Source organism: Sminthopsis crassicaudata, chromosome 5, assembly GCF_048593235.1.
Source record: "Sminthopsis crassicaudata isolate SCR6 chromosome 5, ASM4859323v1, whole genome shotgun sequence".
Lineage (NCBI taxonomy): Eukaryota > Metazoa > Chordata > Mammalia > Dasyuromorphia > Dasyuridae > Sminthopsis > Sminthopsis crassicaudata.
In genome coordinates, this window is record NC_133621.1 from 184,389,226 (window position 1) to 184,461,314 (window position 72,089).

Below are 72,089 nucleotides of genomic sequence, written 5' to 3' on the forward strand. Positions count from 1 at the left end.
TGAAAACTATATCTTTTATTAAGACAATTAGAAAAGGCATACATAAATAGAGAGTGTGGGTATAAATAGGCTCTGATGGGATTTTTTTTTATGATATTAAAGAAAAAACATTAAGGGATAGAAAAAGAAATGTACTGGAAGAAGAAAAGGGAGGTAAAATGGAGTAAATTAGATCACTTAAAGAGGCACAAAAGACTTATAATAAAGGAAAGGAAGGGAAGTGAGACTTGTCTGAAACTTAATCTCATCAGTTTTAACTCAAAGAGTTAACATATAACATATACACTCAATTGGGTATAGAAATGTATCTTATCCTATAGGGATAGATTCATTCCAATTTCCACCTTTGTGCTGGCTGGAGACATTGGGAAGATGAGAGGCTGAAGATGGCAAAGACAAAGGACTAGCGGCCAGAACTCTCAGAACCAAAGAGAGAGATAGGCCTCCGAGGAAGGAAGCTAACGGGGCCCAGGAAAAGAGACAAGACTTTGAAAATAAAGGATCTAGACTTTAACTCCTGGCTGCATTTGGGACTATTGAACTGAAACTAAAGCTACCTCCAGAATCCCTCTAAGAAATCTGTTCCCAGAGAACAATTAGAGAAGAGAATATTACAGAAAATTACAGACCAATCTCCCCAATGAATATTGATGCAAAAATTTTAGCAAAGAGATGATAACAGTTTATCAGCAGGATAATACACTATGACTAAATGGGGTCTATACTAGAGCTGGTTCATAAGGAAAGAAAGGAAAACTATTGGCATAATTGACCATATCAATAACAAAACTAATGGAAATCATATAATCTCAATAGATTCAGGAAAATCTTTTGGCAAAAGATAGCATTCATTCCTATTAAAAATATTAGAAAGCATTCCAATTCCATAATGAAAAATGTCATCCATCTCCAAAGAAAGAACTGATATACTCTGAATATAGAATAAAGCATACTATTTTTATCATTATTTTTTTCATGGTCTTTTTTTTCCTTTTTGGCATATGTTCTCTCTTACAATATGTCTATTATGGAAATGTTTTGTATAACTACAACCTATATCACATTGTCTGCCTTCTTAAAAAGAGGGTTGGGAGGAGGAGGGAGATAATTTAGAACTCAAATTTTTAAAAAAAATGTTAAAAATTGTTTTTACATGTAATTAGAGAAAATATGATATATTTTTAAAACCAACATTTATTAATCAACTGTTGGTTACAGAATATTGTTCTAGGCAGAAGGTGAGAGGGATATAATAGTTGAACAAGATATTTTACAAGTTTAATAGATAAAGCATATACACAAAATTGAAATGTGGGATGTTTTGTTATTAAGACTTGTGGTTTTATCGTTGTGGTGAGTACCTCCAGTAATGTAAAATTTTAACTTTTCTATGGCTCAGTACATGGTTTTCAGGAGTTACTGTGGCCAAAAATCCATTATCCTGCAACTAATCTAACCTCTCTGAATCTAATTAAACTAGTACTTAGGACTATACTTATATTACAATCTAAGTCCATTGCCTTTTTACAAATGTTGAATTTTTTTTTTTCTTCTGTCTCCAGAAGAAGGTAGAAAGAATGAATGGGGATACACAGCTTTTTTTCTTTGTACTCTGAACAAGAAAACAAGAAAAGTAATTTGCAGCAGAAGTTGAATGACTATTAGATTATATAAACCATTAATTGTGGACTCTGTTCTTTTTTTAGAAATTTATGAAGATCATAAATTGGCCTTTTATATTAGGCCTCATATGACCAAACAACAGTAATCTTTTATAATTTTTTCTAGTTCTAGCGTAATGTAAGATTTCTGAAAATTTCAAAGTAATTCGTGTTAGTAATATCCTAGTTCTGTTCATCCTAATGTTAAATTTTTCTATAGGTATCTTTTCCTTAGCCAAAGGGAACTTATATTAGAATCTTCCAAGATGGAACATCAGGATTATTGGTTTTAGGGCAGAGAAAAGACCATGAATAACAAGTGAAGACCATGAAAGTCCTATTCTGACCTTTCATCATCATGGATATAATATATAGAGAAGAAAGCAGGGAGACAACATAACTTACATATTGCCACTTCTAAGCTCATGCTATAGGATTATAGCTCATATTTATATAACTTTATATGTTATTTCATTTGCCCTTCACATCAGTCCTATGTTACCTGATGTTATCCCTATTTTACAAGATAAGAAAACTGAGGCTAAGGCATCTGAAACAGCATTTGAATCTAAATTAATACAAATCTAGCACTATTGCCATTATACTATTCTGCTTTACTGGACCATAAGGTACAGGGAGAAAGAAAAAAATGGTTAGGAATTTTGAGGATACCTTAATGAAACAAGAATAGATTTTTGATCATGATAATATTAAAACATGCAAATAAGGGAATTACATTAACATAGATTATATTTGAGTCATTTATTCCTATGCTTTTGCTAACAAGGTGTCTTACTTATACATTATGCTCTATCTCCACCGTATTTTAATAAAACTAGACAATCTGCCAGTTCAGTACAAGTAGTATTGATTGTCCTTAGAAGATTCCAAGGCCCAGCCACAAGACCAACAATTTGTTTTCAATCATTGATTCCAGAGTTTCCTTACTTTAGAGGAGGTGAAGAAAATATAATAAAATACAAATTCCTTTATTTAGTATTTTAAAACACTTTACAATTTAGTTTGAACCTATTTTTCTGGGATGATTTTACATTATTCCCATTAGGTACTATACTCTAGACAAACTGGTCTACTTATTATTCTCAAGTACAGGATATTTTTTTGTTTTCTTTTTTTCTTAAAACTTAAAAAAAAATATGCAGAGATAATTTTCAGCATTCACCTTTGCAACCTTGTGTTCCAAATTTTTTCTCTCCCTTCTCCCCACCTCCTCCTCTAGGTGGCAATACAATATGTGTTAAACATGTACAATTCTTCTATACATATTTCCACTATTATCCTGCTGCACAAGAAAAATCAGATCAAAAAGGAAAAAAAAATGAAAAAGAAAACAAAATGCAAGTAAGCAACAAAAAGAGTGAAAATGCTATGTTATGATTCATACTCAGTCCCACCGTCCTCTCTCTGGGTGCAGATGGCTCTCTCCATTACAAGAAACTGGCCTGAATCATCTCATTGTTGAAAAGAGCCACGTCAATCAGAAATAATACAGGATATTTTGTCTCCCCTCTGGAATCTTTGGATAAGCTATGCCTAAACATCTGAAATGAGTTCCACTTCTGTCTAGTTTCTATTTGCAAGGTTAAGCTTAAGTGCTACCAGATCCTATAAAAGAATTTTCGTTTCTCCCAATTGTTAGTGGGTACCAACAAAATCACTGTGCATTTATTTTGTAGATATTTTAATTCATTTATCTGAATTTTTATATTCTCCAGTAGTATTCTCCTCAAAGTAAGGGCTGTCTCAGTTTTCTATTTGTATCTCCTTTGCTTAACACTGTACCTAGCATATGCTTAACATTTGTTGATTATAATAATAGATTAATTATAGTAACAATCGTGTTATTCAAACATATAGCCCAGATATGGGAGCTTCATGTCCCGGAGCTAAATTAACTTTCCCCTGGTAAAACAAAGATAATCAGAGTTCTTCTCTCTGGACACCTCAGCAGAATCTGCAATATCCTAGAAAGCAACAAGTTATATTTGGCATTTATGGAAGAGGAGAGAATAGCAAGAGAAAGGAAAAGGTAAAATGAAAGGCCTGAGAGGAAGCAGGCTGGAGTTTTGGAGCATTTTATTTTTGCGTAGTCAATGTATTTATATATTTCCATGGATTCCTCCTCCTTTATCCCTTTCCAAACTAAGTTTCTGAGTCAGAAATGGCATGTTTAGAGAGAAGGAAATTGTTGAAATAGATATTTTCAAGTATGAAAACTGTTTACAAAAATTCAATAAATGCCAATATGTACTTTCTTTTATATATATTATTTCTTACCATACAATTTAAGATAGAAAGAGCATTGGACTTGAAATCAAAAGACCTGGGTTTGCAAGTGGATTCTTAGACTTAACACCTTTCTTCTCAATTGCTAATATATATAAAATGTGTATTCTCCTGCAATCCATCTCATATTCCTATTTTTGTAGTCTCTCTTTTCTATTCACCTCATGTCCCATCCAGTTCTGTCCTTCCCTTCCTTGGTGAGTATAATGAAACTCTCATTTCATCTTTAAGGAATTTCCCTTCATTTCAGAACTTCTCTCATGTCATTTCATCTTTTGGTGCATGTGGAAATCTGGCTGTATTCAAAAGATATTCCTTACTAATATTGGTTCCATGTTTTCCTGTATCTCTCCCAAACATGCCCTAGTCCTACATAGAAGCTAGAAAATTTCTGGTTCCTTACTGCCACTTCTAGACTCTTTTTCTGCCATTATTTTTCAACAACTTCTCTTTTAAGGTTTACTCTACTCAAATATATCACCTAGGCCAGATCTTTGAGGCAATTGACTTTATTAGACAACAGGTTATTCTCTTCCTGGTACTCTTCTCCATCTCAACTCCTACCCCTTTATCAAAGAATTTCAACACATGTTTTTGATATTACATATGAACTATCAACAATCAAAAACTTTGGCTTCCTCTTTCCTTGATTTCAACTCCCATAACATACTCTTTCACTCCACCCAGGAACACTCATATCCCTGATCTTACAATTCCACTACAGATGCTCTATTTCTGTGATTGGGATTCCTGGAATTGTTTCATCCAATTATAACCTATCAGTCAGTTAATCAATAAATATTTAAGTATCTATTTGATCCCAGCCCTGAAGATTCAAAAGAGGCAAAAGATAGTTTCACTCCAAAACAGCACACAATCAACAGATAAGATATATTCGGGATAATTAGGAAATGATAAAAAGAAGATACTAGAATTGAAAGATAAGAAAAGGCTTTCTATAGAAGTTAGAATTTTATCATAGAACTGAAGAAATCTAGCAAAGACAGGAGGTGGGTAAGGAGAGAGAACATTCCAAGAATGGGAACGTCTAGAGAAAATGTCCAAATATGAGAGGAACCATGTCTTGTTTGTGGAACAAGAGCCAGTGTCCCTTAATCTAAGAGTATGTGCAGATAAGTAGAGATTAGGTTATGAAAGTCTTTGATCCTGATGGTCAGAGAAGTATTTGAGAAATGTTGAAAATTGATAGGACTTGATAATAAATTTAAAAGGAGAATGAGAAATAGTATGGAGTTGAGAATGATATCCTAGGTTTTGATCCAGGAAGACTGAAGAATGATGTGCCCTCAATAATAATGGAAAAGTTTGGAAGGGAGAATTTGGGGAAAGAGATTATTTCAGTTTTGGACATTTTGAGTTTCAGGTGACTAGATGATATCTGGTTAAAGATGTACCATAATGTGGTTCTTTTCAACAATAAGGTGATAAAGGCCAATACCAATAGATTTGTGATGGAGAGAACCATCTGCATCCAAAAGGAGTATTGTGGGGTCTGAATGTGGATCACAACATAGTATTTTCACCTTTTTTGTTATTTCCTTGCTTGTTTTCTTTCTCATTTTCTTTCCTTTTTGATCTGATTTTTCTTGTGCAGCATGATAAATATGGAAGTATGTATAGATAAATTGCACATGTTTAACATACTTTGGATTGTTTCCTAAGGGAGGGGGTGGAAGGAAGGGAGAAAACCTTTGGCACGTAAGGTTTCCCTAGGGTGAATGTTGAAAGTTATCTATGCTTATGTTTTGAAAATAAAAAGCTAAAAAAAAAAAAAAAAAGTATCATAGACTAGAGAGCTCAGCCGAGAGGTTCCTACTATTTGAGAATCATCACAATAGAGATAATTAAATCCTTAAGAGCTGTGATAAGAAGGAAAGGAGGAGAGAATCTGCTGGAACACCCATTTTAAGTGCATGTGATCTGGATGATGATGATTGTGATCTGGATGACAAAAGAAAATGAGAAGCAGTAATAGTTGTCAGAGTATCTGGACAGTGGCGTTCTGAAAATCTTTAGAGAAGGGAATATAAAAAAGAGAAGGATTGACAGTGTCAAAAGAGAGGTCAAGAAGAATGAGAACTGGGGAAAAAACATTGAGATAAATGTCAAATTTAAAGCAGTTTTGATTAAATAATGAAGTCGGAAATCAGATTTTATAGAATTAAGAAGAGAGGAAGCAGAAAGGAAGTGGAGATATCTCTTGCAGACAACTATTTCTAGGAGTTTAGCCATAAAACAGGAGAATAGGTATGGAATGATAGTAGATGGAGGGGTCAAAGTGATTTTTTTTGAGAATGGGAGAGACATTGGTATGTTTATAGGCAGTAGGAAATGAGTCAGAAGACAGGGAGAAGTTGAAAATAAGTGAGAAAGAGGGAATGACAGAAGGGGCAGTGTACTGGAGGAATTGGGATGAAATAAGATCATTGGCAATAGTAGAAAGGTTTGTCTGTACAGGGAGAAAGGCTACCTCCTCTTTGTGTGGAGGAAATAGAGATGAGAAATTTGAGTGACATGAAATGAGGAAGAAAGGATGGAACTCTCCATCAATAGTTTCAATTTTTTGATAAATTATGAAGTGAGGTTATATAAGAAAGGGTATCGGGAGAGGGAGCCATGGGAGGTTTGAGGATGGAAGAAAAGACTTGGGAGAGTGGAACAGTAAGTTAATAAAGGTTTAGAAGGATTGCCCAGCAGCTGTGAAAGCCCAGTTGAGGTTATATAACATAAATTTATAAATTTAAAAACAAAAACTGGCCCTAGTCAGAATGGTTACATGATTTTCTCCATCTTTGTTCAGCAGCATATGTATAATACTGAAGGAAATGGGTGTTGGAAAAATCCAAGTTTGAGGTATGGCAAGGAACATGTTAATATGATAAAAGGATAAAGAATTCAAGATAGCTTAACTGATTCACCAAGGAGTTATATAAGGTTAATATGAGATTACAGTAAATGTGGGGACATTGGCTTAGGGGTGAATTTGAGAAGTGAAGGATTGGAGCTCACAACATAAACAAAGGACAAGATTAGATACTGGAAAAGACATGAGAAAAGTCAATAAATTGTGGTAATTCCAAAGTTCATGAACAACCTGGAAGTGATGAATTTATGGAAAAAAGAGGCCATTCACTGTGAGCTTCTCCTCTTTTCTATGTGTGAAAAGTCTAATCCTCTATTTTTTAATCATCCTCTATTCTTCAGTCTCTGATGAAGCAGTCCTTCCACTGACAAAGACATCTTTTTACATGTCCTTTTTTTATTCCCTTCCCCTCCTATATTCCTCAGCAAATTTCCCCTGCCCTCTCCCTTCCAATCAGCACAAGCAGCAGCCAACCTTTCAATAGACTCTGTATCTCTCATATTATTTTCTCTCCTTTTCCCCAGCCAAATTCCTATATAAAGCTACCTATTACCCATGGTTTATACTTCTTTTCTCACTACATGGTTTGCAATGTGGCCTCTTTATCTCATCAATAAACTGAAATCACTCTAAAGTTACAAATGATTTTTGAAAAAAAAAAAAAGACTTATAATTTTCAGATTAAAATATGACGATTTCTCAATTCCTAAATTCAATGAGCTTTTCTTACTTCACTTCTCTGTACTATAATCTGTTTTTTTTTTTCCTCAACATGTAGCGATACTGTTAATTCTTGATTCTCTTCTTGTCTAAACTTTCCTGGATTTTTTTTTTTTAATTTTTGTAAGTCTTTAAAGCCCTCCCTATATTTTTAATTAAATCTTATTTTTAAATGAATATTTTTGTTCTTTATCTTCCCCACTCCCACTGGAAAAAATGAAATAAAAACTTGGAATATACATAGTCAAACAAAATTCATTCTTATATTGGCCAAATCCCAAAATGTATGTTTCATATAGTATAGTCCATCACTTTTCTTTCAGCAGGTAGGTAGTATTCTTTATCATCAATCTTCTGTAGTTATGATTGATCATTGTATTCATCAGTTAAATCTTATTAAAATGTTCATTTTTACAATATTGTTATAAATTGTTCTCTTGTTTCTGCTCACTTCACTGTATATCAATTCATTAATGTCTTCCCATATTTCTCTTTGGGAAATTTTCTTTCATCAGTTCTTACAATACCACAGTATTTTATTACATTTATACACCATAATTTATTCAGTTTTTCCCCAATTCTTGGCACCTCTGTTAGTTTTCAAGACTTTGATTCCACCAAAAGAACTTCCAAAGGGGCAGCAGCAGCTAGATGGTGCAGTAGATAGAGCATAGGCCCTGAAGTCAGAAAGAAGTTCAAATCCCAGCTCAGACACTTTAATATTTACTAGCTATTTAACCTGGGCAAATCACTTGACCTCAATTGCCTGGCCAGAAAACAAAGAAAAGATTTTCTATAAACTGCTTTGTTATATGCTGGATTTTTCTGCCCTACAATGATAACCCTCTTCCAAGAATATACCTTGCCTAGGCCTTCTTCTGTTTCTCTATAGGCTTTCTCTTGGTGACATCAAATAGCATGAGTTAACATTTCCTGTTCCACATAAGTCTAGCTCTAGTCTTTCCAGAACTCCTGCAAAGATTAACTAATTTCCTATTGGACATTTCAAATTGGAAATCTGATTTGGCTTTGATGCTCTTTATGATCTGGCTCCCAAGTTTAAGCCTTTTAAAAATTTCTGATCCTGAGAAATGATACTCCATCTCCCTCCTCTGAATTTTTTCATTGTTTTTTCTCTATGCATGGAATTTTATTTCCTCATCTCTATCTCCTAGATTGCCAGCTAAAAAGGAAGATTGGAAAAGGCTTCTTGTAGAGAAGGTGGAATTTTAAGTCATTGGACCAAGTATAATTCTAGATAACCATTGGTGAAGGATCTATTCGTCTTCTGAGAAAGGTGATAGACTAAGGTTACAAAATAAGACATGCTCTTTTTGGACGTGGTCAATATAAAAATTTGTTTTGCTTGACTCTGTTACAAGATTTTGTTCTTTTTAAACTAAATTTTTTTAAGTGCTATGTTAATGCCAGTATTATTATTACACAATAAGGTCCCTTCCAGGCCAAGATTCCATGATGTTAAAATCCATTCCAGGAGAAAGTGCACTGGCTTTGTAGTCAGAAGTCAGGTTCAAAACCTTCTTCAACTGAGGACCCCCTTTGGGAGCCCCGGAGATGACACTTGGGTTCGTAGCCGCCACAAAGGGGAGGGGAAAAAAAAAAAAAAAAGAGGAGGGAATAAATAAATAAAAAAGGAGGGAATTGGGACCAAATAATTAAATTTTAAGTAAGCCCCTAAGTGGAATGAACCTTCCCTACCCCAAATTCAAACCCAGGTGCTAAGGTTGTTCCTATGATTCTTCTGGCCAAATTATTCAAGACTGTAATTAAGAAATAACAAAATTCTCAAATGCCCAAGTCAATCACAGCCCGCCCCCCCCCCCCAAGTAAGCCCCTTTTATGGGCTGCACCACGGAAGCTGTGGGAAGGCGAGGGGGGGGGGCGGTGGTGGCGCGGACACTCGAAGGCTCGAGCGGGCCTTTCCGTGGAGCCCGAGGAAAAAGCCGTTGGCTTCCCTCGCACCCCGCAGTGGAGCTAGAAGGTAGCCCCGGCTCTCCTCCTCTGACTCCTCCGCGTGCCCTTCCTCCCCAGAGGCTGTTCCTGAGACCCCGGGCCGGGGCAACAGGAGGGAGAGCTCCGGAAGCCGGGCCGGGAGCTCTGAAAAGGGAACGCGGCCGGCGAGAATGGTGGGCCCGGAGAACGCTGACAGGCCCAGCAGCTCCCGAGGCTGAGCCTGGAGGGGAAACTGCAGCTAAGGAAGCTAGGGGGCCAGCCCCATGCTGAGTGAGTGACCAAGGGGCGGGGCAGGGAGGGGCGGGGAGGGGAGGGGATGGGATGGGGGAGAAGACTGGGTCCGATCGGGATGTGGAGGGCGGGGCGGGGCGGGGCGGGGAGTACTGGACTGGAGGCCGTAGGGTTGGGGATGGAGATGGGGATGGGGAGGATTGGACTAGACTGGACCGAACCGGAACAGAACGGACCCGGCGAGGTTGAAGTTGGGGATAGAGACGGGTACGGTTCTCCTGCCTTGGTGGTTGTGCTAGAGGCAGTTCTACTGCACCTGGGAGCGAGCTGGTGAACGGATAAAATTCAAAAGGAACCAAAGTAACGGATAATTCGAACTAGGTTCCCGCCAAGTTTACACCTGCAGAGCCATGGACGTCCCATACGGCCCCTGTGCCGGGCTCGGTCTGATTTCTTGAGGTTGGCAGCTAGCTCCGGCTCCGGAGCGAGGAAGGAGAGAACCCCAATCCCCTCCCCCCCCCCACCTCTGCGATTCCACCCTTTCGGCCGAGGGGAAACCGAGCTGAGGGACTCGTAGCTTACGAGGGGCCCAGGCTGGAGCCGAATTCCCCGCTCCAGAATCCCCTGGTCAGGGAGCTCCAGTTCTCCCGCTGCCATCAGCGTCCTCCGAAGAGGGCTCGGCCGGCCGAGCTCTGAGCTGGTGATCCCGACTGCTAGGTCGGGGTCGGTCCGGGGGAGGGGCCGCGTTAATGAAGTCTCCTATGGGCCTTAGCAAAGCAAGAGCAGCTCAGGAACGCACCGAGGGGAACATTGGGAGCAGACCTAATTTGTCAAACTCTGTCCCCGCTCTTTATCCAGTGACTTAGTTTCCCAGAGCTGACGGTCTACTGCAGCCCTCTGCCTCTAGTTTGCAGAGGAAGCTTCTAAGGCCACGCATGGAATGTAGTCGACACTGAAATTCAGTCTTTGGCCTGTGTGGGAGAAGGGATACGCACCTTTGTAGTGAAAACTTTCAGCTCCCAGCGGTGCTCAGCGCCGCGTCTCCAACCACTGATGGGTCATTCTCAGTAGTGGGCATTATTTAAGAATGATAAAATATCTTACCAGAAAATAATAGTAAATGAAGGAAATCACTTTTATTGCCCTCTTTTTGGATCTCAGAATCACGTTTTCAGACTTGGAAAAAGACCTCCAAGGCCCCAGTCTGGTATAATAACCCTTATCAGAAAGGGAATATTCTTCCCAACCTACTCAGAAATTATTCATCCCACTTTTTCTTAAAGGTCTTCAAAAGAGATGGGAGACAACCTCTTTTATATAAGAGCAACTCTAAATGTTAGAGTTGTTGTTTTCTCTTATATCAAACCTAACTTTGCTTCTTGGCAACTTCTTCCCATTTTTCTTAGTTCTGCCCTGAAGGGTCAAACATCTAGCCCAAAACCTTTCTACAATACAACTTTTAAAATTGGAAACGGAGACAGAATCGCCCATTAAGTTGCTTCTCCTGAATAAATAAACTTTAGTTTCTTCAAATGATTTTCCTTTGGCAAGAAAGTGAGGCTATTCAGCAATTTGATTGCCCTCTTGATGCTGAGATCCTTATCAATATCTTATGGCAGGGGGTTCTCAAACTACAGCCTGCGGGCCATATGCAGCCCACCGGGTTATGGCAAATGGGCGGAGGGGCGGAGATAGAGCTTTTGTTTTTACTATAGTCCGGCCCTCCCACAGTCTGAGGGACAGTGAACTGGCCCCCTGTTTAGAAAGTCTAAGGACCACTGAGTTATGGCATCAAGTACCTGTTGAGGGCCAGAACCCTGGAGAAGTATACTTGAAACAAAGATACTTACAACAAGGTGTTAGTTAACTCAGTGGAATTAATGAGATAATGGTTCTCTAGTTCACATACATCTAGTATGATATGATAGAATCACTCTAGTTGGAATATACTCAGTGTGCTGTAATGATGTAATTATAACAGGGTATTTAAGGGCTGAGACAACTGGGGACGAGGTCAGTCAGTCAGAGTGAACAGACTGTGGAAGAGATAATAAAGATGTTAGACTCCGTTTCTGACCATCCTCATGGTGACTATCCTGCTGAGACCAAGGCCCATCAGGGGGACCTCCAGAAAGCTAGCCTGGACATTACAAGTTATCTGATCAGGGATCCCATTGGATTGTGAGCTCTTTAAAGACAGGGACAATCTTTTGCCTCTTTTTGGGTCCCCACACCTTAACACAGAACTTAGTATGTTCTAGATGCTCAAAAAATATTTATTGACTATGACTTCCCTAATGTCTCTCAAGGGAGCCCAAGATTACATTTTTTTTGTACTGTCATTATTATCAGTATCAATTTGAACAGCTATCAGTCCACTATAACATCCGGATCCTCATCAGAAAAATTTATTATTTAGTCATGCATCCCATAGCTTGTATTTCTGAAACGTGTAAAACTTGGCATTTAGCCCTATTAATTGTACAACAAAATTTTTGTAAATTTTATTTTGTCCATCACAGACATTTTTCTTTTTATTATTTATTATTATTATATTTTAATTTTATTAATTTTATAATTATAATTTTTTGACATTACATATACATGGGTAATTTTTTTTACAGCATTATCCCTTGTACTCACTTCTTTTCTGAATTTTACCCTCCCTCCCTCTACCCCCTTCCTAGATGACAGGCAATCCCATACATGTTACATGTGTTACAGTTTCTTGTTGCACGGTAAGAATTGGATTCAGAAGGTAAAAGTAACCTGGGTAGAAAGACAGTAGTGCAAACAGTTCACACTCAATTCCCAGTGTTCCTTCTCTGGGTGTAGCTAATTCTGTCCATCATTGAAGATATCCACTTCAATCAGAATACATCTTCATACAGTATCATTGTTGAAGTGTATAACGATCTCCTATAGGGTTCTGCTCATTTCACTCAGAATTAGTCCATGTAAGTATCTCCAAGCCTCTCTGTATTCATCCTGCTGGTCATTTCTTATAGAGCAATAATATTCCATAACATTCATATGCCATAATTTATCCAACCATTCTCCAATCGATGGACATCCATTCATCTTCCAGTTTCTAGCCACTAAAAAAAGGGCTGCCATAAACATTCTTACACATACAGGTTCCTTTCCCTTCTTTAAGATGGCTTTGGGATATAAGACCAATAGTTACACTGCTGGATCAAAGGGTATGCACAGTTTGATAATTTTTGGGGCATAGTTCCAGATTGCTCTCCAGAATGGTTGGATTCTTTCACAACTCCACCAACAATATATCAGTGTCCCTGTTTTCCCACATCACCTCCAACATTCATCATCATTTTTTCCTATCATCTTAGCCAATCTGACAGGTGCATCACAGACATTTCTCAATATCCTTGCCATAGTCTTCCCTTGTCACAATAAATAAAGCAGGGAGAAAAATGTGTGTATTTATTATGTGCCAGATACTGAACTAAAAACAAGAGGTACAAATGCAAAAGATAGTTAGCTTTTGTGTAAGAGATTATATATTCTAAAAGGAAAAATTATATAGATTGTGGTGTAATTGTTTAAATGAGTGATCAGGAAGGATGAAGTCACAGAGATGATGAATGATTGATATGCCTTATTTAGAAGCAATGGCAAAAGGGTGAGTACATATACATTAGGGTCGGCAAGAAGATGCTGGGTTGAAGCTTACCTTCTGATGGATGAGATAAGATGATACAAGCCTCTCTTCAAAACCTTAATTCATCAAAGGTTACAAAAGGAGTTGAGTAAGATAAAGCTCTGCTAAATACAATGAGTTTACCCCAGTCATCATGACCCCAGATTGGGAGCTAGGGATTCATTTGAGAGAAATGACCATGTAGCATGGGAATGTTAGAGGGAGGTTCCTAAATCTCAATGTTACAAGATGTTCTGAATTCTGATTACCTTTGTCAGATAAGAATGTCTCTTTGATTAAGTTACAGAATCAATTCAAGTCATAAACTAGATATAAATCCTAAACAATTTAATCAATGGTATAAATTAGAAACAAATAAATATTTTTTTAAATTTTTTATTACATATATATATTTTATAATATTATCCCTTGTATTCATTTTTCCAAATTATCCCCCTCTCCCTCTATTCCCTCCCCCCGATGACAGGCAATACCATACATTTTACATGTGTTACAATATAGTCTAGGTACAATACATGTGTGTGAATATCATTTTCTTGTTGCACAATAAACATTAGAATCCGAAGGTACATGCAACCTGGGCAGACAGATATTAGTGCTAACAATTTACATTCACTTCCCAGTGTTTCTTCTCTGGGTGTAGCCACCTCTGTCCATCATTGATCAACTGGAAGTGAGTTGGATCTTCTTTATGTTGAAGATTTCCACTTCCATCAGAATGCATCCTCATACAGTATTGTTGTTGAAGTGTACAGTGATCTTCTGGTTCTGCTCATTTCACTGAGCATCAGTTGATTTAAGTCTCTCCAGGCCTCTCTGTATTCCTCCTGCTGGTCATTTCTTACAGAGCAATAATATTCCATAACCTTCATATACCACAATTTACCCAACCATTCTCCAACTGATGGACATCCATTCATCTTCCAGTTTCTAGCTACAACAAAAAGAGCTGCCACAAACATTTTGGCACATATATGTCTCTTTCCGCTCTTTAGTATTTCTTTGGGATATAATCCCAGTAGTAGCGCTGCTGGGTCAAAGGGTATGCACAGTTTGATAACTTTTTGGGCATAATTCCAGATTGCTCTCCAGAATGGCTGGATTCTTTCGCAACTCCACCAGCAATGTATTAGTGTCCCAGTTTCCCCACATCCCCTCCAACATTCATCATTATTTGTTCCTGTCATCTTAGCCAATCTGACAGGTGTGTAGTGGTATCTCAGAGTGGTCTTAATTTGCATTTCTCTGATCAGTAGTGATTTGGAGCACTCTTTCATATGAGTGGAAATAGTTTCAATTTCATCATCTGAGAATTGTCTGTTCATATCCCTTGACCATTTATCAATTGGAGAATGGTTCGGTTTCTTATAAATTAGGGTCATTTCTCTATATATTTTGGAAATGAGACCTTTGTCAGAACCTTTGTTTTTAAAAATATTTTCCCAATTTGTTACTTCCCTTCTAATCTTGTTTGCATTAGTATTATTTGTACAGAAACTTTTTAGTTTGATGTAATCAAAATCTTCTATTTTGTGATCAATAATGATCTCTAGTTCTCCTCTGGTCATAAATTCCTTCCTCCTCCACAAGTCTGAGAGGTAGATTATCCTCGGTTCCTCTAATCTATTTATTATCTCCCTCTTTATGCCTAAATCATGGACCTATTTTGATCTTATCTTGGTATTTGGTGTTAAGTGTGGATCCATATCTAATTTCTGCCATACTAAAGAAACAAATAAATCTTTAATTTATGAGATTAAAATGCTGGAGTTGGTTGAAAACTCATGATAATTGTACAGGAAATTCATATATTTGGTTAAATAAGATAAATTAGTCATGATCTTTGGAAATTAGATGAAACAAGCCAATTCAGAATCTGGTATTCCGATGCCAGGCCAGGGAAAGAAACACAAAGTAGAAAACATAGATAATTAATTGAAATGAACTCTCAGGCTGACCTACACAGTCATATTCATTCACTTTTAAAATAATTCATCAAAAACAATTGGCCCACTATCCACATAAATGAGCACAAAAAAAGAGACATGTTTAATAATAATAATATGGATTTTTGCCTTTAATCAGAGTTCAGCAAACGTTTAATGTTTTTGTTAGCCTGGTAATAATTATTGAGTATATTATCTTAATTTTACTTTCTTGCTTTGTATCAATTAATGCAAGTCTTCCATGTTTCTCCTTTTTTCCTTTCTTTTAAGATAATCAAAACATCTCAAAACCACTCCCCAGAGCTTTATCTTACTCAACTTCTTTGGTAACCTTTGATGAATTAGAGTTTTGAAGAGAGGCTTGTACCATCTTATCTCATCCATCAGAAGGTAAGCCCTTTGTCTTTGTATAGTGCTTTTAATTATTTGCTTATATGCCAACATTTCAGAGTTTCTACTTAGTTCTGATCTTTTCATCAAGCATTCTTAGAAATCCTCAGTTTTTTCAGGTAAATTATTTTTTATTATAAGCACATATCTCTTGCCTATTGAAACATTATATTACCAGCTTTGTACCTTTATGGTATTAACTAATAAGTCTTATGAACCCTGGCTATAATTTCTTGGCATCTGAACTTTTTTGATCGTTTGCAGTACTACTTCTTTGACCTGGAAGTTCTTGGCTTACATTCTTGGAGTTTTTTTATTTGGGCTTTTCTTTTAGGATGTGACCCATGGATTTTTTCCTCTTTGCAGTTTTCTTTGATTTCAATAGATCTGTCAGTAAGTCAGTAAATATTTTTTAAGCACTTACATTGGGCTAGGCACTGGGCTAAGAGCTTGTTATATACAAGAAACTTCCTACTCTCAAGAAGCTCACATTTTAATGGGGAAGACAGTATGCAAATAACTTTATAAATAAGCGACTTTCAAGATAAATTGGAAATAATAAGGAATCCCTGGGATTAAAGAGGATAGGGGGGAAAACCTCCTGCAAAAGGCCTGAGCAAAGATGATTGAGGAGATAGGAGACTAAGGAAAAGTAGTATTACAGAAACTGGAAAGAGACATCAAGGAGAAGAGAATGATGGATGGTCTTGATGTGGGTTGTGCTCCCTTTGGGAAACTAATCTTTTCAGATTGATTTAAGATTTAAGATTGATTAAGGTTACAGAGAGGTCAAGAAGGATAAGAATTGAGAAAAGGCAATTGAGAGATTGCTAATGACTTTGGAGCTAGAAGTTTCATTCATTGAACAATGAAGTCAGAAACCAAATGATAAGAAGAGAGCAAGAGGAAGAAAGTAAAGGGAACCATTAAAGAAATACTTCTCAAGTAGCTTAATCACAAAAGGGAAGAAATATAATGGGGCAATAGCTAGTGAGTATTGGAACATACAAGTGAGGAATTTTTCAGGATGGGACATGGATACAATTGGAGGCAGTCAGGAAGGACTCAGTGGACTAGGAAAGATTAAAGATAATTGAGAGGCATTTCTAAAATATATAGAAAACTGACTCAAAATTATAAGAATTCAAACTATCCTCCTATTGATAGTCAAAGAATATGAACTATTTTCAGATGAAGAAATTAAAACCATTTCTAGTCATGAAAAGGTGCTCTAAATCACTATTGATCAGACAAATGCAAATTAAAACAACTCTGAGATACCACTACACACCTGTCAGATTGGCTAAGATGACAGGAAAAGACAAGAACAATGTTGGAGGGGATGTGGAAAAACTGACACTGATGTCTGATTCTGGAGAGCAATTTGGCACTATACTCAAAAAGTTATCAAACTGTGCATACCCTTTGACTCAGCAGTGTTTCTACTGGGCTTATATCCCAAAGAGATCATAAAAGAGGGAAAGGGACCTATATGTGCATAAATGTTTATGGCAGCCCTCTTTATAGTGGCCAGAAACTGGAAACTGAATGGATGCCCATCAATTGGAGAATGGCTGAATAAATTATGGTATATGAACTTTATAGAATATTATTGTTCTGTAAGAAATGACCAGCAGGATGATTTCAAAGAGGTCTGGAGAGACTTACATGAACTGATGCTGAGTGAGATGAGCAGAACCAGGAAATCATTATACATGGCAACAAGAAGATTATACAATGATCGATTCTGATGCTTGTGGCTCTCTTCAACAATAATCTAATCCAGGCCAGTTCTAATGATCTTGTGATAAAGAGAGCCATCTGCACCCAGAGAGAGGACTGTGGGAACTGAGTGTGGATAACAACATTGTATTTTCATCCTTTTTTGTTGGTGTTTACTTACATTTTGTTTTCTTTCTAATTTTTTTCCTTTTTTATCTGATTTTTCTTACGCAGCATGATATTTGTGGAAATATATGTTGAAGAATTCCATATGTTTAATATGTATTAGATTACTTGCTATCTAGGAGAGGGCTGAAGGGAAAGAGAGGGAAAAAATTTGGAATACAGGGTTTTGCAAGGGTGAATGTTGAAAATTATCCATGTATATGTTTTCAAAATGAAAAGCTGTAATTAAAAAAAAAAAAGATAAGTGAGAGGATGTTAGGATTACAAGGTGATAACTCAGATTGTCTAAACAATTCTCTAGCTCAGAATTCACACCTTTAGTTCAAACCTTTAAAAGGAATTTACACCTTTAAAAGATGCAAGTTCATTGGCTGCAGGAGTTCCCACAAGCCCCTGAGTTCTCACAAGCCCATTCTCTTTGAGGATAAAAGAGGCAACATTGAGTCTGAAGTCAGTCTAGACTGGGACATTGAATTGGGACAGCAGTTCTGGATTAAGTCAAAGAGAAGATGCTGTGGATTGGCAAGTCCAGCAATCCCACATTTTGGAGGGGAGGCTCCAGAAGCTTCCCAAGAAACCTCACAGAGGAAAAGATTCACAGAGAAAAGAATCCTCCTCCCAGAGAAGGATTAAATTGAGAGACCACAGGACATTACATTTTAGCGCCCAACGTGAGGCCAGAACTTATTCTGAACCCTTCAGAGGAGGTAGCCCGGACCTTGACAAGAGAGATTATAGAAGGGGCAATTTGCTGAAGAAGAAAGGATTGTCTAGGATCATATCTGTATTTGTCTTTTTATGTGAGATGGAGTGAAGGAGGAGATATCTTGAGTGATGAGGAGGAAGGAAGAAGATGGAGCTATTGACATATGTTCTCAATTTTTTTTTTTATTAAAAACTAAGGCAAAGTTTGTTAATACAGTGTAGTTGTGGGAGGAGCCGCAGAACATTTGAAAAGATGAAAAAATTTGGAAAAGCTACTGGGGTGAATGGGATAGTGAATTAATTAGAGATATGTAAATATAATCCATGTTATACAAAGAGAGAAGTGGTATATTTGAGCATGGCAAGATCAGGGGTATGATAATCTGTGTGTGTGGCTGAGATGGGGAGAAGCAGGTCATGTGAAATGAATAATCTGAGGAAATTTGAGGTTAGGACATTTGAGAAACTATCCGTGTTCATGTTGAAGTGTTATGTTCTTCTCTAAAATGTAATGTTCTCTGAGAACAGGTTTCTTGGGGAGTTTCTGGAAGAAGCCTTAGTTTCAGTACAGTTTAATCACCCCAAATGCAGCTGGGAGTTAAAGTCTAGATACTTTATGTTGTCCTTCAAAGTCTTGAATCTTTTCCTGGAGCCCGGTTAGCTTTCTTAGAGGTCTAATGTTCTCCTTGGTTCTAAAAGCTCTCTCTGAATGTCTCCATCCAGCACAAAGGTGGAAGTAGGAATGAATCTTGATTCCTCCTCCCAGAGAGTGGGCTTGTGGGTTTCTGACTTGTGAATCTCCTGGAAGTCCAAGAGTGGGCTTGTCTTTTTGTGGGCTTGTGAACTACTCCTTATATCTGCTCTCTAAAGGAGTGAACTCCTTTAAAAGTGTGAACTAAGTACATAAGCATCTGCAGCTTGTTTCAAGTTCTGAACCATAACATTGAAGTCCTCTAATAAGATCAGGAGTTGAGTAAAAAAAAAAAAAATTGTGAATCAGGCAGTGAACTCATTCATTCATTCATTTATATTTAATTTAGCTTCTGAGGCAATTGGACTTGCCCAGGGTCACACAGCTAGAAACGGTTAAGTGTCTGAGGTCTGATTTGAACTGAGATCCTCCTGACTTCAGGACTGGTGCTTCATCACCTAGCTGCCCCAGGCAGTGAACTTATTAGAGAAAGAAAGCAAATGTTCTGTAAGTTGGTAGACAAAACCTCCAGCATTTTGAATGGGTAGGAGATAACAAATTGAGTATACTTCAAACAGGAGAGGGGTTCCTGAGTTAGAGGGAAAACTTGGAAGTAAAAAGGGGAGGACTAAGGAATATTCCAACTTCCCCACCTCAATCAGTGAGTTGGGGAGAATGAGTAAAAGTATATAACCTGTGCTGGTAAGGGAAGCCAGGAGGGTTATGTCATCAGGGGGAGATGGAAAGGAAAGACTTTTAAAGGTGAAAACCATTTTGCCTATGGAGCAGGCTTTCCAGAGGGGGCACAATTGAGGAAGTTGGGTTAGACTAGGAATTAGAGATCAGATAGTAAGAGATGAGAAATAGGGTTTAAATGCCTAAAGGATTTTAGAATGGGGAGAAGGATGGGAGAGAAAGTTTAATGATCTTTGAGCAATTAATGCTGGTAGGTTTTCATTGTCCAAGGGGGTTTGACCACAGAGTCCCAAGGTCAAGAAATTCAAGTGAGGGGACAAATGCTAGAAGTTGAAGGGATGCTAATTATTATTCTTTAACCAAGGCAGGAAACCAGATTAAAGACATTATGGGATTGGCATCCTCCTCTTCTCTAGAATGGAAGTCTGGTGCTTGATGAAATGGTGTCTCTTCCTGAGACTGTCAAGGAGCCAGGCAGAGGAACTTCCTTGCTTGTTGAAATCCAGGCAGTTTTTCTTTCATGATTTCTTGAAATATAACATCCAGACCCTCTTTTTGGTGATGTCTTTCAGATATTTTAATACTTTCTAAAATTATGTATCTTGGATCTATTTTCCAGTCATTTGTTTTTTTTATTGAGAAACTTTATATTTTCTTATTTTTTTTTCAGTCTTTTAAGTTCATTTTATTTTATTTGTCTTAAGGAGTTAATTTCTGCTTAGTTTATTCTAATTTTCAAGAACTCTCTTATATGAGTCAAGTTGAATACAAGTTGTTTTTTAAAAAGGGGGAGGCAGGGGCAGTTAGGTGGCTCGGTGGATAGAGCACCAGCCCTGAATTCAGAAGGAACAGAGTTCAAATCTGGTCTCAGACACTTAACACTTCCTAGTTGTGTGACCCTGGGCAAGTCACTTAACCCCAGCCTCAGGAAAAACAAACAAAAAATAAATAACAAGTAAAAAAGGGGGGCCCTTTGAATCCCAAGAAAAGGATTTTATATTTGCCCAGGAGATGATAGAAAGTCATTGTAGTTTACTGAGTAGGGCAGTGGTAGGGTCAGACTTTAGCTTTAGGAAAATCACTTTGACAGCTGAGTGTAGACTTTAGCAACTCTTTGGGTATAGAGAGTGAGGAGTTGAGGACAACACGTAGATTACATATAATCCTAGGAGGGAGAAAAATTTGGAACACAGAAAGTTTTTCAAAAATGCTTTGAATCACTATTGATTGGTGTAAATTAAGACAACTCTGAAGTACTACTTCACACCCCTCAGATTGGCTAAAATGACAGAAGATAATGATAGATGTTGGAGGGGATGTGGGAAAACTGGGACATCAATGCATTGTTCGTGGAGTTGTGAAATGATCCAACCATTCTGGAGAGCAATCTGGAGCTATGCCCAAAGCGTTATAAAACTGTGCATATACCTTTGACCCAGCAATGTTTTTACTGGGTCTGTATCTCAAAGGAGACACAGGAAAAGAGGGCAATAATGTTTGTGGCAGCTTTTTGTGAATGGATGCCCTTCAGCTGGGAAATGGTTGAATAAGTTATTATGGCATATGAATGTAATGGAATATTATTGTTCTATAAGAAATAATGAGCAGGCTAATTTCATAAAAGCCTCAAAAAACTTGCATGAACTGATGTTGAGTAAAGTGAGCAGAACCAGAATAACAGTGTACACAGCAATAGCAATGTTGTGTGATTATCAGCTAAGACAGACTTAGTTCTTCATTCAGGGATTCAAGGCAATTCCAATAAACTTTGATGTCATCCATATCCCGAGAGAAAACTATGAAGACTAAATGTGGATCAAAGTATAGGATTTTCATCTTTTTTTCATTTGTTTTATTTTTTTCTATCTCATGGCTTTTCTTTTTTATTCTGATTTTTCCTTCCCAACATGACAATATGAAAATGTATTAAAAATGAATGTACACATATAATAAATAAGGAAAAGAAAAGAAAGTTCCATTCATTCTGGCATGACATTTTTGGTGGAGCCATATTACCTCTTTGTGATCACCTCTTCTTTTTCTGCTTATTCACTAATCATGCCTCTATTAACAAGTTCTACCTTGAATTACAGTCCATTGGATGTCTTACCTAGAATTCACACAGATTTATTTCTTTTGATAACTAGGACATTTCCCTTCTCCAGCCCGGTGATACTTCTATTCTACATGATCTGTCAGAGTTCAATGACAGGACCTCAACAATCACCAATCCTTCCTTCCTCCGGGACATAGTTCATCTGAGCTTGGTGATATGAACACATAGGGGCAGGTAGGTGCTCTTGTTATTTCTTGCTGCTTATGGGGAATGTCACTTCTGTTTAGACATTTTTATTTGGTCTTCTCCAGTGTCCCTGACCAAAAAAAGAAAGAAAAAAAGAAAAGAAAGCTAGCTAAGGGCTATCGGTGCATTCTCTCTGCCCTCCATTAACACTGACTTAACTGTCCCAAGCCAGAGATCCCATTACTCCTTTGATGCATTTTGTATGTAAGGACTGGGATTTTCCACAGACTCTTCATTGATTTGCTCTGTCTGGCTTGTCTGAAGTCAATATCTGTTTTCAGAGATAATTCTGGTTTTATTATGCATTGATCCTAAATCCTCCTCCCTTCACAACCCGATCTAGATTTCTTTCTGTAGCATCTGGAGCAGCCTCATTGTCTACTTGAGATGCCCAGAAAAACTACTCTTAGAATCCACCTCCCCGCAAAACCATAGTGCATGCGTCCCCACCAATGGTTTAACTGTACACAGCAGCCAGAAAACAGGATAAATTTAAAGCAAAGATATTTAATGCAATAGCACTAGGTAGCAGTAAGCCATTCCCCCCCACATGCATGCCTCCCTCGGGAGCCCCCCAGCCGGGCTATGGCCCTCGAGAAGCTCTTGGTGAGCCTGAGCCCGGGTTGCCTTTGCCCCTCCCCGTGCTCCCCAAATCCTCATGGCTGTGCTTCGTCCAAAGGCCCGGGTGGCCATCTTAGCTCCCATCTGACGGGGGCAGTGTTTCCAAAGCCTTTGGACGGGGTGGAAATGCTTCAGTCACTGGGCAGGCTGCAAGTCCTCATCTTCGATCAGATCTCAGGAGGAGGACTCTGAACTGAACCAAGCTGAAGGCTGTCTCTCTGTGCGGGGATGAAAACCGACTTAAGGCTTTCAATCCACAAACTGTGCTCTGACGGGCACACAGATTAATTTGAGCCCAAAAAGTACAGAGTAGAGAAGCGAGGCCTTATTTTGCATGCCCTTGGCCTTCACTCCTGCCCTCTTACATAGGAGTGAGTGGCCAGCACCCCACCCTCCGGACTCTGAGCTGCTTTATGCCTACGTGAGCCCCTCTTCTCACAGTGCTGTCCCAGCCCCCGCTCGGCTTTTTATTCATCTGATTTCTAGAGTTTTCCAGTGAGAGTCAGTAACTCAGGTGGCATTTGCCTTTTTAAATTATGATCCTTAGTGTACATTGCATATTAAGTTTGTGCATTTATATATAGGCAAGACTGCAGAACAGAGTACAGTGCAATCATCTCCATCCTTTCCTCATTCTAGAGACTGTGCTCCTAGTAATACAGCCCAAGACTGGATATATTTTACTAACTGCCATATGATAAAATAAATTCATTCATGTTAAGCTTGGGTCACATTCACAGAAATGTAATATTCACAATAATAAAAGTCCTAGGGGAATCGTACATATCCAAAAATATGCAAAATAGGAGTAACAAGACAAAAAAAGAAAACCAACAATCAGTACCTTTCCATAAGAAACTTACACATTCTTCTAATGCTATACAAGTTTATTAAGAACAGGTCATGCTGAACTGGTCTTTTTATTCAGCAGGGCCTATCAGAGTACTTTGCATATAATAAAAACTTAATAAATGTTTATAAAATTGAATTAAATTGACTAATGATCCCTTCTTCCTTTTTCTGCATACTCATAAACCATTTTTAAAATTTCTATTTTAATAATTTTTAAATGCAATCAATTCACCAACCAATAGTTTGTAAAAGATAATTTTCCCCTTTTATAAAAAAACTGGAGCATTTGTCTTTCTTGATTACTATAGTAATCTCTTCCCCTTTTCCCAATCTAGTTCTCCTTGACCCATCAGAGATTGTTCACAGTTTCAATTATCACACCCCCAAGTATTTTTTGTGTCCTCAAATATTACTTATCTGGGGTAAATGACTTGGGAGGCAGTTAGATGTTTCCATTAACAACTGTCTAGGTCACATAGTGTAGTAAGGAAAGGATTGGAGATCTGGGGTTCTTTCACTGGGGTTCACAGATCCTCAAAGAGTCTATGAATAAATTTTCATATTCTGTATTCTTAAATGGGAAAAAAAAGTCTTATTTTCATTAACCTTTGGGTTTCCTTTATTGTCTCATGTATTTTATCTTATACATTTAAACATTATTCTGGAAAAGAGTTCATAGGTCTCACCCGTCTTCTAAAGGAGTCTATGACACACAAAAGCTGCAAAAAGCTATTTACAATCACTGGGTCTCAATCTTGGCTCTGACACTTAATAGATATATGACCCTAAGGATGTCACTATACATACCTTGTTTGGCTTCAGTATGTAAAGAGGGATAGTAATATTTATCTTATCTACCTAGAAAGGCTGCTGTAAACCTTAAAGCCTTCACAAATGTTTTCAATTCCCTGTTATCATCCCACAGCTGCAGTAAGTCATTTCTTGAGATATGTAACTAGAATTGCACACTCTTCAAAGTTCATACATAGTGTGGTTTTAAATAAAGGTTGCATAACATTTTGTGTTTTATTCTTTTTTCTTTTTAAAAAATCTTTTATTCATGCTTTTTAGTTTTATGTATAGAAATTTCTCACACCCCACTCAATAGATCCCTTTCTTGTAACAACAAAAAAAAAAGTTTAAAATAATCATCAAAATGGTACAGGAAGAAGTGTAGTAGAAAAGCATTTATTAAGCTTATTCCATGCCAAACAAGTACTGCTCTAAAAGCTAGGAATACAAATGGAAAATGGAGACAGTCCCTGCTCTCAAGTAGCTTAAATTAGGTAAGACAATACATAAAAAAGACAATGCAATCTTGGTTGATTTAGCAAAGCACAGGCAGGTAGCAAGGCCTCAAAGGTCTTGGGGAAGAATGACTGGGCTAGTGACTCCAGATCAAGAAGACAACAGATCCACTGAATTTCCAATAGAAATGAAAATGGCAGGGGAAAGATGAGCAATCTGAGAATTGGCATTGATGTCTAGAAAGTACTTGGCAATAGGTTCCTGGGGATTGGTTTAAAAGAAGGGAAGGTCTCTTCTATATCTGATAGTCTTTGGAGCATTCTGTACCTATACCCCACCACTTCTCAACCAAAAGAATTGTTCCTATGGAACCAAGTTCTCTAATCCGAATTCCAGTGTCTTTTGATTTTGTTTTTTTTGACCACATTATTGTGGTCATCAAATACACATACATACATACACACACATGTGTGTATGTGTTTGATTTGGTTAAAAATTTCTTTGCTCTGTATCATTTCATGTAAGTCTTCCCATATTTTTTGTGAATTCATCATTAATCATTTCTTATAGTGTATTCATATTCTATTATATCCATACTATAGGCTAACTGGCATCTACTTTTTTTCCTTCCATAAGAAGTGATGCTATTAATAATTTGCTATTTATAAAACCTTCCTGTTCTTTACTTCCTTAGGTTACATGTTCAATAGTGGTATCACTGGGTGAAAAGGATGAAGCATTTTTTTCTTGAATAATTCCAAATTATCTTCTAGCATGGTTGTAACATGCCTCCTGTCAGTTACAATTACTAGTCTGCCCTAGGCCCAACAGAGTACCTTTGACCACTGACCTTTGCACTGTCAACTCTACCCGGCATGCCTCTTCTGAGGCCTTCAAGGGTCTCTGGCCACAATCTCTTGAATCTATAGTTTAATAACCAGTAGCACGCTCAAGAACAGCCACATGTAATCTTAAAAGCCTTTATTGTACCTACTCACATAATGCCCTGACTGATGCCCTGACTTGTTGGTTCCCTAGTGAACACCTGGTCAGAAGACCCACATGTTCATTACCAAAATCCTTACCTCTTTTGGCTACCCATCTTGGCTTGGCCTCCCAGGCTAGGGAGCCAGGGTAAAGAGCGTCAGGTTAAAGAGAGGGACTGCTGCCTGCAGTGGGCTTATAAAGGGCCTGTGAGGTCACACACACAGCCAATCAGCGAGAGAGTCACCCATTACAAAGCTATCTCAAAATGGATAGGATCCCACCTACAAGGCAGTCCTAATATCCACAGAAATTACTTCCTGGGGGACTCAAATCTCCTGATATGCTGTGGCGCCGCCCATTTAAAGGGCTCTTACAATTCCCTTCTCTTGTTTTGCTGGAACCACATCCTTACACATGGTTCTACCAGTGGTGAATTACTGTGCATTTTTTTTCCTAGGTCATTCCATCATTAAATTTTTATTCTTATTTTTGCTAATTTAGATATGAAAAAAATGTTAGAATTATTGTAGTTTACTTTTTATCATGGACACAGTATTTTTCAAATGACTGTTGGTCATTTGCATTTCTTCTGTTGAAAACTTCAATTTCTTGAGCCATATACTTGGTAATAAATATTAGTTTTATTTTTAGGTTTATGTTAATCCACATATGTCTTAGATATTATATTAGACTTTTATCAGAGATATTTGATGCAAATTTTCTTTTAATAAAATTTTATCTTTTAATATCACAGTCATTTTCAGATACATTCTCTAACCCAATCCAAAGAGCCTTCTCTTACAACAAAGAAAAAGTTAAAACAAAATGACATAGCAATTTCATCTGTTCCATGCCTGTAGTCTCCCCATCTCTCCATTTAAAAGATAGAGATGCATTTCTTCATCTTCTCTAAGTCTATGATTATTCATTAAAATTAAAAAATGGCTTTTTTTTCTTCATTATACACAATATTTGATGAACCCCGTGGACTTTTTGTTCCTATATCTTATAGAAATATTATAAAGTGTCCAAAGTTTTAATAGATTTCTGAAGGAATACAGAAGCAGGGAGCTGATTGTCCTGCCCTATTGATACAATGTCTTAAGTATTGCGTTCAATTCTGGGTCAACATATCAGGAAGGACATTGAGAAGCTGGAGTGCATCCAGAGAAGAGCACCTAGAATGGGGAAAGGGCTTTAGATGATGTTAGATAAAGGAACTAGAGACATTTAGCCTGGAGAAGAAAAGACTTGGGAAAACATGGAAGGAAAACTTCAAACAATTAGAGCTATCTCAAATAAAATGGGTACCTTTGGAGAGCAGTAGGTTATTCCTTTGAACAAATGCTAAACTTAAGACCCTTTAATCCAGTGTGTTTTACAAGTGATTCTAGTTCAGCTATAGACTAGATAGATTAGATCTGAAGTCTTTTTAAATTCTCACTGCCTGTGATTCTTAAGAAACTTTATAAAATTATGTTATTGAGAATTTAGAGCACATTCTTTTTTGTTTTTTTAAATAGCTTTTTAAAAAATATATGCAAAGATAATTTTTAACATTCACCCTTGCAAATCTTGTGTTCCAATGTTTTTCTCCCTTCCTTCCCCCCACTGCCCACCCCAGACAACGAGTAATCCAATATATGTTAAACATGTGCAATTCTTCCATACATATTTCCACAATTATTGTCCTACACAAGAAAAATCAGATCAAAAAGAAAAAGAAATGAGAAAGAAAACAAAAAGCAAGCAAACAACAACAAAAAAAGTGAAAATACTGTGTTATTGTCCACACTCAATTCCCACAATCCTCTCTCTGGATGCAGATGGCTCTCTCTATCACAAGATCATTGGATTTGGCCTGAATCACCTCATTATTGAAAAGAGCCCTGTCCATCAGAGTTGATCATCTCATAATCTTGCTGTTGCCATGTATACTGGTCTCTTGGTTCTCCTCACTTCACTTAGTGCAAGTCTCCAAGCTTCTCTGAAATCATCCTGCTGGTTGTCTTACAGAACAATAATATTCCATAACATTCATATACCATCATTTATTCAACCACTCCCCAAATGATGGGCATCCACTCAGTTTCCAGTTCCTTGTCACTACGAAAATGGCTGTAGAGCACATGTACTTAAGAATACAGCTTAAATACTTCCCTAAATTCATTAAATTGCACTTACCCACATTCATTTGTTCAACAGTTTTTAAGATACTATTAGTTTACAGTATAACAATGACCATGATCTTGGAGAGGCTTCAGAAAATAGCGGAAGAGAGCCTGACATGCTGTGACATGTGTGTGTTTTTGAGGTCACTAACAGTTACACATGCGTGAGCAACAACAAAAATTGGAGTAGGTCATAACTACTCACCTAGTTCTAAGAGATTCTTTTGGCATGATAATCCTTTGGACCCCCCAAAACTCTTGGTTACCAGCAAACTTGAAGACTACCATGTCCGGCTTCTTCCAGATTCTTTAATTAAAAAGGAGAGAAACATTACAGGATCATTTAAGCTCTTGGTTTTCTCAGACTGACTTGAGTTTTGTTTTTGCCTCAATAGAGGAGGAATTGTTCACATTCATGATAACCTATCTTTAGGGTTCCTCTCCACAGTGATGCTATGCAAAGATTAAACTTAAGTATTAAAGAAATAAAAGTGTACTGGCTGAGAACATGTGAGAATGAACCTAATTAAGTTCTTCTGTACAGCTGGAGAGAAAGAAATTAGTTGAAAAGAGAAAGAAATTAGTTGAAAAGAGACCTAATTTTAGATTGGGTCAGCTAGGGATTAGTCTCCCTCTGATAATGAAGAATGGAATCTTATAGTTGCAAACCTACGAAGGACCTGGGATAAATATAGTGGACAGTATAACTCACCATGAAACTAAGGAGCTCCTGCTGCAAAACAAAGAGTTAATTTTCCTATTTTTCCTCTCTCCCAATCAATTTATTCTTTTTTCTTTTCTTTTTTTTTTTTTGGTTGTTATTGTTGCAAAGGAAGGATTGTATTCATAAGGCAAAAATAATCTGGGAAGAGAAACAAAAAAAAAAAAAAAACCAAAAAAAAAAACAATGCTCACAGTTTACACTCATTTCCCAGTGTTCCTTCTCTGGATGTAGCTGATTCTGTCCATCATTGATCAATTGGAATTGGATTAGCTCTTCTCTATGTTGAAGATATCCACTTCCATCAGAGTACATCCTCATACAGTATCATTGTTGAAGTGTATAATGATCCCCTAGTTCTGCTCATTTCACTCAGCATCAGTTGATGTAAGTCTCTCCAAGCCTCTCTGTATTCCTCCTGTTGGTCATTTCTTACAGAACAATAATATTCCATAACCTTCATATACCATAATTTACCCAACCATTCTCCAACTGATGGACATCCATTCAACTTCCAGTTTCTAGCTACAACAAAAAGAGTTGCCACAAACATTTTGGCACATACAGGTCCCTTTCCCTTCTTTAGTATTTCCTTGGGATATAAGCCCAGTAGTAGTACAGCTGGGTCAAAGGGTATGCACAGTTTGATAACTTTTTGGGCACAGTCCCAGATTGCTCTCCAGAATGGCCGGATTCTTTCACAACTCCACCAACAATGCATCAGTGTCCCAGTTTTCCCACATCCCCTCCAACATTCATCGTTATTTGTTCCTGTCATCTTAGCCAATCTGACAGGTGTGTAATGATATCTCAGAGTTGTCTTAATTTGCATTTCTCTGATCAATAGTGATTTGGAACAATGTATTCTTTTTACTCAAATATTCAAATGGTAGAAGGCCTGAAGTCAAGAATAAAGTGGATCCCTTCCCAAAAAACGACTATACTTTTCCTCTATTAGAGTCTGTCTTTGAAGGATAGGTAGGGTATTAACTAGAGATTATTATTATTATATATTCTATGGTGTATTTTAAATGGAAGGAATAGTATGAAGTTTAGCGCTACCTACTTGTACCTGTATCGGAATGTGTCAGTTCATGCCATGTACTTGGTATCCTCACTCATCCACCCTGGAGGACTGGTTACCAAAATGTTTGGTAAAGTTACGTGTAGTAGTTCTATCCTTATTCCCAAATAGACCACCAGGTGGCAGTGTGTGTTCAATGTCTATGCATCCCAGGAAAAAGGTTAAGAAAGCAGGCTTTTTTTCTTGGCTTTAAGGAGAGCCAAAGGACAGGAACTGAGGAAAAGGCACAAATAAAATTGAATTGAGAAGGGTAAAGTGGGAGCGACAGCATTACAATCAGGCTTGATCACATCTGCTAAAACAGCATGCAAAGATGGAAAGAAAATTCTGGTAACTCTGGAAGGCAGGATTAATAAAGGGACAGAAGCAAGATATGGGGGAAAGGAGTCCCAAGAGCAAGGTTTGGAAGAAAGACCTAAATAGAAGGGAAGAGGCAATAAGGAAAATTAGAGTAGGCACTGAAGAATACCGACTTTTTTGGGGGGAAAAAAGTATGTCCCTATACTATGTAATGTGAAAATTGTAAAATAGGAATGGGTGGGGGGAGGAGATGGTGAGAGGAGAGGAGTCACATGTTTAGGATGCTGCTGACATCCAACCTCTGGGGAATAGGGTAGCGTAGATAAAGATTAAGATCTAATCGTATCTCTTATGTCTAAGTAGAGAGAGAAAAAACTGCCTTGGAAAAAAAGCCCAAAGGTTTTTCCAATTTACAGATACAGGTAACTTTGAAAGGGACAGAGACGTGCAGAAATTCAGACAGATGGTTCAGTCCCCAAGGTGAAAAATGGGGATCATCAAACAAAATCACAATTCTGGGGAGATAGCCCAGACAATGGTTTCTCTGGTGTTCGATGAAGAAAAATGCATAAGTGAGAAAGTACACTGGTTCCTTAACCAAGAAACCACCAGGAGCAATCCAACTGCTTAGCTGCCCTGCAGAGCTTATCTATATAATTAGCTCTTAATTATCCCAGCCAATGAGAAGGAGTTATGTGGTATATTCGAAATATCTGATAATCCAAAATCATTGTTTATATTGATTCTAAAATTAGATTCCCTTCCTTGAGTTCAAGCCAGTGTATTCAAAAGTAGTAAAAAAAAAAAAAAAAAAAAAAAATAGGAGAGAAGTGGATCTGAGACACAGTTTGTCATAGCTAAGCCACACGAAAATAGCCCAGAGGTGACTAGACTCCTACACTTTAATATGGGAATTGCAAAGAGCAGTAGTTTACTTTTTCACTCCATAGCATTTTACAGAAGTGGTCGGAGCAGAGGTGTCATTTCTGTCATTTCATTCACCTCACATACATTTGGAGAAGGCAGCCCTCAGATACAAGATAAACTTCCTTGGGCAAAAGTACCTTGTCTGTAGTGTGGATAGGTTGTTATTCCAGAAGGCCAACAATCCCAAGACACATGTGTACCTGGGTTCTGGAAAAATGAGAAACAGTTCTGTATGTAAAGCAAAGTGCTTTCTAAAGAGCCGAGTTCTGGCAGAGACAGCCAGGCACAGAATCCAGATGGTGTACGCACATGTCTCTCTTGTTACTTACAGGCCTTCCTTCCCTGGAATAACAGCCTTGCCCAGAACAGGGATACTTTTGCTTCGTGAGGTTTATCCGGTATTTGAGAGGAAGGTTTCCTCTACTCATTATCTGAAAATACAGCTGCCTCTTAGGAATTAAGGGTGGAGATGCAGTGGAATAGGAATTCAGTAAAAGCCCTATGTCATACTTTGTAAAATGCTTTCATATCGAAGAAAGTCATTTGTGGTCTACTCATTAACTAAATTCTCTTTCATTTAACATTTCTACTTTTATTAAATGTTTTATTGATGCGTCTCCCCCCCCATCCGCCCTAAACTTCATTGTCATTTCCCAGTGACTCAAACATCCCAGAAATCTTTTTAATAATTAGTTCAGGCCTGGAGAATAAACCAAAAGGATTTTCCCATTGTTTCTAAAGTGAAGAAGAAATTTGGAAAAATCTACCCTGGATTGGAATTCTTAATTCCTGATGTGTTTTTCAGCTTTGGTAAGGAGAGTGGTTTGTGAAGTGTGATTAGATGAGGGGCATCGAGATTTCAACAGTACATGATATATGATTTTTCTTTGCTTTTTCTTAAGATGAAACCACTTCTCTCCCATGGAATAGCCACAGACATAAACATAGTTCCTAGCCTTCACTATCTCACTGAGAGGACCTTTGTGTTCCAGGAGAAAGCAAAAAGAGGAGATGCTATTCATTCCTTTAAAGGATGATACAACAAGGATCAAAGAAAGCTGTAGGAAATTTCAGGAACCCAAACCTAATGAGTCCGAGATTTACTTAGGGACCTTAGACCCCCAACCTTTATTACAGCATATGTTGTCCTTTCTAATAATTAGTCAGGGGAACAGGGAAGGAACAGATGAGTGATAGTGGAAGTGGTAGAAGAAATTTTAGAATCCTAGAATCTTAGTCTTTTAAAAGCTGAAAAGGATAGAGAGAATGCTTTCTGATTCCTGTTCTAATTCTAATTAATCCTAATCTAATTCTTAATTCTATTCTTAAATCCCACACAGGAAGCTAGGTCTTCAGTATTGAGAATGTAAAATGGCCAGCTGCTTGCTACTTCCATTTTACACTGCTATTCTCCTTTTCCTTCTCAAACACTATCACAGAAATCCTAGCTTATTCAAGTTTTACTCTTTTTTTTTTTTTTTTTTTTTTTTTGTCATTAGGTAAAAATGTCTTTGGCTCCAAATGGTAGCCTTATAGAAGAACAACTGAAGGCAAAGCAAACATTTACTCCTGGACAAGGAATTGATAAAATTTGAGATAGGCTTAAGTAAATAGCAGGCTATTTGTAGGCTAAAAAGGGGAAAATAAAATGTAGACTTTTCTTCAAAAAGTTAATCGAATTAAAAAAAAAAAAAAACTTTGTAAACCTTAAATATAAATGTAAATTATTAAAAAAAAAAAAAAAAAAAAAGAAAAGAAAAGAAAATTCCAGGTTGGCTAACTTGCCTTTCTTTTAACAAATATAAAAAAAATTTATTTATTGAGGCTACTCCATAGACTTAGACGTCTGGAATAACTGGAATAGCCTGCCATTGTTTTTACTAGTTCATCCATAATTCAAGTTTCCAAGAGGAAATCTGCTGAGTACATTGTAGCCATTTAACAGGTAGTCTTTCCTAGTTCTCTGCTTCCTCCAATTTATACTTCACAAAGCTGACAAAATAAATTGGCTGGAGTGCTTGAAAGTGTATAAAATGCTTTGTTTAAAAATTCTGTAATTTTTTTTAACAGTTGAGAAAATTGAAGCTTAAAGGTTTCAAATTGTGAACTCCCTGAGGCCAAGAACTGTCTTTAGCCTCTTTTTATTTCTAGAGTTTAGCCAAGTGCCTGACCTACTATGGTAGGTACTTAATAAATTCTTATCAACAGATTCACTGATTTAACCTGTCAAGTAAGGAAGTGTCTTAGAGCTGAAACTTAAGCCCCAGTTTTCAGATTCAAAACTTAAGAAGTTAAACTTTTTCAGACTCCCCGACCTTGTTCAAAAGTCAATCATAAGCAAATCAAGTTAGAAAATTTCATTATTAATCATTAATTTCCAACAGTTTCCAGATATAATTTGGTTGGCATATCACTTGATAAAGATATAGAATTCTGTAAAAATACAGGATGCTGCTCAATATATGGGCTATAACAATTCATACTTATCTTGACATATATCATTATCTACTATGAGACAATAAGGACAATCTTTCTGCCCAGCAAATATACTTAAGTTATTTACACACTTTTTTCTTCCTTCCCTCCCTCACCCTCTCTCTCTCTCTCTCTCTCTCTGTATATGTATACATAGTATATGAGTGTACACATATATGTATATACACTCATATACTACGTATACATACATATACACACATACACATACATATAGAGAAATTGAATTTTGAGTTATTTTACCTGCTCTGTTACTAAGGCTTACCACAAGGATTCCCATAGACACTATATAAAAATTGAACAGCACTTGGTCTTTAAAAATGTCTTAAACTACAAAAGAAGGACTTTAATTGGCAAAATGTTTGATTTGACCAAAATATACTGTACTATCTTGAGGTATTGTTTTTCTTTATGCTCTAATATATTCAATAATACTGTAGAGTGGTGGTATATTCCCTTATTGTTAGTGGGAAGTACATCATGGTGATATACTATAGTATATATAGCATAGTATAAGCTATAGTAGTATAACCCACAGACCTAGAACCTTTAGGGATGAGGTATTGTTTTTCTTTATGCTCTAATATATTCAATAATACTGTAGAGTGGTGGTATATTCCCTTATTGTTAGTGGGAAGTACATCATGGTGATATACTATAGTATATATAGCATAGTATAAGCTATAGTAGTATAACCCACAGACCTAGAACCTTTAGGGACTCAATTTGTGCATGCTGAGTTGGGGGAGCATCCATAGAAATGCTGCTTTAATAAATGAATTGATGACAAAGTTCCTAGCATAGGACATTAATAATCATGATCACTCTATTACATTAAAAAAAAAAAAAGAAAAGAAAATCAAAGCAAAAGAATGCCAAAACAGCCTTTTTTTTTTTTTTTTTTTTTTTTTTTTTTACTTTGCAATGATCAAATAAACAATGGCACAAATTAGGAAATGTCTACACTGGAGAAGGGAGAAAAGGTTTAGACAAACCCTGGTATTGTCATGGGAAAAGGGGAAGTTCTACAGTAAGATGAGAGTTACTTTGATTAGGTTTGGATTTTTCTCCAAAGTTTCTGTAATTATGCTAAAATATTAATTATTATGCAGATATTTTCTTTTTTCTCTTTTTAGATTTTTAAAATTAATTTTATAATTATAACATTTTTGACACTACATATGCATAGGTAATTTTTTACAACATTATCCCTCGTACTCCCTTCTGTTCCGAATTTTCCTCTCCTTCCCTCCACCTCCTCCCCTAGATGGCAGGCATTCCCATACATATTAAGTATGTTATAGTATATCTTAGATTTAATATATATGTGCAGAACCGAATTTTGTTGTTGTTGTTGTTGTTGCAAAGGAAGAATTGGATTCGGAAGGTAAAAATAATCTGGGGAGAAAAACAAAAAATGCAAACAGTTTACACTCATTTCCCAGTGTTCTTCGCCTGGGTGTAGCTGATTCTGTCCATCTTTAATCAATTGGAACTGGATTAGATCTTCTCTATGTTGAAGATATCCACTTCCATCACAATACATCCTCATACAGTATTGTTGTTGAAGTGTATAATGATCTCCTAGTTCATGCAGATATTTGCAATCAACATTTTTCTATTGTCAATTCTTGAGATCTTTCTATCTTAATCTTTCTATGTACCTTAGCCTGTTTTTTGATCTTACTTTTCATAGATGATAAGCAAACCAAGTTTAAACTTGTTATTACATCTACCTTTTCTATGTTACCTCTTCCCTCCTCCCTCTAAGTATGGCTCCTCATCACTATCTTACAAATTATTTCAAAAGTCTTTTGAGTGGGGGGTAGGGGACTTTTTAAAAAATAGCATTTTATTTTCTCCCCAATTACTTGTAAATATTTTTAACATTAATTTTTTTAAATTTTAAGTTCCAAATTTTTTGTCTTTCCCTCTCTATTTCCTTCCTCCTCCCTATAATGGTAAGCAATTGATATAGGTATACACACACACACACACACACACACACACACACACACACACACACACACATTCCAGTCTCTGCTCCCTTACAACATTAACAGAATGATCTTCATCATGACTTTGGTTCCCAACCTTCTAAAAAATATTAATTGACTCCTTATGTTTCATTGAGTATAATTCAAAATACAAGCCAAATTCACTATTTGATACCCATCTTGCCACTCTACAGAAATTGCCTTGCTTTTATTCTGAAAATAGAGAATACATACAATATTATGATCATACTCAACATTCTTCTACCTGGGAAATAATATGCTTTAGACAAAAATGAGTGAAATAAAAGATTGGGAAATGAGGAAAAGTACAAGAGAGTTGTTATTTCAGTCCTGTCCGATTCTTTTTCACCCCCCAAATGGAGATTTCTTGGCAAAGATATTGATTTCTCCCTCTCCAGATCATTTTACAGATCAGGAAACTGAGGCAACCAGGATTAAAGGACTTGTTCAGGATCATCCCTACTAGTAAATATCTGAGGCTAGATTTGAATTTAGGAAAATGAGTCTTCCTGATTCCAGGTACAGTGCTCCATCCATTGTACCATCTAATAGCAAAAAGGAATTTAAACATTTCTCAAGTGCCAGTAATGGACAGAGTGCTAGAGGTGGGAAGTGATGGATACAAATTTTGAAAAGCAGCTTGGTGACTCTAGAAAGCAGTGGATTTAGAATAGGAATACCTGAGTTCAAATTTCAGCTCTGCTCCTTACTTAGTCAAATGACATTGGACAAGACACTTCTCTGGTTTTTTTATCTCCTTCCTTGTGGAATGTGAAGTTTGGTCCAAATAACCTGTAAATTCTCTTCTCCATCTAAATATTATGGTTTAATCTCTTTTTTCCTTGATATTAGTGATGGCATTTTTTTCCTTGTATTCTTTAGCAAATATTAATTTTTCCAAAGGAGTGCTAAGACATAGTATAGACAAAATAAGGCAATGAAGGAAAAAATGTGGCCCTTGGTCAATATTTCTCAAATGATATATTGTGAATAAAGAAAACAAATGACAGATAGAAAGATGGAGTGTATCAAGTGCTTATGATCCTTATTGTGGGGTGCCAAGGACTAAGGATGCAAAAATTAACAAGTGAGACAGTCCTTGGCCCTCGAGGGTCTTTCATTTTAGTGAAGGCAAGAGGGAAAGGGGTGAGTGGTCTGGAAAACTTGGGGATGCTAATTATCAATGAATAAGAGGTAGCTTGAGACTGGGGAGAATGAACCAGGTGGTGCTATATATCTTAAACTGTAGTTTGTGACCCCATAACTGAATGTAGGGGTCATGAAATTATGATTTATTATTAGTAAATGCTTGATTAGTGCATCTGGATCCACAGGATCCAGGATCACATAAAAATTTCTCAGGTGAAAAGTGATTGTTAGTAGAAAAAGTAGAAGCAGCCTAGAGATTTATATGTCAGAGACTGGAGTAATCAATCAAGTGCTCTCTTAAGCCTGGGGTGGAAAACCTCCTGCCCACAAGGGGCATAATCATTTGCAAAAGATGGAACCACCTCCCACAGTTTGAACTCTCTTAAGCTGACAATTTTGTGTGACCTGTGAATGATGTTAAATCCAAATGACCCTTGGCAGAAAACCCCCACCTCTAAGTCTTTGAATTCAATATAAGAGTTATTTGATCCATCAACATTTGGTCAGACTTTCCTGATAACTCCTTGAGGCAGTGAAATCTCAGGAAAAGATATGACTCCATAGGAGTAAGTTTATAGAGTGGTGAGTGTGTGACTGGAGACAGCCAACGAGGTAAGGAAGAGCACAAGAGATAAAAGTAGCCCCCTTAGCTAGAAGCAGAGAATTGGGAGACCCAAAGGCACAGAAATGCCAACAAAGGATGTCTTTAATAAAGCATTTCTAGAGATTACTGGCCTTGTTACAGTCTCCTCAGCAAGGCAGTGCATAAGCACATGTGTCACCTGAGGGATGCAGGGAGGAGGGGGGGAATGTACAGTGGCCAAGCACTAGCTTGGAATCAGAAAAACTCCTCTTCCTGAGTTCAGATCTTATCTCAGACACTTACTAGTTGTGGTGACTCTGGGCAAGTCACTTAATGGCACTTGCTTCCATTTCCTCATCTATAAAATGAGCTGGACAAGAAATGGAAAAGTAGGCCAGTACCTTTGCCAACAAACCCTCCATTTAGAGTCATAGTCAGACGTGACTCTTCAACCCAGCAAGACAATAAGTGACTTGAAGCAGAGTAAAAGGTACCCTGTCGTCAGTTTCTATTGAACTGAAATCTTGTCCAGCTATGGCTTGGAGGGAAGCAGATGGAACAGAAAACCACTTCTCTGGGTGTCTCTCTTTCTCTCATTCTGTGTGTGGGTATCCTTTCCTACCACTCTGGCCAGAAATTCTGACCTATTTTGTTTCTAGACTTCACGTTATCCTCTGGCACTTCTCTGCCTTATGCCCTGCGTCTGGCTCGCTCTAAGTCCACATCTATGCTTCTGCTCCTGTGAGTCTCTCTGTTATGCTTATGCCTCTTTGCTGTATTTCTCCACCAGCTTGTTAGCTCTGTGATGCTATTATCTCCATGGCAACACTTCCTCTGGGAAAGAATGAGGGTGTTGACAAAAAGTAAGAGAAACTGTAGATTAGAGAGAGAAAGATATCCAAAATGGAGGTGAGCTTTGGGGCTGACTTTACTCCAAACCTCCAAGAATAGGAGATCCAAATTCAACTTGAAGTTTGGAATGTAAGCTTCTAAGCAAGTTACTTGTATCTCTCTACCATCTTTCTCTATGTTTTCTTCATAATAACCAGTGCTCATCAGATATAAACCCATCTCCTGTAATCTGGGTCAGCTTTCTCTCCAATTTTCCTAGGCTTTATGAATCTGGTAAGTATAGGGTCTCAGAAGTTTTCAAAGTAAAGAATATTTGCATAAAAACCAATGATCTTCCCATTATTGTTTATTTTACTCTATAGTAAATATGTACTTAATTTTAAGTGTCAAATCTTAAGAACTTTTTTTTTTTTTAATTTTAAGGACAAAGAGAAAATCAAAGGGCTGTAGAGGAGGACAACTTGAAATAGCTTGAAAAAGTTGTGAAATGGGAATAATGAATAGATAATAAAATAATAAATAAATCATTTAACCTGCACTAGAGAAGACTAACCTTTTCCCTTTTTTTAAAAAAATAAATTCATTATTTTAATAAATATTTTTTAAATTTTTGAGTTCAAATTCTCTTCCTCCATTCTGCCCTTCCCCTTTCCATTGATAGAGCAAGCATTGTGATATGAATTATACATGTGAAATCAGGTAGCATAACTTCTCAAGAGGTGGAGTAATTTAAATTACATTGATTGTATCACCTGAAGGATGGGGATCAAGTTATCCTGTGGGTATCCATTTCTGAAACTATAGTTTACATCTTCTCATCATCATCCATGATTATCAGTCAGCCATCACCTTAATTAGTTGAATAAAAAGCATTACTCAGCTAGATAAGGCGTTGGAAAATATCCTCTCCACAACCTGGGGTTACACTTCTCACAAATACACAAAGTATTCTTGAGTTGAGTGGGAACAGACTTAAGTCACAAGGCATCCAAGACCATGGCCTCCTAGGTAGTAAGATAGTAGAGATTTAGTCTTTACTTCTGACAGCCTTTCTGATTGGAGGTGAGTTCCATGCGTGAGAAATGTCACCCTAATTGTTGATGATTTGCCAATACCTTTTAGAAATCTTCATTTCTGTAGGACATACCCTAACCTCATAAAGACTATTTGCCTTTTAATCAACTAGCAAGTGTTAAGATTATTTAGGTTGTTTTTTTGTTTTTTCCTTTTAAACCCTAATATTCTCTAATTTTGTTTATTCATGAAGGGTTGAGAAGAAAATAAAAAATCTATGCCTCAGGCTAAGTTAATAGCTTCTACAGTCCTTCTCAAAAGCAAGAATGAACTCAGACTTATGTAGAAGTTCAGGTCCAAGCACTGCCTGAATAGGGCCTACTTTTTAATGTTATTTGTGTAATTTGTCTTACACAATTTACACTTTTGCTTGTCTGAAAAGGACACATATTCTATTGTATAAGTTTGCTTTGGACAAAACCCTTATGCATGAGAGATCTAGGTCAGCTATAAATAACATCTTACTGACCGTGGGACTTTTTTTCTATATCATAGTCAATAACTCAGAACAGTTGGTATTAATATGAGAAATAATTGAAATTTAAGTGCCTTGAGATTGAGGAAATTAAATTCGTTTCTAGATGTTTCTATATTATTACCTACAGTCTAATGGCATTAATGCATGGGAAAACTACATGGGGGAAATGGAAGTGTACTAATCAACTGGAATTTAGGTCCATGGGAATAAAATGAAAATCAATTTATTTCTTAAACTTCCCATCCTTTAAGAACAAATGCTCATCTAAATGGGTGATTTCATGGTTAATCAGTGTAGAAACTAGGAAAAGAAAAAAGGCAAGCCCATGCAAAAAGCAGATAGTATTTGTTGAAGGAAACAGCCCCAAGTCTGAAGACAAGTGGACAGCAGATATATATGAGATGAGGTGGATTTCCATGAATTGTTTGGGCTTTTGCCTGACATTAGTGTCTTAGCAGTCCATGTAGCCCCAAATTTAGCTTCCTAGTCCCTGTGGTTTAGTTTCCCTTTCTTCCTTGGGAGCTTAACTTTGGGATTTTAAACAATATAATTTGAGGGGAAGGGACAAAGGAGAGAATAAAAAGTTTAAATTGCCTCTTGATAACTTTGCAAAAGGATTGGGCATTCTCACAAAAATTAGAGCTTCTCTGGAGGTATAAGCAAGACTTGGCAAAAGATTTGTCTCAAAATTTTCCCAGAGATCTGGAACTTATGCCTCTGTATAAGGGGCCATTATTTCATAAAGGGCATTTCAAGAAGTGCATTCAGTTTTATTTGTAGCCTTAACTTCTTTTTTTTGTTGTTCTGAGGCTGGGGTTAAGTGACTTGCCCAGGGTCACATAGCTAGAAAGTGTTGTGTCTAATACCAAATTTGAACTGGGGTTCTCCTGAATTAAAGGCTGGTGCTCTATCCACTGCGCCACCTAGCTGCCCCTGTAACCTCAACTTCTGACAACTTTTAAACTTCCAGAGCCAATTTCCAGGATCTAAAACAACCTCGTAGGCACAATAAACAGGTGTTCTAAGATTTATTTAGGGTTTTTGTTTAGTACTTTATATATTGTATTGTATTGAATCTATGACATGAAATAAAAGGGAATTACAGAGATGAAAATGGGTCCTACAGCATGAATCCCCTACCTCCCTTGAACTTCCCAGTACCCTCCACTTAGTAGGCCTATTATAAAAATGTGGTTCATTTCTTATTGTCAGCACTTTTGAGGCAAGATAAGATATAATATGTCCCCGTGGCCTCTGGCCAGGGGACTGATAAACTGGCTTCTGCACTTGAGTAATAAGTGATAGTAAAAGGGGAAGTGAGAAATTTGAATGTCAATTTCAGGAAAAAAATACCAGGTTTACATAAATATTCTCCATAGTAAAAGAGCTTCCTCCTTCTCTTTTTCTTGCATCTTTTTAAAAACATATTTTAATAGTTTCTCTTTTTTCTCCTATCACTCTAGATTTTCATCACCTCTTTGTTATTTTGTTTCCACTTTTTTTTTAAAACATATATCCCTTTTTCTTCTGAAGTCACTTCCAGTTTTGCACTCTCCCACTTCTTTTATGACTCTTTTTCAAGGTAATAGACTCAGTCTCAAAGAGCCAACAAGTAATCCCAACTGCATCCCCAAATTTGTTCTTTTTCTTTTGAAATGCTGGCTGTGACATTCCCATTTCTCTTTAGGGATAAGCCCCCTCGGAGGCCTCCAGGAAATTCTTCCTATTTTAGTGCTTTCCCACCCTTCATTCAAAGCCACAAGCTATTCTTCAGCTCATTCTGGTCTGATCTGGTCTGGTCTGCCCAACCATCAAATTTTCCTTTGAGAAAACAATTTCATTCCTCTTAAGAGTGAAGGCAGATGATTAAGATTCCAGAGTTTCTGGAACCTGAGATCTTTTGACAGAACTTTGTGGGGCCCCAGGGGGCAGAGAAGGGGACTAGAAAAGAGATAAGAGTGAAGAAAAAAAAAAGATACAAAGGAGAGTTTAGTTTTGAGTTTTTTGGGAGAGGGGGCAGTGTTTAATGGGGAAATGTAAGACTACCGAAGGTAGACTGAATGAATTTTAGAAGTCTAGGAGCAATGAGAATAAAATAGGGAAGCTTGGAAAGATTTTTAAAGGTTTGAGTTATTGTAGGAGACACCAGGAACCTGTGAGAAAACAGAAATTTTATAGAATACAATAGGGCATGCCAAAATCTAATGAGACTCAAATGTCTCTATCTGGTGGTTGTCTGCCTAGGATTAAAGCATCTTTCTGGGGACAAGTTTTATAAAACCCCTCTTCCCTCCTTCAGGTTCCTGACAAGCTCAAATTTATTGGAAAAAAAAAAAGCAATTGTTTTAACATCTCTATTGCATCTTCTGTGGGTCAGCCCCCTCTCTCTTTTGCTGGGGGTGGGGGAGTTGCCGGATTGCATGTCTGCGGCTGAGGACGTGTAGGATGGCACGGAGCTGAGAGCTCAGGGCTCCACACTCACATCCTGTCCCCGCCCAGACCAGCCAACCCCCATCTGCATCCCTCTTCAATTCCAAGGGGTGCCCCAAAGAAAAAAAAAAAGTCTGAATTATGGCTTCCACTTAGCCTTTCCTAATTTTGCACATGCCTTTCTCCCCCCCCCCCCCCCACTAACGAGGTAATAGAGGCATAAATTGTGAAGGAAGAAAGGATAAATACAGAAAAAAAAAAGTAATGGAGATGAGAAAAAAATGAAAAGGTACCCAAGGAAGGGGAGAAAAGAAGAAAAGAAATAAGCAGAAATTCACAAGATGTTGATAAGTAGGGTGTGAATAAAGGGAAGAAGGTTAGTAAGAAAAGTTTAGTTTGGTTATTTCATAGGAATTAGAAATATAACAAGAGGATAGAATCAAACTGGAAAAAGATGGAATTTGATAGAAGTACACTTTGTATGAAATCAGTAAATATTAGAAAGCAAAAAGTAGAATGTTCGTTTATAAACAGATGGTGAGTATAGTTATTTTGGCTTATCAAAACTCCCTTATTTCATTAAAAAAACATTTCAATTTCCATAAATGACATACAACTTTTGAGAAATACATCTCCTGAGTAAAAAGTAAATGAAGTACATCTAGTAAAGTATTCCTGGAGGGTTTATGGATGTTCTGAATTCCTTCGGACTAAACCTACCTTCTCATTGTCCCTCAAGTGAGAGGTAAGTCAAAGGTCTTCAGATTTTTAACCTTTGATACCTCCATTCCTTCAAAATGAATCTTGAATGTATTTAATTTTTCTTTCTCCAACTAGAAAAGAAGATAATGGCCTAAAATTTCTAGTAAAAAGAAATCTTCTACATCTATCATTAATGATCGTTTCTAAATTCTTTCCTTAAGTCCCCAAAAGAGACAAATGGCTAGATAAATAAGAGCTAGTGAGACAGAGACTATGAGCTAGACATTCATCATGATTTAAGTTTCTAAATCTAGAATCTCTTGGAATTTGGGTGTTAATCTTTGTAATGTGCTTTTAGATTAGGGGAGAAAAGTTAATTTATTGATTTGTGTTTGTGGATGTTTTCCCTCATAGGAAACTACTAAAAAGGCATGTCTTCCTCATTCTTCGTATCTGGGTTTTTTTTCATACATTCTTCTCTTAGGGTGAGAGAAAAAAATGAATGAATACCGAATCCAACTATATTCTAGCAGCTCCTAGTTTTGTCTCTCTTCTTCCATCTCTTTATGCCAATTTCTTTATGCACTTCACCTGAGTCTTTATGGTTGTGATGTCTATGATTTGGGCAGTTTCTAACCACTCAGAATACACATACACATCCCTTCTCCTAAAACTATCCCTTTGTTTTAACCGGATCTTCCCCCCTTACTCCATGGGAAGCCGGTGTGGCCCTGAGATCGCTCCATTTATCCAGTTTTCTTGGGTCACATTCAGCCTGACTGAGCAGAATTTACCCCCCACCTTTTTATTTATTTTTATTCTTGATGGTTTCTTCTGGTGATGGAGTCCAAAGAGAGTTCCTCAGAGTTCACTAGTTATCTGGCAATGTTCTGTGACAAGGCAAGGCTGTCTAGAATCCTGAGAATCTTCTGTGCTAGATTACTGGCATTGCTCTTTTTCCCTTTCCCCAGAACCACTGAAGATGAATACCAATAGAAAATTGTCTCCAAAACCTAAAGTGAGAAGGGGCGTTGGGAGATTCTCCTTTTGTTTGGTCTAATTTTTTTAAGACCTTTCACGTAGGTAAAAAGAAATAGAGATGAACTGCAAACCAGTTAATTATGCAACTAATAGCTTTGGAAATGACTGGCTATTTCTCGAATTTCCTTTTTATTTATCCATTGTGATTATGCAGATTTTGTGCAAACGTGCCCAAATCTGTATGAATATACAAACATAGAATTACACAATCTACAGGTTGTGGACACATAAAATATGGTCAGGGTGAAGCCAGATAGAACAGTGTGCCAAGAGCTCATGAGGCCTCTATAAATGGTCGTGATCTGCTCCACCCCCCACCCAAGTGACATGTGCACAGCTGCATGCTCACGTTGGATGCCCCCCAGAACACATTCAACAAAACGTACACAAATGTGCGTTGGCCAGACGAGGAGAGCCAAGGGAGAAAGGGAAAGCCCCGCAGGACCCCTCCCCCCAAATAAACCAGCCCCCAATGTGGCTCAGGACACGGCAGCATCTCTGCCGAGTGGAGCCGAAACTGGCTCGGAACCGGGCAGCGAGTCTTTAGCGGGAGGACAGTGACGAACAAAGGGGCTGGACCGTGAGGAGATGCGCGAAAGGGTCCCCCGACACCGTAGCTGACTCAGTGCACGTCTGCTGGCCCTTTCTCTTACGCAGGAAGGAGGAGCTAACATCCTAGAGCCGACACATGCGGACAAATCCCCAAGGTGGGAGGAAGGAAAAAATTGTCGGGTTTCTGGGCCCGCCTCAACCAAGTGTTCGCCCTGACTCATCCGAGGATGGGGAATTGCAGTGTGCGAGAGCGCGCGTGCGGGCCGTTACGTTCGGAGCCCGGGGCACCCCGAAATGTCCGGGGGAGGGAGGCTCAGGGTCAATCGTCCGATAACTTGTTAATTTTAACATAAACTGAGTGGCTTTTTTTGGCCTTTATTTGTGTCTCCAAAGCTCAGCACAAAACATGGCACAGAGTGGGCGCTAGTTAATGATTGAAAGTGACATTCGGGTTGACCCCCTCTGCACACCAGAAAAGAGGTCGTCCGTTTTTGTCCGTATCTACTGCCAAAGCAATGAAATTAATTTACAAATTTTTTTTTGTTTTATTTTAAAATTTACTTTATTTTTTTCAAAGAACACAAATCTACCTTCTCTTTCCCACTTTTCCCTTTAGAGGGGGATCTCTGACAGCAGGGCTTGTCTTTTGCTTTTAGTCCTAGGAAGGGGAAGGGAAGAAGCATTTGCACACCACTCACTACGTGCCCAGCACTATGATGAGTTTGTTTTTGTTTTTTGTTTTTGTTTTTGTTTTTTTTTTTTACAAATATCTTATTGTGTAAATGTGTATGCATATATTAAATTTAACATATTTTTACTTTGTTTAACATATTGAATTAATTGCTATCTTGAAGAGGGGGTAGAGAGAAGGGGGGTGGACAGGGCTTTGCAAGGGTTAATGTTGAAAAATTATCAGTGCATATCATTTGAAAATTAAAAAGCTTTAATTAAAAAAAAATCTATAACAGGGTATGGGAATAGGGTAAGGCAAGATTTACAAATTTTTGCAGAATCCTGAGTCCATAACTGATTAGTGAGTTCACTAGAGTTTCAATTCTGATTTTTGTTCATTATATGATCATCCAAAGAACAAATTATTTTATGCAAATAAAAAAATTACCTTATTTGATCTTAATCTCTTTTTCAGAAATGTTTACAGTTGAGTAAATTGAGGCAAATAGAAGTTGTGTTTTGCCTAGTGTTCTACAACTAATAAATATCTAAGGCTGGATTTGAGCTCCTTCTTCCGGATTCCAGGCCCAGCGCTCCATCCACTTCCCCACTAACACACCACATTTCCTGGTGTATGTAGGCACAGCTTACTACTGACTGACCCACTGATACTGCTACCTCGGAGGTACGGGCCCTCGTCCCTTCACGTCTGGCTGCATTTGCCCACTGCTCCATCCCATTGTCTGCAACTGTCAAACCTCCTTAAAGTCGCAGTCTGACCACTGCCTCCAGGGTCAAATATCAATCTTCAGTTCTTTCAAAGCCCTTCATTCACTCTCTTTAATCTTTTTGATGCCTTACTCTCTCTGCATATTCTGCAACCTTTTGTCCCTATTTTCCCAATTTAGGACACTTCATCTCCCTGTTTGTTTCCATGTCTGCAATCCTCTTCTTCCTCCCCCTTTGTCTTTTCTGGCTTCCTTCTTGTCCCAAACCAAGCTTCTACAAGAAGCCTTCCCTGATCTGCCTTCATTTTTGTGCTTTTGCCCTATCTTTCTCGATACAGTCAGTGTGCCTTCTTCTGTATTTGTTTTGCGTACTGTCTACCCCTCCCCCCCTTAGCTCCTTGAGGACAGGACCTGGGTTTTTTGGTTTTTAGTTTGGGGTTTTTTTGCCTTTCTTTGTAACTCCAAAGTTTAGCAGGGAGTTTGGCATAGAGTTAGGTGCTAGTTGATTGAAAGTGACATTCAGGTTTTAACCAGCTCCAGAAGTCCTGCTTTGGGTTTGTCTATTCAAATTCCTCCTAGAATATCCAGTTCTAAAACCTCTTCCCAAGGGGAAAAAATAGTCATTTTTGCCTTTTTATTTCCCACCCTCCTCCCATCCCACTTCCCCAGCTGTGAAGGAAAATTTTAGAGCTAGAAAGAAGCTTATTCATTGTGATACACCTTGTCTGGCCAGAGGAGAAGAATCTAGGGTGACGGAAATGGCATGTGTGTCTGTATAGCTTCTGCTACCTCTTTGAAGCCCCAGGAGTTCACAATTTCTCTTTCCCTAACATTCTTTATTTTTGAAAGACTTGCAGATGTTAGTCTTTTTCTGCTTCCTTTTTACCAGGCTATCTTCATAGTTTGAGATTCCTGAGAAGTGACTCATGGGCCCTGCAAATCTAAAGGAGGGTCCCTGTAATGGGGACTTGGAAATTTGGATGACTACCAGTCCTTTTGTCAAGCTAAGAAAGTGTCCATATCTACTATTGAACACAATGAAATTAATTTACAGAAATACTTATTTTATTTTTTGTTTTATTTTTTTCAAGAAACACAAATCTACTTTCTCTTCCTCCTTTGCTTTCCCTTCCCCCACAAAAAAAAAATCTTAATCTTAACAAAGAAGATTTTTTTAAGGTGTACAGGCCTGCTAGTTTGGCCCTTCTTCTCCCCCCACCCCCTTCCTCATCCTATTTCATTGTAGTTTTGATTTTGCTGATTTCTACATACTTTAGAATAATGTAGAATGTATCACTTGTCTTCATGATGAGTTGGGGTCCCTTTAAGATTCCTAATTGCCCAACCCATGACTGACCTTGATTCACAAATTCTGGTCAAAGGCACCCTTTGAATATCCGGGCCCAGCCCCCCCACTCTCAGCTCAGCTTCCCCCAGCCCTCATCTGATCTGAGCTAACTGAAAAGCCCGACAGAACTGGGTACCGCCCATCGTCTTTTGGGTATAAAAGAAACAAGCTGGAGCACCCTCTTTGCAGGAGCCCTCCCAGCCAACACATGGTATCCTTCCAGCCATGTAAGGGTCCCTGCCCGCCAATGGCCACCTTCAGCCCTGGTGTCTTTCTAACTGAGCTTTACTTCCAAATTCCTACAATAAACCTTTTATTTATCAATCTAGGTTTTCCGGCCTGTAAATTCATTTTACAGGGGACACTGCGCCTCATGGGATCTATGCACCGAGAAATGGGGTTCCCCCTTTCCTTTCCCTCATTAGTCACATTATCTTGTATGGTTCATATTTTTATGGCATTATTACTTCATCATATACTACAATTTTCTGCCATTCTTTAATTTATTTAAGAATTTTGATTTACAATTAAGAATTGTGATTTTTTACAACTTTTTATTATTACAGATAGAACTGTTATAAATATTATTGTGTAGAGTTAACACTTCCCTACTTTATGGTATTTTTGAGATAAAGTTATATTAATGAAATTACTAGGTGGTAGATAACTAGGGTTAAAAAATAATGGATTTTGGGACTCATTCCATTTTTCCATATTGCTTTCCAAGATCTGTATAAAATGGCAAAGGTGAAAAAACAAGAGTAATCAACAAGATTATGTAAATCATTTGCTCACTAATGTATTATTGGTGAAAGTTGGAAGTAATAAAAGCATTTCACAAAGCAATTTGAAATTTTGCAAATAAAATGGCTAAAATGTTCCTTACTGTTTGACTCAGAGATGAGTCCTCTGAGGTGATCTGTAGTCCTTTCAATAATATTTTAAAGTTCTTGTTTTCCCATAACCCAGCCAGCATTGGATTTTGTTAATTCTTAATCTCAAAGATATGCATCAGTTCCAAATAGATATTAGAAGTCAGACCTTTAGCAGATGTTTTACTTCAAATAGTTTGCTGGTCATTTTAACTAAAAATAAAATTTTGTGTAAAACCTTAGTATCTTTATCTACTCAACTTTATTGTTTTTGTCTCTAATGATTTCTTCCATCAAAAGAGGGAAAAACCGTGTTCTAACATTGACCATGTATATAAATTTATATGTGTGCATATATATATATATATGCACACATATACACAATTACATGTGTATGAAGTTGTTTGTCTTTATATTATCATAGAAATTGTTCTCCCGATTTTGCTCACTTCACTCTGCATCAACTCATCAAGTCTTAGCAAGTTTCTCCAAAACAGTTCCTTTATCAGTTATTTTTTTAATCATAGTAATATTACATTACATTCATATATCATAATTTGTTCAATCATCCTCTAACTGATAGTCAGTGCCTCAGTTTCTAAGCCTTTGCCACCACAAAAAAGAACTACTATTTTTTATACATATGAATCCCTTAATTTTTTTTTTGTTTTAAATTTCTTTAGGGTATAGACCTAGCAAATTATTTACCCACTTTTATAGACCACTAAAAATAATTGCTAATAATAGCTAAAAGCATTTTAGTTTGTAAAACATTATAGGTATATTCTCATTTGTAAGCATTATTATCTTCATTTTAGGGATGGGGAAACTAAGGCTGATAAAGATTAAATCACAAGGATAGTAAATACCTGAGGCAAGATTCAAATCAGTCTTCTGGAGTTGAAGTCTAGCCCTCAATCTATTTAGCTGAAAATGGAGATTCAGATATTATCAATTCAGAGATTATCAGTGTGAGATTATCAGTGTATCAGCCCAGATTTTTCTAGTTAAGCAGAGGTATAGGTAGTGATGTATAGATGCTAGTTTGTGTCCTGTACCTTTATTGCCATTTTTTTTGTATGGGATTGGGAAGAAGGAGATGACTTCTCTCCAGCCTTATTGAAGCATTTTTGTAGTTTTAAAATATGAAATTTTATTTTGTCTTCTGCTTTTTTCTTATTTTTGGCTAGAATGATAGGAATGGAGAGAACATCAGATTACAAGGACTCCAGGTTGTGACATTTCCCCTTATTACATTTTGTCTCTTCCTTCCTTGCCCTCAGAACTTCCTTTCCTCACAGTGAAAACAATTAAAAGATATATCCTCAGCTGTTTTAGCTTTTCAAGTGCTGCTTAGAGTATACTACTGTATTTATCATTATGATAAGCAATTGACATAGTGAAAAAAGATCTGGGTTGGGAGTCAGGATTCCATTTGGTTCTTAGGACCAACCTGGCTTTAGGAATTCACTTCCCCAAATCTCAGTTTCCTAATCTGTAAAATGGGGGTCATATAGCACTGTCTTACAGATGGATGGTTATATGTGAAAGATGCTTTGCAGACCTTAAAATACTATAAGATTTTAATAATTATTTTTAACCTTGGTGTCAGCATAGTGTATGATAGCAGTGATGAGTGATATATAATTGTATAGATTATATTTCTTACAAATGAAAAAGTACTTTCATGCCCAAAATTTCAATCATAGAATTGAAAGAGACCTGAGAGATCATCACATTCATCCTCTATCTAATAAGTTCCCTCTTTCAATATCCTGACAAAGGATCACCAAAGCCTTTGCTTGAATATAGTACCAGAATTGACACATGGACTTAAAAGCATAAAATGAGATATAGCCAAGGAGATAGAATGTTGAGGTAAATATTTGCAAGATAACTGATCAAGTGTAGGAGTTGTGACTGTAGAATAGAATATAGCTAAGATTATTTGATAGTAATCAGAAGTAACATGGATCTGGGTAAATTAGACAGTTGCTAGGATCACTAAGTATTGTTTATCTTATATGTACTGATAAAGTCACGGTGCAAAAGAAAGAAGGCATCAGGTCTCAAAAGAAAAAAGAAAAAAGATTGCACCTTAATTCCCAATTTGGTTGTTTTATGAATTTTTAGGGCTCTTCAAAATGTTCTTCTGTAGGCAAATGATTATGTATCATCCTCTAGTAAGGTAGAGGGCATGAAATATTTGGGTTAGTTAATGGAAACAATGATAATTCATATTTCACTGTCTTTCTAATTATCAAAAAGCAGCATAGTATAGTGGAGAGGGGCTTCTGTTGAAATGAGGATCCCGTGAATTCAAGTTCAGCCTATAGTCCATATTGGCTAGATGGCCCTGGGCAAATCAATTTAATGTTTAATGCCCTGTACACTAAGACCATAAGTTGCAGAAAACTGCCAGCTTGCATTGGTTAGAGAGTTTCATCATTTGAGGGTTCTCTATAATGAAATCACAAGCCTAGTCCCTGTGCCACTTGCCAAAATACAAAAGTTGGTGGTGTTTTTCTTCAGCCTCTGCCTTCCTAGATTTCTCTGCAGCATCTGACAGTGTTGACAATCTCTTCTCCCTTTATCCTATTTCTTTTCTTGGCTACCAATACTCTTGTATTTTGTTAGTTAACCTTTTTCCCTTCTGAAGACTAGTGCATTTCCTTTACTGGCTCCACTTCCTGTTCAGCCTCCTTATTAAAGCAAATATTTCCCAAGTGGTCTAGCCTTGCTTCCCCTTCCCTTTCCTTTCTCCTACTATTTTCCTGAAACTATTTTCTTCAAGGTCAGTAATGACCTTTGAACACTCTTGGTCATTCCCTTCCTTCTTGATATTATTCATGTGTTCTATTTAACAGTGAATTATCCTGATTCTCCTCATTCCTGTCCAAATTCTCTGGCTCTCTCTTATGGAGCATTGTGTGCCAATTTGTTAGTAGATAAACTGTCCCCAGATGACAGAAGAACATTCTTCAGTCACTATTAGAAAGCCAAAAGCCTAATTGCAAAGAGTAAGAAAGTGAGAAAATAGTGAGGAAGAGGAGGCAGTGAGAGGAGACTATACTTTTGAGAAGTTGGGTGCTGAACTGAAGGAGTAAATAGAGTGAATAATTGGAGAGTCTAGTCAGACCTGACACACTTTATTTTTAAAAATGGAGGAGCCCTCAGCATGTTTGCAATGAGCAAGATAAAAGATGAGAAAGATACTGAAGACTGGATGACTAAAGATAAAAGGCAATGTTGGTACAGAATGATCCCTAGCAAAGTAGGTGAAAAGAATGAAAATAATGAAATGAAAATGAAAATGTTTAGAAGCACCATTGTGGTAAATCAGATAAAAGTATACAAGACATGAATTAAAATATTATCAAAAAAAATTGAAGGTTTAGTTGAAGTGAGATACTGTGAATTTAGAGTGAACCCCACACAAAGCATTAATTAATGATTATCTTCAAATTTCTTGTTGTTGACATCTTGATATGCTGATTACACAGAAGCCTTTTCTAAGGTCAACAAGATAAGACCATATTCCTATAACCTTTCTAGCATTTGTCCCACTCACCAGTGCATAGAGACCCTCCCCTATAGGGTCTTTTCATAGGTGAGGCAACATTTGCAGCTTCTTGGTTGTGCCAACTCGACCCTCCATGGTCCCATTTGGAATTTACTTGACAAAGATTCTGGAGTAGATTGCCATTTCCTTCTCCAGCTCATTTTCAGATGGGAAAACTAAAGCAAACAGGGTGAAGTGCCCTGTTCAGGGTCAGACAGCCAGTATGTGTCTGGGGCCAGCTTTGAACTCTGGCAGATGACATTTCTTGACTCTGGGCCTGTATCTCTATCCACTGTGCTCGCAGCTGCCCATGCCGAGGCCCCATGGTAGAGACTAAAAAGTCCACTGAGGATGCTTATTGCATGCTTGACCAGACAGGCCCATGTTTAACTCTTGTCGTTGACCCGTTACAGAATCATGTGTTAATAATCACTTCACCTCTCAACCTGTCTCCTTATCTGTAAAATAGGAATAATGTGCCTGTCATACTTACCTTACAAAGTTCAGCATCATGCTTGTAAAGTGCTTTGCAAATCTTGGAACCCTGACTTGTTTTTGAGTTTGCTTTTAGTTGAAAGCAACTGACCATTCAGTTGAATAATTGGAAAGATAGCATGTGAAAGTAGTGAAAAGTAGTATTGGAGCCCTGGTGAATAGACCTGGCTCCTAGTCTGGGCTCTGCTACTTAGATCAATAGTTGTATGACCTTGGGCAAGGATTTGAGTTATCTCACCTGTTGATAGATCTTGTTGAAACAAGCAATCTCTAAGGATTTTTCCAGCTTTAATGTTCAGTGATTCCAAGAAAACCCATAGTTAATAGTACATTTGCCATTTGTAAGACATGATTGACACTCATATGATTTTCAGAAGAAAAGCTCCTTAAAGAGGCATCATGGGTAGATAAGGAGATGGTTTTCAAATGAAGCAAACTTGGATTTAATCCTTCTTCTGCCATACTGGCCATGTAGTTGTGGGCTTCCCAACATCATGACTGCCACATTGGAGCCTATTCATAGACATTGAATTGAGTAGAATTGCATTTTATGGATTTAAAAAGGTTCATGGTGATTAATGGGGCAGCTAGGTGGTGCAGTGGATAGAGTGCTGGATTTGGTCAGGAAGATTTCCTGAGTTCAAATTCAGCCTCAGAGACTTAACTAGCTGTGTGACTGGGCAAGACATTTAAATTAACCCCATTTGCTTAGTTTCCTCAACTGTAAAATGAACTGCAGAAGGAAATGGCAAAGCATTCCAGTATCTTTACTGAGAAAACTCCAAATAGAGTCACGAAAAGTTGAACATATCTGAAAAGACTCAGCATAGGAGTAGAGCCTCACATTAATGGACCACAAGGTTTATCTGTGATCAGTGGTATGATGGAGCAGATAAAAAGTTGATGGGATGATAGGATGCAAGAATGAGTTATCTGTGTGTCTCATGGGTTTTTCTGAATATTTTCAGTTGCAGAAGGACATTTGCATTGAAAGAGAAAATTCTTTCCCTGAAAAACTTTTCCTAAAGCCCAGGTCTGCACCTCCCTAGTCAATAAAAATTCTCTATTCTAGGATCAAATATTAAATTCTCTCTATGGCTTTTAAAGCCCTTTGTCACTAGGCCTATTTTTTGCCTTTCCACTCTTGTTTATTATTATTCTCCATATGCTCTACAAGCTAAGAAGGATCCTGTTCCTTGCTTTTTTTTTTCTTTCTTTTTTTTTTTTTTTTTTCCTGCAATTGGGATTAAGTGACTTTGCCCAGGGTCACACAGCTAGTAAGTATTAAGTGTCTGATGTCAATTTCGAACTCGGGTCCTCTTGACTTCAGGGCTGGTGCTCTATGCACTGCACCACCTAGCTGCCTCCTGTTCCTCTCTTTTGAGACACTATTTCCCAACTCTGCATTTTCACTGGCTGTCTCCCATGTGTGGGACACACTCCCTCTTCATTTCCACTTCCTGGTTTCCTTCAAGCCTCAAGACAAATTCCACCTCCTTCAAGAGGCCTTTCCTGGTTTTCTTCTGTGCTAATGTCTTCCCTCTAAGATTAATTACAATTTATTTAACACACATACATGTTTGTTTGCATATTGTCTCCCCAGTTGTGAGGTACTTGAGTGCAGGGCCCTGGTCTTGCTTTTCTTGTGTCCTCAGTGCTCAGCATGGTATCTGACATGTAGTAAACACTTACTAAATGTTGACTTACTAATTCAAAGATAAAATCTCAGGTCCAATTTTGTTTTTAAGTCAACAACAAGGACTGTCATGTTATAATTGTAAAGTGCTTAGCACGGTGTCTGGCACATCGTAAATACTGCAGCAATATAAGCGTGGTGGCAATGACACATTAACTTTATTGAACCCAGTGATACAGTTATGCAATTCATAAATGTTGAATTGAATTTTGCAGAGAAGCATAGATAAGTTCATAGGTGGTTGTGAGATTTTAGTAAATCAGATATTTATAGTAGACTGCTAACTTAATATGAGTGATTGATGTGATAGAGAAGTCAAAAAAATCCAACGTGATCTCCAATGTGAGGAGGTGACAGCACCACCACAGTACCACCTTATTTCCTTGGGGTATAAGCCCAGTAGTAGCACTGCTGGATCAAAGGGTATGCACAGTTTGATAACTTTTTGGGCATAGTTCCAAATTGCTCTCCAGAATGGCTGGATTCTTTCACAACTCCACCAACAATGTATCAGTGTCCCAGTTTTCCCACATCCCCTCCAACATTCATCATTATTTGTTCCTGTCATCTTAGTCAATCTGACAGATGTGTAGTGGTATCTCAGAGTTGTCTTAATTTGCATTTCTCTGATCAGTAGTGATTTAGAACACTTTCATATGAGTGGATATAGTTTCAATTTCATCATCTGAGAATTGTCTGTTCATATCCTTTGACCATTTATCAATTGGAGAATGGTTTGATTTCTTATAAATTAAAGTCAATTCTCTGTATATTTTGGAAATGAGGCCTTTATCATAACCTTTAACTGTAAAAATATTTTCCCAGTTTGTTACTTCTCTTCTAATCTTGTTTGCATTAGTTTTGCAAAATGATTCCTTTTGACAAATAAAAATCATTTAAAACATCAAGTACAATCTGACAGGGTTACCTGCATTCTGTATCTAAATATTCGTATAACTGCCCCATTTGCTTGGCCCCAAACTGCAGAAATAGGAACAAGGTATAGATTCTGGAAAGAGAATGACTTAATCTTGAAATAAGGAAGTATGTCTTATCTTAGAAATATCCGGATGTGGAATGGGTGGCCTCATTACTGGGTTACCCCTCACTGCAATCTTCAGAGCAAAGGCTCACTGACAACTCTTCCTGGATGTTAAAGAAAATAAAGCATTCTTATTTAGATACCGATTGGACCCAGGAACCTCTAAGAGGTCCTTCTATTCTCATTATCTTTTTTGTTTAAAGCTTCTGGTGTGGTCTCTTCCATTCTTTTAGCATCTTACTTTCTCTGAAGTAACTTGAAAACCTACCTGAGCCCCTTACAAATGTTGCCACCTTCATAATGGACTTCTTGAACCCTATGGACTTAGTCCATTACAGCAGCTTTCCATGCCTTTATTTTCTCCTTTCCAATACAAAGATGACAGAATCTAGGTAAGACATTTACTAATGTTGCCAATGAGAATAGATCATCATTAAAAAATGCTTACAAGTCTCTTCCATTTTATGCCTGTTATGTTTCTTTCAGTTTCAGCACGTGCTCTGGGATATTTTAGCTTAACCAGATCTTAAGAGAAAGTAGTATTTTTTTCCTTCAGTTCTATTTCTATTTCTCAGTTGTCCCTCCTTCTTTTGTGAAATGATCTTCTGTCATTTTCCCCTATAGTGTTTTGCAAAGGGATTTGTATTCTAGATTATTGCCTGTGTTGGCTACATCCTTTTGTTTTCCAAAATCTCTCAAGTCCCCTTATTATGATTTTTGCAATATTTAAACTTCTGTAGGAAATGATGATAAAATCACTTCTTTATTTTTATTCATTTCTCCTTTTTTAAGAGTTCAGAGGCTCGAGTGAGTCTGATGTAATCACAGCCTGTGCCTAGTCTAGGCCCTTACCATTTTATGTCTATTTTATTATAATAGCTTTTTTAAAAAATAAATTTTTATTGCTATCTTTTTTTTCCATAGTTTTCTCACAGTACTCGTTTCTTTTCCCCATCCCTTATAACAAATAACATTTTTTAACAGAAAGGAAAACAAATTTAAAAAAAAACTTGATCAATACAATCAACAACTCTCTCTGAAAACATATAGTTTTTTCCACCTACATGCACTTCCTTCCTCTATAAAGGAGTGGGAGAAAGGTGTCTTCAAATCTCATCTTTGGAGTCATGCTTATTCTTTGTATTCTGGAACATTCACTTGCATTTGTTTTAGAGTGATAGTTCTTTCCATTCAAATTAAGAATTTGTGTCATTGTGTATATATATTCTTTTCCTGGCTCTACTTACTTCACTTTTCATCAGTTCATTAGACTTTTCTTTCCTCTCTGTATTCCTCACATTCATCTTGGCCTATTTGCTTTATCTTGTACAAGTCTTCATCTCCTTTTTCTCCATGCCTTTGTACAAACTGTTCTTCCATGCTTGGAATATTCTTTTTACCCCTACCACTTAAGAACCCCTAGCTTTCTTTCAGACTTAACTGAAGTACCAGCTTGTTATAAATACCTTTCCTGATTCCTCCAGTTACTAGTGACCCTCTTTCTATCATTGTATATCATTTTGTATGTATCCTCTGGATATTTTGTATTCCACAGAATTTAAGGTAAAAAAAAGCCTTATTTTTGCTTGGAGTGAAGCATTTAATCAGTACTTATTTGAATTTTAGTCCCTTGAACACTTTGAATTTTCAGTGAAATGTGTAGTAGTAATGAGTCTAACCATCCACATTGAAAGAACAAAATGTATGAATATCACACAGATTGTGATATGTACCTAGTTATATAATTCAATTTTTATTTGTTGAACAAAGTGCAAAGATGGATTAAAAACTAAGGTCTGGAATTCAGTAGGAGGATAGCAAGATCATTTTGAGGAATTGGAAGTTCTCAATGAATAAAAAGTGATGCTGCAAAAACCATCATCTCATAGTTAAATTATATGTCTGGACATTATAAAACACAATAGTTTTAAGAAGAATTAAGATCATAAATAACCCAGGGGACAATGGAAAGATATAGTTGGGTATACACAGTAGGTGGTACACTAAAGATGTGACTTGGTCCACTTGAGAAGTGGTATAAAAGACAATATAGAGTATGATCAAAAGAGGAGAGAGGGTAAGAATGGAGAGATGACAACAGATTGGCAGTATGAGAGGAATACTGGAATCCTTCAAATAAAAATAGAGCAAGCCTTTTAACATAAGAATCAAACAGGCTAAGAAAACATGCCAAGGTGATGGCCTACCATCTAACCAGAGTCAAAGATCACTTTTATTCTTATTCTATCACAATACTATGGTAATAATTATACATTGCAACACCAACCTCGAACACAAATGTTGTGGATGTGCTAGTACTTATTGAAATGGACTTACTCTCCCACTATAATGGGCAATGGGGATAGAAACAGAAATGAGACTAGTAATAATACAAAGATTAACTCTTTAGGGAAAGCATTTGTGAAAAAGAAATTTCTTAAACATGATTTTGTCCATAAAAATGACATTAAAGAAGTCACTTGGGGCTTTTGCTCTGACTTGACAGTCAGCCCTCTTCTATGTGTTGACGTCCTCATTAAAATGAGGGTGATTTAAGAGCAGGAATTAACCTCTGCTTTTCTTTGTGAATCTATGACAATGTGTTCTTTTTAAAATAATATTTTATTTTTCCAAATACATGCAAAGATAGTTTTCAACATTTGCCCTTACAAAATCTTGTGTTCCAAATTTTTCTCCATCTCCTCCTCTCCCCCTACCCAAGACAGCAAGCAATATACCATAGGTTAAACATGTGCAATTATTCTAAATATATTTTCATGTTTATCATGTTGTGTAAGAAAAAATCAGATCAAAAGGGAAAAAACATGAGAAAAGAAAAAAACCAACAATCACTGTAACATGCCTCCTGGCAGTTAGAATTATTAGTCTGTCCTAGGCCTAACAGAGTACCTTTGACCACTGACCTTTGCAGTGTCAACTCTACCCGGCTCGCCTCTTCTGAGGCCTTCAAGGGTCTCTGGCCACGATCTCTTGAATCTATAGCTTTATAACCAGTAGCACGCTCAGGAACAGCCACATGTAATCTTAAAAGCCTTTATTATACATACTCACATAATGCCCTGACTTGTTGGTTCCAGAGTGAACACCTGGTCAGAAGACCCATGTGTTCACTACCAAAATCCTTACCTCTTTTGGCTACCCATCTTGGCTTGGCCTCCCAGGCTAGGGAGCCAGGGTAAAGGGCGCCAGGTTAAAGAGAGCGACTGCTGCCTGCAGTGGGCTTACATAGGGTCTGTGAGGTCACATACACAGCCAATCAGCGAGAGAGCCGTCACCCATTACAAAGCTATCTCAATGTGGCCAAGATCCCACCTACAAGGCAGTCCTAATATCCACAGAGATTTCTTCCGGGCCTCAATCTCCTGTTGCACCGTTTCCGCCCATTTAAAGGGCCCTTTCAATTCCCTTTCTCTTTGTTTTGCGGGAACCGCACATCTCATCAAGCTAAACTTTTAGCACCAGTTATAGTTCACTTGATCCATGAGATGACAGAGTGTTATGCCCAAGGAGGTACAAAGCAGCAGATCAATAAACAGAAGTATGACAATGAGAACCAGGCTCAACAGTGGCCCAAGTGTTCAACCCATTCATCAAAGTCATACTCAAGGAGATAATAAGCCAAAGAGGTTGGATGCCAATGAGGTAGGATGTCAACACTGAGGTGGGAAGTCTACAAGGTAAAACATCACAATTCTAGTTAACAATTAAATATCAGTGAGGTAGGTTGTCACAATTCTAGTTCACTTACACACATGACACTTGTCACAATTCTAGACCAATTCTAGTTTCTCACAATTCTCTGTTGCACTTTTCACAATTCTAGAACAATTCTAGTTTCACAGGTGCACATAAGCAAAGTCTTGTCCAGTAACATTGTCTCAATAACAACGGCAGGTGGGTGTGTTGGTTTTTCACCCACTAATTTAAAAGCATACTCCTTCAATAGAAAGCATAGGGCAAAGCCTCTCCCCAGGCCACCATATGGCAAGTAGCCATGGGAGAAGCAAGCAGGCCCATTGTCCATTTACAGTCTTTATATTGCATATCACCCAAAACAGTCCATTTCAGCTGCAACACTGGAACTGTGTCTGCTGTCTCTGGTGTCACGGTCAGGAGGGGCATCGCTGCCATCAGCGTCTGGAGGGCTGCTGATATATGTCTGGTCCCTCTGAGCTGTTGTCTGGTCCTTCACTTGGATCCCCAGGTTACAAATGTCTCTGGTGGGGATGAACTCTGCTGCTGGATCTGCACCTAGGAAGGAATGTACCCGGGGCCCAACTTGGGCCTTTCCAAATGCCATCCAGGCCTTTCCACATCACAGTGGAAAGAAAGTTCTTGTCAAAAAGATGAACAGAAGTCAGACAAAAGTTAGTCAGTCTGTCACTTAGCTGCACTTTCTGTGTATGCCCGAAGTGCATTGCTAAGGTAAAAGGCAAAGAATTTAAAAATGTAAAACCAAAATAATTTAAAATGTAAAATCAAAATAACTTAGTAATGTAAAATCAAAATACTTTGAAGATGTAAAATCAAAAGTGTTTAAAAATGTAAAATCAAAATTTTAAAATTGTAAGCAATCATATATTTGTATTGCCACATCTTGTGCATATCCCAAAATTCCCTTCTCTTGTTTAGAAGAGAAGATTTTGGGGATATAGTCTGTGCAGTAATGACTTTAACAATAGGATTATAAGAAATGCCAATGGAATGGGCAAAGTCAAATTTAATGCAAAAACACTTAAAGGCAAAATATTTGTAAGCCAATCCATAACCTGCCTTAAATGCATGTGAAATTTCTACAATGGAAAAATGGTTGATCACATGTCTAGCTGCTTCTCCAGATTGGAATGAAGCCATAATGTCCATTGGTTTTAAAACATTAAATTTCAAACCATAAGGGTTTTGTGCTATAGGGAGTATAGGAGAGTGAAAGATAAGCTGTAGCCTTCTGCCATGCTCTTAGCTTCCTCTTTAGTTATCACAATTTGCAAATATAAGATTCTAACAGCCTGATTGTAAATGATTTGAAGGTCCACTCTGAAAATGGACATGTAGGGTATACTATTTATCTGAGTGCTTTCTCACTCGCTCTCAAAGTTCTTAAAAGAGCTGATACCTTTTCAGTGGTCTGCCATTCATACAGTTAATGAAAAAAGAACACTCGGCTATATCCCTGAATTCTTTTGCCTAAAATCAAAGTTTGAGTTTCTGATACCGAATTGTACTTCAGGAGTGTGAATCAATAAATCTGATATTGCTTTTCCTCCTGGGTCAAAGATCACATATTGTCTGTCTATTCTAGTGATTAAGACAGCAATTTTTCCAAACCATTCTAAACATAAACACTGTTTTATAAGTACTTGTAGGGGGTTGGGAAATCAAGCCCACCTGTGGAAGTAGAAAATCCACAAGGTAAGAAAAGAGGAGTTCCAACTCTCCAAAGATGATCCTAGCAGTTTTACAAGTATTAAACTCCACTCTCTCTAACTGCAAGGTCTTATGCTTGTAAGGTTTCTTAGAAATTAACTGAACTGTATTTAAAAAATTTTTCTGATTATAGTCAATACCCTACAATTTCTTAAAACAATAATGCACAAGGTAAACCAACAAAACGCTAAGAAGAATTTCTCCAACTGAAGTCCATGTGGTTCTTTTATTTCCCTCCTTAGTTTCAGCCATTGGTTTGAACTCTTTCTGTTCTATCTGTAGTAACCTAGCTTTTTCTTCTTTCTCTATCTCAACCTGTAGTTTAACCTGTAATTCCAGTAACTCTTTTTTAATTGTTTGTCGTTCTATTTTCAACTCAACTTCTAGTTGTCGCATTTTATACTCTATACTGTCATACAAACACATTAGCTCTAGGTTGCTCCCTGTCCGAGCTATATTTAATGGATGTGGGGATAGCCTTCTGGGAGCCTGATTACAATCTTCCTGCTGTTCTTCAGTGGTTAAAAGATCTTCCATCTGGCTCTTTAACCTCTTTATATAAGCATTATGTTCAGCTGTATCCTTGAGCCTGATCCCAGAGTTACCTGGGTCCATATTGCCTCTCTGCCTTCCCTCTTAAGTGGCGTTTCTACCGGACCTTTCAGAATCTTAATTCTGAACATTAAATATTTTCAAAACCTGTTAATTCCTGATGCGTCCATGTTGGGCGCCATTTGTAACATGCCTCCTGTCAGTTACAATTACTAGTCTGTCCTAGGCCCAACAGAGTACCTTTGACCACTGTCCTTTGCAGTGTCAACTCTACCCGGCTCGCCGCCTCTGAGGCCTTCAAGGGTCTCTGGCCATGATCTCTTGAATCTATAGCTTTATAACCGGTAGGATGCTCAAGAATAGCCACGTGTAATCTTAAAAGCCTTCATTATACCTACTCACATAATGTTCTCTCCCTCCCTCTACTTCTTCTCTTATCCATTGAGAAGGAAAGAAACATGATACACATTATACATATGAAGTCACACAAAACACATTTCTCCATTGGCCATGTCTCACTTCCTCCCAATAGCAAGAAAAGTTAAGGAAATAAAAATATGCTTCAATATATACTTTGCAACCATCCTTTGGAGTTTTGGTAGATCACTATATTGATCAGAATTGCTCAGTCTTTCACAATTGATTATCTTTACAATATTTCTGTTACCATGTAGATTATTTTAATTCTGCTCCCTTTACTTTGCATCGGTTCATATAAGTTTTCCCAGGTTTTTCTGAAATCATTCCATTTATCCTTTCTTATAGCACAATTGTATGACTTATCCCATTCATTGGACATCCCTTCAATTTCCAATTTTTGCCCACCACAAAAATAGATGCTTGTAAATATTTTTGTATTAATGAGACATTTTCCTTTTTCCTTGATCTCTTTGATCAAGTATTCATATTGCTTAGTCAAAGGACATACACAATTCTATAGCTTTATGAGTATAGTTCCAAAATTTATTCTTCAAAATATTTGGTCCTGTTCATAGCTTCAAGGAACTCACTAAAGGGAGAAGACAAAACATGAAAAAAAAAATCTGAAGAGGGGCAGGGAGGAAGGCATCTAGTGAGGAGAGAAGGTGGTGAAAAAGCAAAGGAATCCAAAAGAAGTGCTAAATGAAAAGAAATGAGAAATCAGTTCCATTTTCCTCCTTAAATGAAGCTTGTAACTCTACATTCTAATGAGAGGACCAGAGAGCATTGATGAAGTGTCAGGAGCAAGGCTGATATGGATCTTGAAAGATATTTGCCAGTGATGAGTTTACTGGGGGCATGGTAGGGAGCATGAGGTGCCTTCCATTCTCTTAGGATCTTTATAACTCATGTAAACTTATCTTCATATCACCAATAGATAACAATAACCTATCTTTTCTCCCTAGGAAATCTTTTGCTTAAGCAAAAGAGAAGTGGTCCATTATTCATCTAATAGTCAAGCAAGACAAATTCTCACTTTATCCATGCCCAAAAATGTATGTCTGATTCTATACCTTGAATTTATCACCTCTGTCAGGATTAGTGGGGAACATAATTCAGCATCAGATCTCTGGAATCATAGCTGGTCATTGCATTGATCGAAGTTTGTCTTTGCAGTGCTGTTGCTATCATTCTTCTGGTTCCTTTTACTTCACTCAGCATTGGTTCATACGAATCATAGGTCATAATTTGTTCATATATATATATATACATATATATATACATATATATGTATATATGCATATACATATATATATGTATATATATATATATACATATATATATACATATATATGTATATATGCATATATACATATATATATGTATATATATATATATTCTACTTGAGGTTTTTTTTAAAAGAAACTTTATTGATATCTTTTGTTTTTCACTTTACCAAGAGGTGGAAGTAAAGGAGAGTATTTCAGGCATGATGAATAACCAGTTCAAAAGCATGGAGATTGGTGGGGTCAGTGATGGGTGCCTGAAGGGAAATGTGCAATCATCCTGGAAAGATAGGTCACAGCCAAAGTATGAAGATTTTTAAGTGTCATAATTTTCTGTTTGTTTTCCAAAGTAGAAAATACCAAGGCTTATTATTGATCAGGAGAGTGACCCAGACAGACTTGTGCATTAGCAATATCAATTTAGCAATTGGGCTGCAAGGGAGAGAGACTGTATTCAGGCACCCAATTAGGAGTCTATTGTAGTAATTGAGGCATGAGATCCTAAGACTGTGGATTGGAGTGATTTTGCTGAGAATGAAATGAGAATAGAGAGAGATGGAGGTAAGAATTGGCAAGATTTAGCAATTGATTGGCTGACTTGAGAGGAGTCAGAGAGGTTGGGGAAGATGAGTGAGGATGAACTTTGGTGATTGGAAGAATGGTCGAATACTGCACAGAAAGAGGGAAAGCAAAGCAAAAGCCCAGACTTCTTCCTCCCTCATCCCTACCCCAGCTATTAGCTTGATTTTCCCAGGTAACTATTGCTCTATGTCCTCCCTGGAAGTTCCCAATGCCACAGAATAACACAATTATTGTTGTATGGATGAAAGGTAAGTAAACCAGTTTAGGTAGGAGATTCAGTGTTTTTAGAATTTGCATATCTGCATTTCTTCTTCCTTAGGGTTTTATCTATTTATTAGGTTTTGGTTTTGTTTTTGTTTTTTGTTTTTTAACAAAAGACACACTACCAAAGAACAAGTTTTTAAAGCAAACACTTAATAAAAATCTCACAAATGCATCATTATTATAAAATAAAGGTTTTTTGACCTTAGCTAGGTCCTTACTCAGGTGCTCTTGAATATCTTATACCTTTGCTATATGGCATGGAGATAAGAAATATAATAGGGAGAATTTTATAATCAGGAGAAACTTGGATTGGTTTGTCACATTCTGCTTACTCTGTAAACTGAAAATTGACAATTCATAATCCCTACCTCACAGTATCTGGAGGATCAAGTGAAATGATGTGTTAAGTCTGTTAAACAATGTTATATAACTGTATTTGCTCTTAACTATTGACCCAGAGCAAGGAAATCTAGAATTCATTGGAAATCCAGAATGGAGAGATGTGGAGGTAGAATTAACAAGATTTGGCTATTGATTGGCCTTATGAGGTGGTTTAAGGGAAGGATGAGTTGGAATGAAAAGTTGAGAACAACTTCTAGGGTGTGAATCTTGATAACTGGAAGAATGGTGGCATGCTGCACAGAAAGAAGGAAAGCTAAGCAAAAACCCAACCTCCTCCTTTCCTCATTCCTACTCCAATTATTAGTTTGCTTTTCCTAGCCAACTAAATATAGCCCTACATTCTTACTGGAATTTCCAGTGTAAAGAGCCCCACAGAATAACACAATTACTCTTGTCCTGGATGAAGGGTAGGCAAACCAGTTTAGGTAAGAGAGGTTCATTGTTTTTGGAATTTGTCTTTACCCTTAGGGCTTAATTTCTTTCTTTCTGAACAAAAGGCCTACTCTACCTTATAAACAATTTTTTTTAAAAAAGCAAACAAAAAACCATCTCATAGATGCAACATTATTGTAAAATAATATGCTGTTGACCTTAACTAGATGTCCTTGAATACCTTATACATTGATATATAGCATGAAGAGGGAGATATAGTAGAAAGAACTTATATATACATATATATAATATGTACATATTATCTATAATCAGCAGAAAGTTAGATTGGTATGTTGCATTGTTCTTTCTTTGTAAATTATTGATAAAATAATACTACCTCAGAAAGTTATTTGGAGGATCCAATGATGTGTAAAGTCTGCATAACGATGTTATGTGAATTTATTTGCTCTTCTTATTAATTCAGGCCAATGAAATCCTGAATCATTCATATATTTATAAATGCTGATATGTTTATATGATAAATATGTGTCTTATTCAAAAGCACCAGTTGTCAAACTAGCTAATAATCTCCCATCTAAGAAGTATGGGATACAGGATGGAATAAGAAAAAATTTGCAGTTTTGAAATTATTTGAAGTTATTATGAATACATAAGAGATTGGTATTAATTGCCATTTTCTCATTAATTTCTATGCCTTCCCATAACTTCAGAACAGTTTTGTTTTTTGGGGGGTTTTTTTTTGGATCTATATCTCTTGAGACAGCTGACTTGAAATAAGTTTGTTTTTCAAGTGCCAAGAAGATGAAGTTTTAGTGGGTTTGTTTTGGACTAGAGACGTAATTTGTAAGCCATTTTAGCTCCAATTTCTTCTCTTCCCATTGCCAATCTTTTCAGCACTGCTCTTTGAGAGACAAAATCTGCTTCCTCTTGTTTTATCTCTGGTTTGATTAAAAGTGGGAGATGAAGACAAAAGCTGTTTCCTTTCTTCTGATATTTGTGATTGAAAAAAAAAGGAAACTCCACTCTAAAAATTGCTTTTCTATTGGGTGAGAGGGAAAAGATATACAAAGAAACAGAATTAGAAGTGGCATACTTTCTCTGTTTCTCTAAGTTCCCATTCTTCCTATGACATCTTCCACTCCCTCACTGCTCCAATAGCGTTTTTATAAAGTTAAAGAGGAAATGACTGGATCTTAGAAGGGTATGTCACATTTCATTCTTCTGTCCACAATTTCCTCTGAGGCAGCTTCCTACCTAGGTCATGCAGTGAATAGAACACTGGACATCATGTCAGTGATTCTGTCCTGAGTTTCAGTCCTGGCTTAGACACTCTCTGTGAGACTCTGGACTAATCATTTCCCTTTTGTCTGCCTCAGTTTCCTTGTCATCTGTAAAATGGGTATTACAATAGCACCTACCTCCCAGAGTAGTTGTGAGAACAATATTTGTAAATTGCTTTGTAAACCCTGAAGTCAGATACATTTTCCTCTTTTCATCTTTTCATCTCCTTCACTGGCAAATGTGGCTTTTACTTATTTGTCCATTAAATTTTGTCATTGCAGCAAAAACATCTTCCTATATAAGTTAAAGATATTTTATCAGAATTTTTATTAAAGATGTAGAAAAAGTCCACTTTTGGATACTAGTTTATAGTTTCTGGGAACTCCCTCTCAGTTACTGAAAATTAAAAGTAAAATTCTGGGGTTTTTCTCTAGAAAATACACTTAATGGTTTGTTTAAAACTTTCTGCCCCATAATCAGAAGAGTTTTTAATGTTTGTGCCTTCTGTTTTTTATTTGGTAAGGAGAAGTAGTTTCTTTTACACCATTATACTTCATACTCTTGCTCTAAAGATCAAGAAAATATTTTTTTAAAATTTGATATCTATTAAGTTTATAATATCCTCGAAAAATGATTTTAACTCTAAAACTACATTATACTGTTAAAATCTTGTTAGCCAAACCTTGTTATATGAGCACAGGGCTAAGGGAGAAATAATAATTCATACTGACCCAACAAGAGAATAGTGCATGCAAGAATGAAAAAGCATATACAAAGTACTTAGTATGTGTGTTCCAGGTCTAAAAGTCTCAGTTTAAATTCAGTATCAGATTTTTGCAAGAGTTCTCTCCAGCCTATTGCCTAAAAATGATTTCTCTCACTATGGGTTCTGGGAGAAGGAATTCCTTTTAAGAATACCCTACCCTCCAATACTATAAAGATTAATTCAGTGTTCAGCTAGATCGATGCCACAGTCCCATTAGAAAACTTATTAGATCCCTTTAGGTATATCCTTCCTTTCTCTTTACTTGATAATTTTGGCCATTTTCATGGATTCTATTTTCTCTAACTTAAGTCCCCTTTCCAATATTTCCTTCCCCTTTCCAGACTGTCCCTTTTGTCTTCAGGATTTGTTCTGCATCTTCTCTTTTTACATCTTCATTTTCTCTTGTCTTAGTAACCATCTCTGGTAATTTTTCCATTCAAATTAAAAACTCATGGTAAGATTTTGGTCTTGCTAGCAAAAGTCTTTTGTTGGGAGACTCAGGTATTCATTTGTTTATTTTTGAATGCCAAGAAAGAAAAGAATGGAGGAATTAGGGAGAGATATCAACAGGTAAATAGTTGGGGGAAATGGGATTAGAATTGGGAAAAATTTAGGTAGTCAGTGGGATACACATTAACTTAGTATGTTTTGGGGTAGCCAGCTGGGCACACGTTATCTTAGCATATTGTCTTTCCTAAAGGCTCTTTGTTCTGCGGAAGTGAATAGATTGGGATTTCAAACAGTAGTAATATCACCTTCTTTAGGAAGAAGCTACTTTAGGACTGGTTGATCAGGTATTTCAGAATAAAATATTCTAATATATACAAATCCTTAGGCCTTGTTGACCTTTCATCTGAGCTTAACCAGAGATAGAGTGCTGTGGGAAAGCACAAATAAGTTGTGGGTGGTAGAATAGAATGAAGAACTGTCTTCTGAGTTAAAATTGCCTCCTTATTCATCCGACTTGGGGGAGAGGATGGGTCGTGAGTTTTAGAGTCAGAATATTGGAACTTTGCTAAGGAACCCAATGACATGTGATAGTGTTTTAGCTAAGGATTCATTGTGGCAATACCAATGTTGCATCACTAGACAATATGTAACCCTGAGACTAATGGAAAACAGTCAACCTCCTAACAGGCTCTGTACCTATTTGGGAAAGATTCCATGCCCCAAAACCTTTGTCTGGGGTATTTCCATCCTGCTTTCTCCTTGAGATTTACCATGGTTTTCTTTATCAACTTTCTTTAACCACTAGATGGTGTTTTTTACACAGGAGTATGTGAATATTCTACTCTATTCCAGTGGAAAGGCCTAAAAAATCTAAACGTTGTAAATAGTATAGCCAGAATCAAACCATGGTGATGCCAAAGCATTTTGAGTGACTTTCTTCTGTGATATAAATTAATCATGTATAATCACTAAAAACTTATTGAGTAACTTTTATGGATAAGACAGTGCTAGTTGCCGCAGGTGGTTGTAAAGATCAGAGATATAAAGGGCTTGATCTCTGCCATCCCAGTAAAGAAGATAGAACATATTCTTAAATGAAAGAGAGCAAAGAGGAGGGGTTGAGCATGACAAAGATAATTAATTCCCTGCAGGCTGGACAGGGGGTGGACACGGGGAAAAAAAACCATAAACAATTGAGTGGAGATTATAGGAAAGAAATGGTAAGATTGGAAAAGGAGTTTTAGGCCAGATAGTATAAAATCTCATTTAAAAAATTTGGGTTTCAGTGGCAGCTAAGATGGTGCAGGGAATAGAGCATGGGCCTTGAAGTCAGGAGGGCCTGAGTTTAAATCCCACTTCAGACTTAACACTTACTAGCTGTGTGACTATGGATAAGTCACTTTACCCCCAATTATCTTTCAAAAACTGGTGTTTCATTTGGTACTATTGTCTCTCCAAAAAGAGGAAAAATTAGATGATCCAGAACACTTAGAAAGGGAAGACTCCAGAGTCTCAGCTTATTGGAGGAGGGCAGCAATTCAAAAAAGCTAGATTGCATTTTTTATCCTCACTCTCAATTCAAATGGTCACATAGCTACCAAATAAAAATATCTTAGTATGTGCAATTATAATAATGCTATTGACAGTTCACTTTTATATAGGCTTTCAAATTAAAATTTCTTCATAACAATTCAAAGATCCCTTCCTTTTTTAATTTTAATTTTTCCCCCACTTAACATTTTCCCTCCTCCTTCTTCCATTGTTAAAGAAAAGCCCTGTTACAAACCTGTATTGCAAAACAAATTCCTCCATAGGCCACCCCTCCTTCCCCTTCAAAAAAATGTCTGCACTCTGAATCCATCACCATTTCATCTGTGATAGGTAACATGTTTCATCATTAGTCCTCTTGAATAATGGTTGGTCACTGCATTAATCAGTTTTAAAGTTTTTCAGAGATAACAATGATGTGACTGAAGAAGCTTTTCTGCCAGTCTACTCGCTTTACTCTGCATCAGTTCATAAGTCATCACTTAACACAAAAATCTTGTCATATTCATATACTCTTAATTTGTTCTGCTATTCCCCAATTAAAAGATACCCCAAGTCCTTTCCTTTTTAGATTCATTTTACAACTAACAAGTATATATCTTTTCAATTTTATTAAGTTTCAATGAATTAATTTTTCAGTTAATTAAAAACATATATTTTCTATCCCACTCCATCACTGGGAATAAAAATGGGTGAACTGAAATAAGCTCACCCGGGTTAGACTACTTGCATTAGTCATAAAAATGTATTAGCCAGACAGGAATTCAAAGCAAGGCCTTCTGACTTTCATTTCAGCACCAACTTGCTCTTTCTTTCTTCTTCTTTTTTTTTTTTTATAATTTATTAATTTTATAATTATAATTTTTTTGACAGTACATATGAAAGGATAACCTTTTTTACAACATTATCCCTTGTATTCACTTTTCCAAATTTTCCCCTCCCTCCCTCTACTCCCTCCCCTAGATGACAGGCAATCCCATATATAATAAGTGTGTTACAGTATATCCTAGATACAATATATGTGTGTAAAACCAAATTTCTTTTAACATTCACTTTCTGTGTAAAATGGTTTTACTTGCCTTATTGAGCAAGGCGATTTTGTATGAACAACAGGCTATAGAATTGGCGCTAGAGCCAAAATCTGCCCTCCCTCACGACTTTCCTGAGAATCTTGGCTATGAAACAGAGAGCTGCTGCTTTTTTGAGAGGGGGGGTGGGGGTGGGGATAAAAGAGGGCGGGGATGGGAAGGATGTGGCTTAAAGTGGGGAGGGAGTTATTGCTTTGCTAGGTGGGGGCTAGGAAGGGTGGTGACTGAGGTCACAGAATTCCGAGAGGTCACGAGCTCGCCTTGGGATGGGAAAGGACTGGCCCCACCCCTTGCCAAAATTATAAATAGTTGGCTGGGAAGGCCCCCCCCCCATCCCAGATGCTCTTCTAGTGAAGTCAAGGTGGAGGACGGAACTTTGCCCTCTGGGGCCGAAGACGGCTTGCTTGGTTCTCTGACTTTTCGGGAGGAGAGGCTTCTGACTCGGGCTCCCCCAGCTTCCTTCCTAGGGATTTGTAAAGAATTCGGCCGGAGCCATGTCATCGGCCAAGGTAAGGATCGTGCTGCTCCGCTATTCCTGGGTATGCTTTCCTCTTCCATGAAGATGTAGTCGGAGTGTGGGGAAGGGGGAGGCAGGGGCGGGGGAGGAGGAGAACGATGCTTTCAGGCAGATGATGTCCCTGATTCGTGATGTGCCATTTTAAGGGTCCCTAGGGAAAAAAAAGAAGCACCCTCTCCTGCTCTAGTAGGTCTGCACGCTTCCCTGGGGGGGGGGGGGGCAGCTTGGAGGCATTTGTGCCCCTCCAACCTGTTTTCTCGCGGGGAGCGGACTCCGCGGGGCCGGCTTTCCGGGGAGACCCGCGAGCTGAGCCGGCGAGGATGCTGCCGGGGCGGGCAGTGAACGGAGAGGTTCGGGGATGGATGGAGGAAGCCGGGTCATGTGTTTTGGGTTAGGTTTTCCTGAGCCAGCCCGAGAGTGTGCCCGGATGGTAGGCAGGCCGAATGTCCTGCTTGGCCCGTTCTCTCTTGGAAGCTGCAATTCTTGATAGGAATAATCTCCTCTCTCTGTAATCATAGCTCCCTGGAGCTCCTGGCAAACTTCCTAGGGAAAAAGACATTTCAGCTGCCCCTTCTCTGCTGAGAAACGGTCAATATATGAGTGTGTGGGATCGCAGCAAAGGATTCGGGGGGCGGAAGGGAAGGAGTATTGGTGGTGAAGGAGGAAGGAAGGAGCGTATGATGAGAAGAGGAGAAAACATAGCTAATAACAGAAAAAGTAATACAAGATCGCCGTCTTTTGAAGACTTGTGGGTGGGGTGTTCCTAACCAAGGTCACCCCTCCTAGTTCTAGCCCTTGGTTACTTCTGCTGAAGGTGGAGGGAGCTGGAGATAAGAGCTCTAGAGGCAAAGGGCGGGGAGAGATCTGGTGAGAGGGAAAGGAATTGGTTATTTGGGGGGGGAAATCTAGGGACTTTGGTAGCCGGGCTTTCCCCAGTGTGGCTGAGTGTAGCGGGTTGAGTGAGAACTGAGTGGATGTGCTCTCCTTGCACTGTGAGGAAAACGGGACTCAGCGATGGGGGAGGGAGTGCATTTTCTGATGGGAGGCTAGGAGGCCCCGTAAGGGAATCATTCTGCGATATTTCTCATCTTAGGGACAGTAGCTACGGCTTGGGTGGCTCCAGGGAATCTCAAAATGATGAGCCCACAGGAATTGGAGAGCTGAGTTGATCCAGCAACCCCGATTCTTGCTATTTCTGCTCATGTCCCCTTGTCTTTAAGATCAGATTCTGGAATGGTATTTCTTGACTAAGAGTCTTATGTCCACCCTCTTCAGACTTCCTGTTGCCCCACTCCTTGCCCTCCCCTCCAAAAAAAGCTTTATTAAGGGAAAACTCATTTACTAATTTTCCCATTACCTAAATGGTGTTTCCCCCAGTGACATTACTATGCATTTCCAATTCATACTTTCCAGTGTAACTTCAAACTTGCGCATAGTAGGCTCTTAATAAATTATTTGAACTTATCCCTTATTGTCTCCACTTTACCCATATGCTCTTAAAAGCACTCTAATCCAGTCTGTTTTGTTTAACTGATTCCATCTTGAATGTGTGGTGCTAAATCAACCAATCATCAAGCTTGTATTTAAGCACTGGGGATAATAGCTTGCATGTATGGAGGGACATACAAGATAAATGGAGAGACATACAAGGTCACCTTAGAAGGGAAAGCACTAGCTGCTTGGGAGATTTGAGAAAGGCTTCCTGCAATAAGTGATCTTTGAGCTGAATATCAAGCCAGGGACTTTGGGGAGTAAAGAGAATGGAACATTGGGGGAGGGTGGGGAGCATGAAGGGCAGTTGGCCAATGCAAAGGATTGAAGACGGTCAGTGGGGGTCCTTGTGGTAAGAATAGTCAGTGTGACTAGGTCTTTAAAAGTATCTGGGGAAGAATGTATAAGAAGACTGGAGGGATGGGAAGGGCCAGGTGGTGGAAAACTTTGTAGTACAGCTTCATAGATTTTCCTTTCTTCACCTTGGCTCCAAGAGAGGGGAAATGAGGAGAGTGTTGTAAAGATTTTTCATTGTTTCTTCCCCAGGTCACCGGATCCCTCCTCTTTTCTGTTAGTATAGCTGCCATAGGCTCGTTTCAATTTGGCTACAACACCGGCGTCATTAATGCTCCAGAGCAGGTAACCCAGGCACCTTGTAAATAGAATCAGTAGAGAAGTCAATTCCTGATCCCTCCTTCCTGGAAATTTTAAGGTTGCCCAGAGCTCAGAATCAGATGGGGATGTTCGGGGGACATAAGACTTCAGATTCATAAGGAGAAGGAGGAACAATCTGAGTAGTTCTTGCT

At 37.7% G+C, this 72,089-nt stretch overlaps 1 protein-coding gene and 1 long non-coding RNA gene across 2 annotated transcripts in view; both read left to right on the top strand.

Moving 5' to 3' along the window:
- Positions 1-7,824: 7,824 nt before the first annotated feature.
- LOC141543549 (uncharacterized) lies at positions 7,825-38,649 on the top strand. Its single transcript, XR_012482468.1, has 4 exons — positions 7,825-9,816; positions 15,679-15,798; positions 21,946-22,088; positions 38,530-38,649. It is a non-coding gene; the product is annotated as an uncharacterized LOC141543549 (long non-coding RNA).
- A 30,901-nt stretch (positions 38,650-69,550) lies between these two features.
- The window catches only part of SLC2A3 (solute carrier family 2 member 3), a 12,791-nt gene continuing 10,252 nt past the window's right edge, over positions 69,551-72,089 (top strand). The window contains exons 1-2 of the mRNA XM_074268975.1: positions 69,551-69,784; positions 71,830-71,922. Of these exons, the coding sequence (XP_074125076.1) occupies positions 69,770-69,784; positions 71,830-71,922 (108 nt within the window). The 5' untranslated portion in view covers positions 69,551-69,769. The remainder of the gene's footprint in view (positions 69,785-71,829; positions 71,923-72,089) is intronic.